The sequence below is a fragment of the Cryptomeria japonica genome, chromosome 1 (assembly GCF_030272615.1).
Source record: "Cryptomeria japonica chromosome 1, Sugi_1.0, whole genome shotgun sequence".
NCBI classification, from domain to species: Eukaryota; Viridiplantae; Streptophyta; class Pinopsida; order Cupressales; family Cupressaceae; genus Cryptomeria; species Cryptomeria japonica.
Window position 1 is genome coordinate 699,836,022 of NC_081405.1, and position 72,089 is coordinate 699,908,110.

At 36.0% G+C, this 72,089-nt stretch overlaps 1 protein-coding gene across 1 annotated transcript; it reads left to right on the forward strand.

The window, feature by feature from the left end:
* The first annotated feature begins 12,443 nt into the window (after positions 1–12,443).
* LOC131044648 (protein PECTIC ARABINOGALACTAN SYNTHESIS-RELATED) lies at positions 12,444–38,777 on the forward strand. Its single transcript, XM_057978013.2, has 11 exons — positions 12,444–12,753; positions 31,036–31,086; positions 31,292–31,382; positions 32,829–32,905; positions 33,205–33,293; positions 33,956–34,075; positions 36,538–36,654; positions 36,921–37,064; positions 37,217–37,340; positions 37,782–37,973; positions 38,170–38,777. The coding sequence occupies exons 1-11, from the start codon at positions 12,514–12,516 to the stop codon at positions 38,527–38,529; spliced, it is 1,605 nt and encodes a 534-aa protein (XP_057833996.2). The 5' UTR covers positions 12,444–12,513; the 3' UTR covers positions 38,530–38,777.
* The last annotated feature ends 33,312 nt before the right edge of the window (positions 38,778–72,089 follow it).

The following is a 72,089-nucleotide window of genomic DNA, read 5'->3' on the forward strand; positions in this document are numbered from 1 at the left end:
TGGGTTTGGTCTCATACTCCCACTAAAGTGGGGGATAAATGTAAAATCATAAATTGTATCTACATACAATTTCATCCTCACCTATACCTCACCTTGGCATTTCATCTTTTGATGCCTAATGCCTACTTTGATTCTGCTCACACCCTTCACAAATCTGCATTTTCCCCTTCTCTCTTATCTCTACTTCAAAGTTGAGTCCTGATTCTCAGCGTCTTGGTCCTAGCTTGAGACCATGGCACCACAACGTCCTAGTCCTAGCTCGATACCATGGTGCCATAATGCCCTTGTCACGAATCGTTTTATTTAATATTGTGCAAATTAAAGATGTAATGTGATTTTGAAATTCAAATAGATTAGATCCTTCATAATCTATTATGAGGAAATATAATATGCTTTTTACTCTTGCAAATGATAAGAAATTTGATATTCTTTTGGGGTTTGTCATTGCTGATAAAATTTTGAGTGTAAGTAATGCAGGATGAGGTGAAGGAGGTCGAAGGCGAGAATACGAATCAGGTAGAATTGCTTTAACTGAACGACTTCGATAGAAAAGGGAATCTTTCAACACCACATTAGGATTTATATTTTGCATCTTGAAAGTGTGGATGATTTAAATGATCTTAATTGAGTGTTTGTTCAAACTGAAATGATGAAATTCGAATAAGTAGTAGATTAATTTAAATGTTTATATAGGTGCATTAATTGCATGATGTGAGTAGTGTTTGAAATAAATATAAGTTGTCTAAATAATTGTGAAATAGTATGTTTTATGGTTAAAAGAGATAAATGCGTCGAAAACGAATATCGACCCTAGGTTTTTATGTCCTTCTTGTTCAGGTAGGTAAATATATGAAAAGAGTACTTATGAGTTTAAATTTCGTAAATATTGAATAATGTATTGTATTTATGGAATTAAACTAAGTAAATAAAAATCCGATATATATATTTGTTATTAAAGAAAAGGTTAATCCAAGAATATATTAAAAACAAAGTCTAATGTTATATAATAAAGAAAAGTCAATTATAAATTAATAAAACATACCATATTAGATATCCTTTTATTAAAAACAAACCATATTACAAATATAGTTAATATATCCTTTTATTAATTATAATATTGAACATATTAATAAAGGTGGCATATTGAACAAGGTGGTCGACCGTTTATGAAATAGCCGCTTGGGTTGATGTAAACTCCTTCACCCACAACAGTCTTCCTCCATGCTTGGTAGCTGCTGTTAGAGGCTTTAAACGTAGAGCAAACGGTGGGAGGCATAGTTAGTTAAGTGGGCGTAGCTTAAGGGAGAGCCTACCACCACTCCCTTCACCCACGATAGCTGCTATCCAAGTATTAAACTAGGTCGACGTGTAAAGCAAATGATAGAAGCCGCCTTGGTCGGTGTTTTAACAAACTCCCTCCACCCACGGTGGCCGACTTGGTTAGTGTAGACTCCTCCACGCATGGTAGTCTCCTCCACCCATGGTGATTGTTGTTAAGAGCTTTAAACATAGGTTAACGTGGAGGCAAGGTTGTTTAGAAGGTGCAGTTTAAAGAGAGACCACTGCCTACCACCACTTCCACTATTAAAACATAAACTCGAACGTGTAAACCAGTCTTCCTCCATCCTCGGTGGCTACTAACAGAGCATTAACGCAGGAGGCAAGATGTTTAGGTAGGCGTAGGAGATACTACCACCACTACTCCCATTTATAGCATAAACAAACGTGCAAAACACTTCCTCCATCCACGATAGTCAAAGCAATATACAACACGATGGAGACTTAAACTTTCTCATGACTTGGTATGCGACATTACTATAGTAGTTGACAGATTTCATGCATGGAGAATATAGTTGCAACCGCAATAGTGGAACAATTAATATAACCCAGAGGATAGCAGAAAACTTACCAGCAAATTTGAATAAATAGACGTAGGCACACTCTCACAATTACATTATTTTCTCACACGAAGTTAGAAGAACAAAATTCTTGAAGGGAGAGTTAGAAATATTAGTTTGATAGAGAGTTAGATTAGTTTGATAGATAGAAAGATTAGTTTGATAGATAAGAAGATTAGTTGATAGATAAGAAGAACAGTTGGAGAGAAAGAGAGACGTACGATCAAGGAGTCGAAGCATTTGATGAAGAACGTCAAGGTCGAAAGCTCAAAATCCATTCTAAGTTTCCAAGAGGTTAGCATCTTTCGTTTTACTTTATTCGTTAAATTTGGTATAAAATGTGTTAAAAAGGAAGTTTAGATAATAGATGCGTACGTCCAAATGGGTATTGATTATTAATATTGTATTTGGAAAGCTTTTCAAACCATTATGGAATAAAAGAAAAGAGTTTAGAGAAAAGAGGTAGTTAAATATTGTACTTTGCACAAAAATATTTAGTTTTAATTCTATTTTTAGAATGTGTTTACGTACTTTTGTTAACATATGAGATTAATCTCATACATGTTTAACACCTTCTATTGTTTGTACCTTATTTTAGACGAAAGATTGATTTTTTGATTATTATTTATAAAAGGTTTATCGTTTTTTTTTCGAAAGATTGTCTTCGGAAGATAGATTAGACAAGTAATGATTAGTAAGCAACAAAAATGATATCTCTATTTCTATTTTAAAATAAAGATTGTATTCTCAAAAGAATTTGTGTTTGAGGGAATCAAGCTAGGGTTAAGCTTGAGATGGAAAAATTTACCTTTCGGGACGGGTGCCGAATGTGGATGCTTTAGGGAGAGTAGTTGCTTTTTCCAACTATTATTTTGCTGTGCATGGCATATACTCGGCCGAGTTATTGTTAGAATTTTCCATAGAAAAAGATGGAAATTCCTTATTTATACTCTCTACCACATACTAGTATGATAGCGAATGCTTGTTTCTTAGAATGAAGTAGGAAAAATGAAAATGCATATATCATCTAGGCATGCACTAGATTCCCTCTTGCTTTCGAATTCTTTGGTTAAACCAATTCGTGCAGGGTCGGGTATTCTTGATTGACCAAGAATTCCGGGGAAGCGTAAGCTTCAAGGTTGGGCAGAAAAAGCGCCTGACTCTTGTTCTCGTATGCGTTCGAAAGAAAGAAGCGACTCAGACTGAAGATCGACAAATGTATCTTCTTGTATATATCTTAAGGCTAATTGGAAGCCTAAGTAGAAAATGAGAATTTCTTTATATTGGATATTGTATTATTCATGTGCATTATTATGATATATTCGATGTTTGTTTATATTTTGTATAAAATATGCTTAGAGATTGAAATTTTAAGTTTATTTAAGAATAAATCGTAGTTTAGGGTTAGATCCTAGATTGACGTCTTTACAGCCCTGGTTCTCTCAAACAGGACCCAAATTTGGTCCTCACAATAGTCACATCAAGTGAGTGGGAATTTAGATCTTGTGTCGACCTAAATTCAAATAATTTTTGGACAACTAGGTATAAAAGGAGGTCTACCCCTCTCATTTAAAATCTAAGCCATCTAATGATCTCAATTGCACTTTAGCGAATTCAATTTAAGTGAGCAAGCAATCAAGCATTAGAGAAGAAGTGAAGTCAAGTTCAAGCATTCAAGATGGTATCCATGATCATCCTTCTATTGAGACATTCTACAAGACATCCTAAAACCTTTGCATGATGATTCAAGCAAGCTTCATCATGGTATACTTTTCAATTACAAGCATTCGATTCCAGATCTAGCCTTTCCTTGAAAAAGAAATTATATTTTTACAATTTCCATTATAATTATCATTTCAATTTCAAGGTTAATTCCTAAACTGGGGTTTGACCTAAGGCAAACCCCTATCCACATCCCCTTCTCTTCTCTTCAGTGTGTACAAAGTTGACTCAATATTTGTAGTTGAAGATTCCAACAGAGTTCATGATGAGGAACAAGTTCAGATTTCAATGGAGTGAAAAATGGAGGACCAAGGCGACCTACCATCTTGATCCTGAGAATTTTGCCCAAGCTTCTCATAGTGGATCTAGTGTGTCTCCTTGATCTAGAAAAGATCCAACTTGTGTGTCTTAGGGTTACATGACTAGGGTGACCTACCATCCTGGTCTTGCCAATTTAGCTCGAACTTTCAAGAATAGGTTTCAATCTTATTCTTTTGCTTAGATTCCCGTTTGTAGCTCTATTTGATATTTATAGCAATTTGTTATCATTATTTCACTTCAATTATCCATTGTTTTACCTTTATTTCATAATTTACACCCAAATTTCAACTCAAAAGAGGGAGACATTAAATAGGTACATTTTAATTAGTGTTTCAACCCTTTTCCTAATTGAATTGTGGCTAGATCTATTGATTTTATCCCCTTGTTTTAATGTAATGGTCCTTACGTTTAAGATTAGTGGTTTTATTATCTTAATTAGTGAAACCCTAAATTCCTAGACATTGGAAATATGAAAGAGAAGTTATTTCACCATAACTGAATAATGGATTGAGATGATGCAAAATGGACAAGCACTCTAAATATATCACAAAGGCGTGATGAGGTATGAACAACCACCAATAACTACCTCAACCCAAGAATTAAATGCACCAAACATTATTAAGTAGTGATAACTAATATCTAATAGTGTAAAATACCGGTAACCTGATTAAACTTAAGCCTACACCAACAATTGTTTCATAGTCCTACCTATTGCATTTTCCATTATAGTAAACAAGAAGGGGAAAGAGGCTCCCTTTCCAAAGACCTTATGAGACATAAAAAAAACTAAGGGAACCATTGATAAGAATTGAGTACCTTGGGTTGGAAGTACAATTGAATATCCAATCCATCCTGTTTTTGTTAAAGCCAAAAGTTGAAAGGAATTTAAAGAGAAAATCTCTAATTCACATGATCATATTCTTTCCGAATGTCCAACTTCACTAGCATACATTTCTTTCCCTCTTGGGACCAAATGAATGACTTCTTGAACTATAATTACTTCATCCAATATTGATCTCCTTGGGATGAAATTGATTTGCTTACATGTTGTGACTTCTGGAAGTATTGATTTTAGCCTATTGACAATTGCTTTTGCCTAAGGTGTTATTTACCTCCCATAACAGTTTACCTTTCTTATGAGAGTCTGTTGTGGCCCATACTACATCCTTACCAACCAATGCGCCAACATTTGTGATAAAAGCTAGTTGGGAAGCCATCGAGACCCAAGGCTTTGTTCATTTAGAGCATTTAAGTCATTATTTTATTATTCTTCTAACAATGCTTCCATCAACAACTTATTTTGTTCCTCTAAAGCCAGTTTTGGGTTTTTCTCTAAAATTTGACTTTGCATACTTAGATTTGATCCCTCCCAATTATTAAGGAGATTTTGAAACTATCCCTTTATTTCTTTTTAATTGTCTTAGGGTCTTCGATGATTTTCCCATTTGTTGTTCTTATTTTACGTATTTTGTTTAAGTTTATGCAAACTTTATTGATGTCGTGGAAATGTTTTGAGTTTTTGTCCCTCTAACTTAACCATGTCCCTCTTGATTTTTACCTCCAAATAACCTCCTCGGCTAAAACATTTGTGCATTCTTTTATGAGCTCTTTTCAAGCCAAGTATCTTTATTGACCCATGCCTGATATAAAAATATTATCGTTGATTTCTGGAATTTTTCTTTCTATTTCCTTTTCGGTCTCAAAATGTTCTTGGAATGGTTCCTATTGCATTGTTTCAAATGTTTTTTCCACAAATTCTAGTTTAGCCTCGAGACAAAATATATTAGTTCTAAGCTCAACACCTTCTTTCCACCATTTAGCTATCAAGCTTAGGAACTATAGGTCTTTCATCTACATTTTCTCAAATTTGAATGAACATCTATCCAAACTCTTATTGCCCACAATATAAAGTTGGATTGGAAAGTGGTCCAAACCTAAAAAATGGGAGGAGGTTGCATTCAAAGGAAAAGGGGATTGCTCTTAGATCACCTTCACATAAGAATCTATCTAGTTTTCGCTACATTATTGAAGCCTAACCTTTGGTTAGTCCAAGTGTGGATCCTATACAACATACATATTTCCATTAGGTAATTCCTTTATGCAAATTCTTCAAAATCCACTTGTGATTGACATTTCCTTTGACCGTAATTGGATACAAACTGATATATTTTTAACCATTCTATTTTTTCCTTATGCATGTAGTTGGGCCATAGAAATCTATTAGAATGAATTACAAATTCAAGGATAAACTCCTTACCTTACAACCCAACCAATGTTTGTTTCATTGTGGCTTATCTACCAATATCGATTAGGTATCCAAAATGTAGGCATTCCTTCAGAAGCTCCCTCAACTTGCACCATTTCTACATTCTAAAATTTTAGTTTTGTTTTCAAATGCTCTACTTCTTAGCGAGTCAATTTTGTCTCTTTAATCATGCATCTATTTGCATTCCAAAATTACATTTGACGCTTGTCCAATTATTATTTGTTTGGGGCGTTTAAGCCCCTAACATTCCATGATGATATCTTTTACTAGTTTGAAGATTCTCCCTTTGGCCTTCTTTGCTCAACCAATAATCCTCCTTCCCGAAGATCTGTTTTTTGCTCTTCTTCTTTTCCCCAATCTCTTGATCTTCTCCTAATCTAATCTTGAAGTGCAACTTCCCTATTTCTTAAATACTCTTTAATATGGCTCCAACCATCTTGGGCTTCATCTGCACCCCATACCAAAAATGGTCTCAAAGGAGGTTCAAACTCTACAACATGAACCCATTCACCACTCTTGGTGATGAAGCTCCAAGATGAGCCATTGCTAAGAATGTGTCCAACCCCTCTTTCCATTCCTCCCTTACACACTCCCTCATAGCCCAATTCACATCTTCCAAGAAAAATGGAAGTTACATCCTTGTTTGTGCAAAATCTGAATGTAGACTTCACCTAAAAGCAAATCCACCATACATAGGAATCGAGGGTCTTTAATCTTGAAGTTAATACACATTCTTTCCTCCGTAATTACTCCGTCGTAGGCCCCTTGCTGCTTCGACGTGCACCTTGGCACTACTCTGCACACTTTCTGTTTGCTTTGTCGTATGGAAAGGGAAATACCAAATGAGTGGAGCCCATCTACTCCACTTGATCTACATTGGATAATATTGATTTGTCATAAACTAAAAGCTTGATGGTCAAATCACCTGGTTTTGTTGTATTTTCTCCCTCTCAACTTTGCTTCAAATGATGAAACAACTCACTCTCTACTCTCTGACATATTGCACGGGCATCAGTTTAGGTGGATCACTTTCGTGCGCGAAATGTCTTGTCTCGACGACCCCTACAATCTTTCTCTATAAGCAAAAAAACCGACAACCATTCCTTGGGAAAATGTCGACCACTTAAATTTTGAAATTTGACACTATGAATTGCCATTTCATTAAACTCTCCCTTCATTCAATACGTGAAGTCACCTCATTCTCCAAATCTCGAAAGTTCGCCCCCCAGCAACACATTCCCTTCCCTCTTTCCACTCCCCAATTTGATAGTTTATTCGTTTTCTCATCACTTTCCCTCTCGATATGGGAGATTTTAAATTTTTGAAACTGGTTGATTTTGGGGAGGATAAGACGGATGCACTTATTCGATTCCCAATTTTGTTCCTCCCCTTTTACAATTGCATTTATAATGATTTGGGAATCAGCTTCAAGGTTGTAGATCCAGATTAGTAGCCAATACTAGTAGCCAATACTGTCGCTTGCACTTTGTTTCGTTATTTCTACCATCATTCAATTTTTGAGCTCCTACCATTAATATCTTACCCAACTCATCTCTAGCTATGTGATCCGCTCCTACCACTAATATCTTACCCAATTCATCTCTAGCTATGTGGTCCGAGTTTCTCCTTGACGTCCTATCAAAGTTGATTTTGGTCCAACCATGCTCTGGTTTGTGTCATCTTGTTAAGCCGATAGGCTTTTTGTATGGGGGTTTGCTTGCCGGGAAAGTGTCAGTATCTCGGTAAATTCCCGCCGGTCATATTTTCTGGCCACCGTTTTCTTTGGTGGGCAACTTGCGTTGCATTGGCATACGGCGGAAACCCATCAAATCCTTCCTGTCAGTGGGCTTATGCAGCCCAGTTTGGGCCCACACCCCACCTCTCTCTCTCTCACTCGCCACATTTAATAAATTTTTAATTGTATTTTTAAAAATTTTTAATATATGTTTTCTATATTATTTTTAAAATATATATTTTTAAACTGTATTTTATTTATACTTATTTTTATTATTTAATGTATTCTATTTATATTATAATTTTTTATTTTTTTAATATATCTAAAATTTTATATATTTTATTTATATTTTACTTAATAAATTTTAAAAAAATTAGTTTAATAATTTTATTTTTAATTTTTTAATTTTTAATATATTTTTATATAAATGTACAATATTTATATTATATTTTTTTATTTTTCAATATATTTTTATATTTAATATTCATGTTGAAATATTGAATATTATTTTTAAATTTAAATTATTAACATTTTGGTTGTCATTTTATTGTCATTTATTTTAATATTAAATATATATTTAATTTAAATTTAAAAAATAGAATTAAATATAAAATATTAAACATGATGTTAATTTAAAATGTAAAATTTAATATACTATATTAAACTTTAATATACTTTAAAGTTTAACATCATAATATAATTTAAATATTGTAATTTAAAGTTTCATATTTAATATATAAAGTTATAAAACTTTATAAAATTTATTATTAGGTATGTTTATAAACTTTATAAATAATATAGATATAAATAATAAAACTTTATGAACTTTTAATTTATACACTTATAATTCAAAACTGTATAAAGTTTTTTATAATATAGCTTTTATATACTTAATATTATAATTCCAAAGTGAAAAACTATTACTTATAATTCAAAAAGTGAATAAATTTTCATTTATAAAGTTTATTCAAAAGTAGATAAATAAATTTTATACACTTATAAATTTTCACTTATAAGTGAATAAAGTTTATTATAATTTAAAAGTGAATAAATTTAATAAATCAATAAGCTTTCATTTCAAGGTGAAACAAAGTTTATTATAATTCAGAAGTGGATAAAGTTTAAAGTATATAAATGTTATATTATAATAAACTTTATGCACTTTTGAATTTTGAAATATAAGAGTACAAAGTTAATTATAGTATAAAGTATAGAAAAAATATAATTTAAATTATAATACATAATTAAATGGAGAATATATAGTTATTTATGAATTATATAATATAATTTAAAATTTAATATATAAAATTAAATATATAAAAATATATATTAAATATTCAATTTTATATTATATTACATTATATAAAGATATATTATATCTCAATATTTAATATTTATGTTTATTCATTTTATATTAAATATAATATAAATAAATTATATTAAAAATAAAATAAAAATATAATATAAACGAAATATATGACATCAAAATATATGACAGGTTAATATTCAATTTAATATTATATTACATTATATAAAGATATATTATATCTCAATATTTAATATTTATGTTTATTCATTTTATATTAAATATAATATAAATAAAATATATTAAAAACAAAAAAAAATATAATATAAATGAAATATATGACATCAAAATATATGACAGGTTCTAGGTAGTTCTATTTTCACCTAAACCCTACAACCAAAAAATAGATGCAGAACAACAAAGAATACAAGTATCTAACTTGTTCGTTAATCCTGCATAAAATCCCCATGCCTTTCTCAAATGTAAAAAGTATGAAATCATTTATACCATTTTCTTTCTGCATTTGTTTTTATTTTCTTTTGTAAATTTTGGTGATGTTGAATTAGTTATTTAGTTTTCTATTTTTATTTGTTATTGTATACAAGAAATTCCTTGAAAGAAAAATTTATGTTTTTTTTTACATAGAATTATTCATGTTGCTTAGTCTATTCTTGTCACATGAACTGTGCAACAAAGATACAAATATAACCCTATCTCATAGAAAACTTTGTGTGGACATTTTGTGTTTCAATTTGAGAACCAATTCTGATTATTTCCTGACACAAAGACCCTTGATAATTATATTATAGTTGCACAACCTTACAATCTCTATCATCATGCAAAATTGTGCTTTTTTAGGCTTTGCTAAATGTTGTTGTGTATGTTTAGGATTTGTCAAGTATCACCAATAGTACTCTTAAAGATCACTTGTAGATAACATGTAATGATGGAAACCCCTTTATTTTAAGGGTGTACCAAACCCTTATTAATTAGGGATTGTTTAATACACTTCTCTCTTTCACTGATTTTTTTACTAGCACTGTTTTTATTTTACCTCTGTCATGACTTTCTGTATTTCTCCCATCCACATTGGAGATCATTTCCCTGCTAGGTAGCTATATTCCTTTGGTCTGTTTCTATTTCAAACAATATTTTATTTCTTTCCTTTCCACACATTTGTCACTAATTTCTTCTAACCTGAACAACAACTTATGTTTACTTCGCAAGTTTTCACGCTATGGGCTCCTTTTACATTTTCAGACTTTAGCATTGTGTTGAGTGATTGGCTGAAGCATAACAAAGCTTTTCAGTTAACACCTAATTTGGTAGATAAGGAATGAAATTTACGTTGATGAAACTATTCATCGAGATTAAGATAACAGATCAGCAATTGGGCGAAAGGATTCCAATGTTACCAAATCCAACTATTCATTGGCATTCTGAATCACAATTTCCAAAATATTCAAGCAAATTGTATTTGTTGGGTTCTAGAAAATGTGTTGGCCTCACACTCATTGAAAGTCATCATTCTCACAATCAAACCACAACCAAGATTTCTTAAAAAAAGGTCTAACCAAACAAATTGAGATGCTTATAACCCAAACCCTTTTTTCAAACAAATAGATTACAAAATCTGTCCATTTACAATGGGTAATTCTTTGGAATTCTCAACATTGCTTGGCTTATGCATGCCAAATAGACATTACAAGCTTTGCTATAAACAAACAAGTTATTACGTTTAGATTTTTGTAGTCTACCAGCAATCAATAGCAATTGTACTGTTTGAAATTTTTTCCAATAAATCCATCAAGTGATTACAATCACCAAGAGCAAACCATGTTCTCATAAAACTATTGTGCACTAATACTTTCTATGCATATCGTCTGAATCTATATTAAGGAGGGAAGATGTACATACTTGAAATTTGACTGCTATCTTCTCAACAATGAACTAAATTTTGAGATATAGCAGAAATATTGGTGATAGTAAGTCACTAAATCTCAATGTTTATGAAATATGTACGTACAAAATCCCACTGATGTTGGAACTGTAGTTTGAAGATCTCATTAAAAGCCATTGTTGTTGAAGCACAATTCATCATTTTTGTTGGCCAAATCTTGTTTATGAGTGCTCACTATTGATTAATATGCATACAATTTAGAAATATGATATTTATTTATGATTTCTTATATATATGCCAAAATATAACTCTCTAGATATGTTTTGCTTAAATGTTCAACCATATGCTACTAGATCTTGACGACTAATTACTCTTTCCAAATATTATGTCAATTTAACAAATCTCTTTGTAGATCACACTGTTCATCCATTTTCAACGGCATATGAATTTTAAAGACTAACAAATCTAACTCTCAATTGTACAACTATAGTGCTTACCTATTCAGAAACCATCTAATTGTGGATGATGCTTTTTACTGTTTGACATTTTTTTATCAATGTTATTTTGTCAATAAATATACAATAATTGCAATTGACAATTGATATCTATGGTCATTTTTTAAAAATGTTTTGTTAATGCTAATTGTTATTCTATATTTTGTTTTCATCAAGTTCAGAAGCTTTTTGTTGTGTGTTACCAAATCGCTGCCCCATGCCCTTGTTCTTGCATGCTTGACCACCTATCGGCTTCCCGTTGCACGCAAATAAAGCGCGCAACCGCTAGTTACCTATGTGTTGTGAGAGTTAGGATCAGCCCTACAAGACCCATTAAGAGGCCAATTTAATACAAATTTTATTATTAATATATTACTTACATTATTAATATTTATAATCATTTGCAACTTAATTTTAAAACAATTTATTTTCTTAAAAATGATAAAAAAAACATAAGACCAAACTAAAATATAATACTAATAAAATCATTAATAAATATATTTTTAATAATATTAATTAAAAAATATAACTTGTGATAATAAAAACAAACAAACTACTAATAGCTAATAAAAATAAATTTATAATTATAATTACATTACTGCTCACAAATATAAGAACTATCAACCATAAACTCTGCAATTCAACACTAGATCTTCACTTGGAAGTTTTCCCATGTGCCAATTATCTTACAACGTTAATCTCTATCACTTTCTCCTTGATCCTTCTGCCAAGCACAGCCAACAGCAGCTTGCCACCTGTCCACCACGTGAACATTTAATTTACCATCTGGAAATATACCGTGAAAACACATTCTGTACTGGTTAGTAAATAAAAATGTTTCCGCAATTCCCGTCAAGATCGAGAACAAGAGATGGGCACGGTAGAACTGCGCAGGCATTCCCCACCTCCCCAATCTCCAACAGTACCTATATTAGAACAAGATGATTTTCATCACCAGAACAGCATTCAGAAGAAGATCTCGGGATCTTTTTTACCGAGGGTAATTAGGACTTACTGCTGGATGGATTTAAGGAGGACCGTGTTGTTAATCCTACTGTGTGCATTGCTCTTGTTTGCCATTTTTTCGTTGCCCCCTGTTTGGAATAGCCTGGTAAGTACTATGGTTGTTTTCATCATTTTTCTCTAAGTGTTAGGACTAGGTGTTTGAATGTGAGTTGTATTTGGGTTGGTTTTAAGTGAGGTCTATGCTTTTTTTTTCTCCCTTTCTTTTCTATTTTGTTAGAAGTTATTTGGTGGGATTTGGAAAATCTGGATGCAATGCTGACACAAATGGTAATTTTGAAACTTTTCCGTGGAAAATTACTGGGTTGGGATTTTGAAATGAACCCACATGATATCCTTTTCCATTTTTGGCTTTAATTTTTTTGATAGTGGCAGGACTAGATAGGATATGTGCTTAGCTCCCGATGTTGAATGCTTGTTGCACTCGCATCGGTGTCAACTGGATAGCGATTGTTTTTCTGATTAAAGAAGAACGAAAAAAATAATTTTAAAACTAGATCAATGGAACTTGGAATATTCCAGGTATGATAGAAAAATGTTGGTGACGAAAGTATCCTCACTCAATCTTCAATTGTAGATAATACCAATGCTAGAGGGTATAACTTAACTCTAGACCAATACCAGTACTTGAGAGGATAATGTGATTCTCGACCAGTAGGAACACTAGACTGGTGATTCAGGTCAGGTGGGTATACCCAGTGTTTGATGCTCAGGTATGACGAAACGGAAAAATAAATTCCAGGAGTATGGCAATGTTAGATTGGACCATGAAGTAATGGAAAAGTAAATTCCAGGAATATGGTAAAGTCAGATTGCACCAGTACACAAACTATAGAGGACGAAGAAACAGTTACGTAAGCTGAAACAAATGAATTTACATGTGCGACCATTCATCTTCTAATTAGTAGAAATTAGTGGCGTCATGAAGTAATGGGTTGTATCCCTTGATCAAAAGTGGGCTCCATCTCATGAGTAGACAAATAGCATAGAAGTGAAGGGCATTTCGCACTAGGAGTTTCTGTGCAACATTGATTCTTACCAAAGGAACCATGCCATCATCTAGCTCACTCTGTACAAGTCTAGTCACCCATTATCTATAGGAGATGAACACCTTAACAAGATTTTATCTCACAAGTGACGTGAGTGGTTTTGTTTTATACCCTGTGAAGACTGAAGGATAGTATGGATGACTCATTTTTAAGCATTATAAAATTACTGTACTTCTGTTGTATGATTTGTCACCCATTGCTTTTATCTTATAAGATTCTTTTGACTGGACGAATGGGTTTAGGGTCTTTGTAATTTGTTTTACGAATATTTCTAAATTCACCTTTATCTGCATGGATTCAAGGGCAGAAAAAGCAGTTAGCTTAAATCCTTATTATCTTGCGCTTCAATTCTTGTCTTGATCCCCACTTAAAATTTCTCTGGTTTTCCATTGATGGATGGATAGGATTACAAAATAGTTTGAGAGATAAATCCCATAACTAACAATTTTTGAACTGTCTTAAGCTAAGTTGCCAGTGCTGGTTTGGATTCGGATTCAGGTTTGTGGGTTCGTTCAAAATATTTTTGGGGTGTGTTTGGGTTCGGGTTTTCTTTGGGTTCGTCAATACAAAATTATATTAAAAAAAAAGAAAAAAAATATATACATATATGCAGCAGCAATTAAGTTCATAATAGACCACTATCAACTATGCTAGTAGTAAAGTAACATAGCAAAATACACCACTATCAACTATGCTAATAGTAAAGTAACAGCAAGCAAGAAAGTTTAGTAATGGAGGCAACAAGTTTTCTTTTTCATTCACAAATGCACAAATGAGATATGTTTCACCTTTTTGGCCTTTTAAGTGGTCTATTTTAGGGTTGGAGGGTCGAGTTAACCAAAATAGACCAAAAAGAACAAAAAAAAAAAAAAAAAGTGTAAAATCGGTCAAATTCTGCCTGGGTTCTGCCACTGAAGTCAAAATTCGCTGCAAATTCTTTTGAAATCTCCCCGGGTCCTTCACAGCGAACCCAGTCCAAACACAGGACCCTGGCCGTATTTATGCCAGACCGCATCCGGACAAGTATTCGGGCCAGTCCGAACCGGGACCCTGGGCTGCCAGGGAAGAATCTGGCAGCTTAGTTTAACTGCTATCCCCTCTCAAAGCAGCATCCACAAATCTCTCTCATTGCACTGCCCTCATGTAGGAGAGTCCAATCACTCTTGGTCAATTGTCCTCATGCAAGCCTTCATATAGGAGTCTTTTTCTCATCAGCTTGCCAAATTGTACCCTCATATCTCAAATATGTTGTGAGTTGACAAATACTTCCACATCTGTTGTAGGTGTCCTATGCTCAATGTAGATGTCTCAACATTGGAATGTAGTTAACTATTAAACTTGTTGTCTTTGATCAACTCTACATGGTATCTCTCTCATAACCATGAAATCCATCGCTATGAAGTTCATTACTTTAAAATCTCTATGTTGTAAGGTAGATCTATGAAGTGTTTGGAAGGAGTTACACACTCTTAATGTATATCTTAGAATTCCTCACAATGACATGCAATCATCCCTGTACTATGTATCCATACTCATTATCCGCACATCCTTAGCGTGTATCTCTCTTGCCAAAAGGCTAAATCTAAAGCTTGCATAATGCCATGTGAAATGTTGTGCGTCCTTAATGTGTATTTGCAAACTAAATCACATGCTATAATCCAAACCTACTCTAGAGGCCCAATTAATCTCATCACACCCAAAACTTAATTAATCTTAATTAAGGGGGAAATTGCTAGCCATTTATCTCTATGGTTGCATCTATCATAAGTCATAGTTTGCTGTCTGTGCTTTGTAATACTAATTCTCAATCATCTGTCACATTAGTAGAGCTAAGAAATCTTGTAAGCCAGCATGTGAGTGTGGAACATATGAGAAACTAGCTGTTGTGTTCCCCGAATGTGTAGGAACAAGAATTGTATGAGTATGTGTGAAGTCTAATGTGGGTGTTCCTTCCATACCTACCACCATACATGCCCTCTATATTAAGCAATGCCATATACCATCATCCATTTATGATTGATCTGTGTCCCAACTCTTTTTTGATTACACCAAGTTAGCAAGTCTTCACAGGTGTGCAAGTTGTCAAGCAAGATTCTTGTATCTATATTCATATTTTGTAATGTCCACTTTTTCAATAAATTTCATAATGGCCCAAAGGCACATTTCTCATATTCTGTGGGGCTTAAGGAAATAATTCAGGGAATGACTTTATAATATTTAAGTGTGTTATGGGTGCCTAGGTTATGGGGCTGCAATCGTTATCTTGTTATGTAATGAAGTTTATAATTTTAAACTGGTGTCAGCAAAATGGTTTATGTGTGCGTTCATTTTGGAGGGAAATAAAAGAGTTTGAAAGTTACCTATTTAATCAAAACCTAGGATTGAGAGTGGTATGCTTGTTTATCTATTAATTTTACTCGAATAGATTGGAGTCTTGGACACCTTATTTGTCGATCACTAGAGACTGGAGGATGAAAACCCCCTGATTTCCATAGCTGGTTAGTGGATGAAACGCCCCCAAATCAGTCGTGAGCAATTCCACACAGGTATTGTAATTGAGCTTCATTGATTTATTGTTCAGGCGGGTCTTATAGTGCCTCTTTGTCTAAGTTTAAGGCATTTCGTAATGCCTAGGATTGTAATTCTGAGGTGGTTCCTGAAGCATGATTGGGTGTAGATTCTTATATCTTGATTCTTGATATTAATATTGCTGCTTGTGTCTGAATGCCTGGTAAACTAAATTAACTGTAAGTGCAATTTCCGTTGTAATAAGAGGACTAATCAGTTATTGTGAGTTGCTTTGTTGATTGTTCATTTTGCAAGAGTTTATAATTCATTTCTGCATATTCTGTTAAGTATATTACCTGCTGCATTAGGGTTTAGTCATTGGTGTTCTGAGGAGTTAAATCAATAGAAATATACAATAACCCTAATTGGGGACATTACATATTTTTCATATGTGCTGCATGATGTACTTCCTCACACAGCTCAACCGTGCCTTTTACATAAGGATACTCCAAATATTTCTCACTTAGTATCTCTTACACTGGTTCACTGGCTTTGTAAATCAAAGATCTCTAAACAAAGCAGTTTACTATCAAGTTACACATGCAACTTAAGATACAAAACTGATTTATATACCCAAATATAAAACTCTTGAACTTTTCATACTTCATATCAATATGTAACCTGGAAACCCAGAACACACATAATTTTCTTAAGATGAAAAACAAATGTAGGCTCTCAAGAGATATGGCAGAGGTAAGTATTGCTAAGTTTATGAAAGCGGGTAGGATCTAATATACACTGATTTTACAAGGAGAACAGAGAATAATTTTCAGTATTAAGACAAATTTACTGAAGACGAGTGGTGCCTTAGTCCATTGGTGATAGAATCAAGACCTGAAGAAATGGGTAAACACTTTTGCAAATCTGAGTGTAAAAACAAGATATGAATCAATATAAAATATAGAACTAGCATTACATTTAAGATCCCATCTGTCGGGTTGTAATGTCCCCACTTTGAAATACAAGTTAATGGTAAATAATAATAATAAAATTTAAAATTACAATATACAAGTATAATTAAATATAATGAAATTTTAATTAAGTTAATGAATGGTCAAAAGACATGAAATGAAAAGTTGTGACTCCCTCAAACATGAGATATAAAAGGGAGAAGAGAACCTCATTTGAGGGGGATAATTTAGAAATCAGAATTACAGATCTGATTTAAATAAGAAATGCAGTTCTGATTGTGAAAGGTTGTCCTTTTCAAAGGGCAAAAATAATGAAGAGTTGCACTCTTTCAAAGGGAGCTAATGGTGAAAGGGTGCGTCTCTTGCCAAAGGGCATACATGATGAAGAGGTGTGACCTCTCCCTCACATTGAGAGATATAAAAGAAAGGAACCAAAAAGCCTCCAGGGATATGACGAATGATCAGACCAGATCAGCACGGTTATTAAGTTACAGGCATTAACATCCTAGTTCTTGGTGGTATGCATGGGGATGTACTTAATATACGAAGTCTGATGATATTCTTATGCAGAATTTAATAGTAATATTAATATAGACTGCAATATGAATGACAGTCATACTTAATTCCATCTACATTCATAATACATTGAAGTTAGTACACTTCTAGACCATTCATTAATTTGTCATGCTCCCGACCTGATACGTGGTGAACAGCAAATCATTTTTTGAAATTGTCTTACAAAGTAAGACTTCACAATTTCATGAATCAAACACAATCGCTTATCCCATGAAGTCGGGCTTGTTAGACAATGCATAACATCACAGCATCAGCCTAAAGGATCAGATCTCTTCTATAATGCAGCGACCATATTCATCATAATTGATTTGTTAATAGAGGTGCGATAACATTCCTGACAACCGATTAGTCCACATAGATTAACAAAAGGGGCAGCAAAGAGTAAGACAAATGTTGGAAACAAATAAGGATTGGGAACTCAGAAAATATATAAATATGTATATATTCCACAACAGTACATATTAATCGAATAGCACACAGTTTTATCAGCAATCAAGGAACAGAATGATAAAGGAAAATAGAGAGAATAAGAAATCTGTACAACAAGGAAATTAACTAATTAAGACATTAGATATCTATTGGAAATAAATATCGAATACAGATCTGATTGAGATCATAAGGCAGTAAGCATCTGAGTTTATCACACAGTAAGGTACAATAATCTATCACAAAAAAAACAGAAGCATCGAATCAGAACAGATCTGATATAAGGGCAGAAACAAGGGCATTTACAAAAGGGGGCATTACACCGGTTGCAATTTCACTTCAGTAGAATTCGAAGACTCAGAAACTTAATATAGTTAGACAAATCCTAAATGGCTTTTTTAAAGACTTTGAAAAAAGTTTACAGGTGCTGTGATAGTCAACTTATAAAAACAGCAAGAAGCTAGCAAATGTGACCCCAAAGATATATTTCTTATCCCTTGGAATTCTCAGCATTTTATTGAGATACCCATACTATGGGAAGGAGTTTTTGCTTGACAACATCTCCAACTTTTACAAAAAAACAATAAACAACAGAAGATTTCAAATTTGAACTATAACATTTGACACTAAAGACTATACTGACTAGAGGACTCCCTATACAAATTTGGCGTAAGGCCCAAATGTTGTGAACAATCCAGAATTCGACAAGAGATTGTCCCTTAAAGAGAAAACTTGAATTCATAATCAGCCATTCTACCCTAGATCTCTCACACTTCTGACACATGTTCAAATCCGCTGCACTTAGGTCACAAATTTTCATGAAACTTGTTCAACAATCTTCTTTGTTGAAACATTTACTCCCATGAATCATACAACGCTCAGTTAGATCTAACATAGGAATTCGAATGTTTGGTAGGTCTTGATTACACGATACCTATACCATGTGTTACCATAGAAAATTCCATGAGATCAGATTTGATTGATTTTTGTGAGATTTTGCCAAGATCTAGAGGCAATGGAAAGCACAAATAAGAGAAAACAAAATAGATGATAGGAATAAACTGTATTCTATCAAGAAAATACTGATCAATTGGATCATTACATCATTTTTCAATAGTTACATACAATGTAGATGAGCCTGCTTATATAGGCAAGGCGATATGGATATGTGAGCACACAAACATGACATGTGGCTCAATAAGAAACAAGGGTAGGTAGGAAATAGGTGTGGGTAGGTAGGAGAAACAATAAAATATTCCACATGAGGTGGATCACCCATCGAAGGTGGAATTATCACTCCACAATAAGTGGATATGATAGATTAGTAACAAGATCACACCATAAAAGGTGGAAATTCTCCTACACACACTATCCCAATGTGGCATAAACACCCAAGTGTCTCATACCCAAACTACTATGAAATGCATTATCCTAAGTAAACTTAAGTAAGGTGTAATAATATCCATGATGAATAATTATTTACACCAACAATTTTTGAGTAATTAATCTTCAAACTTGCATGCATGGTGTCTTTAGAGACACGATTTAGATAGAATCACTATTAGGTCAATGGCTTTAGAAATTTGGTGGCCCTTAATATACTCACAACTTCACTAGTTGACCTCACAACAATCATGAAATGCCAAGTGTCCTCTTGCTCCTATTTTTTCACTTTCACTGCCTGTTACAATTCAATGGGATTGTGCCATGTCACACCATCAGCTGTCCATAGCATTTAATTTGTACACTAAGTGTTGTGACCTAATCACACATCACCCCATCCCAGATAGGGACCCCCTACCTTTTAGGCCCTTTTGGTCGTTTTTTTTTTTGGGTCTTTTGGTGCCAGTCTCGTCGGTCTCTCTGGTTTGCAAGTGTTCGGGGGTCAAATTGATTAAGTCTTCTTTTCATTTGAGTGATTTTGGTGAAGTCTAGGGCCTGTTTCGTCAATTTTAGGGTTTCTGCCTTTAGTCCTAGATTTTAGGGGTTTCTGTTAGGGTTTTGGAAAACTAAACATACAACAACCTCCCAGTAAAATTTGAGCCAAAACGGAGCAACTTTCTATTCTTAGAAAGTTCCTATTTTTTAGGGATTTTACCGAGTCCCAGAATGTTGTCATTTTGCCAAAAATCAAACTTACTATTTTTAGTAATTTCTATTTTTAATAAGTTTCTATAATAAGTCATTCCCGTGTCCTGTTCTAGGGATCTAACATTTATGTTCTGAAGGTTTCTATTTTTGGAAGTTCATTTTTGGCAGGACCATTCAGGCGAAGTGATGAAGGGCGAGCATTCATGACTACTTCTAATTCCGGAAAGTCAGAAAGTAGATAGAGAGAGTAAAAAATGGCTAAGTGTTGAAAGCCCATTCCTGAAGTAGAAGGCTCGAGAAATTTTGTCTAAGTTCGGGAAATCACCTCAAATCCATATATGGTAGCCAGATCTGGAAGAAGCTTAGAAATTCACCCAAGTTCGGAAGAAGCAAAGAAATCATGAATTCCTTCTTCATGATCAAAATCCGCCTAAAGCCAGAGGAGGGTGCCAAAATGGCATGCTCATGGAGAATGGATAAAAATGTTGAATTCCTCCTCCATGGTGAAAATCTGCCCCACCACTCAAGAGGGCGCCAAAATGAAGTATGCTTGGAAGGATAGACAAAATGTTGAATTCCTCCTCCATGGTGAAAATCCGCCCCAACACTCAAGAGGGTGCCAAAATGAAGTATGCTTGGAAGGAAGGAAAAATGTTGAATTCCTCCTCCATGGTGAAAATCCGCCCCACCACTCAAGAGGGCGCCAAAATGAAGTATGCTTGGAAGGAAGGAAAAATATTGAATTCCTCCTCCATGGTGAAAATCCGCCCCACCACTCAAGAGGGCGCCAAAATGAAGTATGCTTGGAAGGAAGGAAAAATAGTCAATTCCTCCACCTAAGGGAAATTCCGCCCAACACTCAGGAAGGGCGCTAAAGTGGGGTAATGAAGGAAAATCCTCCAAATCATGAATTCCATGACAAGTTCAAAAATCCGCCCAGGGCATGGTAAAGGCGCTATAATGAGGTATGCAAGGAAAGATGAAGAAGTGCATGAATCCTCCACCAATGCAAAACACCGTCCAACACTCAGGTAGGGCGCCAAAAAGAGATGTGCATGGAGAGATGGAAAAAATAGTGAATTCCATGCTAAAGGTGAAATAACACCCTAGGTTGGAGGAAGGCGCCAAACTCAAGGTGCCTTGGAAAATGGAGGAAATGTTCAATTCCATGGCAAGTAGAAAATGCCTCTCAAGGAAGATGGTAGGCACCAAAATGGAGTCCTCAAGGAGAATCAAGGAAGTGATGAATTCCGCCATGAATTCCATGCCCAAGCCAGAAAATTGAAGAAATTTGTCCAAGGCATGAAAGTCCAAGGGTCAAGGAGGAATGAAAAGCAAAACATCCCCTCAGGAAAATATTTGAATTTTCCATTTTTAGGCACTGAATCTTATCAGAATGTGGAAATTCTTATGGATTCGGAATCGTGAGAAAATTCTTTATCTAATGGACCTGGCTCCTAAATTTTAGGAGGATCCCTAAAAAATAGGGGATGATGAAGAAGCATGGAAAATTCCCTCCGAAGCAGGAAAAGTCAAGCTAGGATGGAGAATCAAGCGAATCTTGAAGGATCTTTCAATTTCCCTCCGAAATTTGAAAGAATGGAAAGTTAATGAGTTGGCAAAGGGAATATTCTAAGTATGACGAAAAACTTAGTGCATTAAGTGAAACTTCTAAATTCGAACTCACAAGGGAAGTTTCTTTCGCATATCGCAGTGATTGGGAAAGTATGACGCATAATAAATTCAGTTGCCAAATTAATGCCTCTTAACTTAGTAGTATGATTTGAAGAATTCTATATAAGTAAGGAGAGGCATTTCATTTCTCATGTGCAGGATTTGAGAAAGAAGAATTGAAGGAGTGAAGAGAGGTCATACTTAGTCGATTCTTTCATCATTTCCAAGGTGCTTTTCAGGATGGCGGAATCAAGCAAGATGGCTACCCTCACTAGGCAAGCATTGATCAAGGCAGAGATGAAAGGCTTCCTTCCTAGTTCCTAGATGAATTCCAGATGGAAGGAAATCAACGATACAAATTTGGGCACATTCAATCTGGCTGCCTTCAGGATCATAATGTTCAGGACTGCAGGGCATAGTCCATCACCAACAACTGTCAAATTTTTCAAGAGTGGAATTGTTGCGGCAGCTGGTTTTCCTTCTGCTATTCAGTGTCCAGATCTGATTCTAGAGTGTGCAAAGCATTATAATCCGGAGCGGAAGGCAATTTCAACGTCAGATGGGAGGCTGGTGGCGACATTGACTCCGGAGTCAATTGCTGAAGCTTTCAAAATTCCTTCACACCATTCCATGACGTACAGGACTAGCAGTGGGGCTAAAGTAGTATATGACGTAGGTCCTGCCAGGTATGCTGACTTGATCAATAAACAGTGGTTGCTGAAGCCTAGGCCACATGTCTCCAAAATGCCAAAGACTAACTATCTTTGAGTTCAAACAGGAATATGTGGACCTGATAAAGATGTTGAGCAGAGTAATGGGATGTCCACATACTGTGAACTTTGAAACATGGATGTTCTTCTATATAGGCGAGATCATGAATGCAAACGAGCTAGTTGATTGGGTGAGATTGATTAGTCATTACTTGCACGAATAGCTGAAGAACTTAAAAGAAAGAAAGTCCTAGTCCTTCTCCATGAGCTCCTATGTAATCTATATGCTTGCGTGAAGGGGAGGATTTGATGGTTTGCCAGCAAGTGGAATCATGGGTTGCGGACCAGCACAACTGAAAGGGCATGAGTGTTATCCCTAGTTGCATCTTCACAATGTTAGTTCTTTCAAGCTGGCAAATGATTCCTTCACTATGTACTTGACGTGGCTTATGCAGAAACAATTGCACGCAAGGGTGTCACTGCAAGCGAGGGCTCTGGTCCAGAATTATGGAGCCATGTTCTTACAGTTTCCTAAATTCACCTACATCAAGACGTAGGGATTTTCATTCTAGTCATACAAGTTGCCGAGGTATCCATCAGACAAGCTCACACTATTGGAACTCATGAGGCAGTTAACAACCTATGATCAATTACAAAAGAAGAAGAAGAAGCAGTCTATTGAATTCCCAGTTGTCCTACGTGATTTCGTGGAAATGTGCCCAGGTTTGGAAGCGGCTGAGAGTGCAGTGAAGGAGTTGGCATTCTATCGCCTGCCATATTATACATCCAGGGCTCGGTATGATCCTTACCGACAAATCAAGAAGGTTGTTGGCATGAAATTCATACACAAATTTCACTTAGAAGATTATTGGGCAATTATTGAGGATGACCTTGAAGTCCGAAGGAAAATGTATTATAGACTGCCCCTTGACACCATCAGGATAAGTGAAATTTACCAGGTGCCAGATCGGGTGAAAGAGGATTCGGATTTAATGCAACCCGAGTTTGAGAAAGTGAAAGATCAGCCCATTTAGTTGCCAGACTGGTCAGAGCCCGAAATTGATGATTTGAATGTCCTGGCTAGACCGGTGCTGAAATTCACTAGGCACTGGGTTGATCGATAGATAAAGAAGTTGGCGGAAGGAAATGTTCATTTGACATATCAACTAATGGGAAGTCTAGATTCCCATAGTGAAACAACAAAAGGATCTTTACCGACCCAGGTAGAAGGAGAAGTACGGATTGATAAAGGGAAAAGTGCCCCAAAGAGACCAAGAATGGCAAGGAAGAAAGATATCCAGCAGGAAGTTCCACTTCAAGTTCAACAAGAGGTGTGACAGGAAGAACCTCCCCAAAAGAGAGCAAGGGTAGAAAGGGTGCAGTCACCGACAAGTTCTTCTAGTGTACATGAGGTAGAGATGTTTGCACATCGAGCAGATCCACCTCCAGGTAATACTCCAACACCAGATATACTCAGCATTAGTGCTTCACACAGACCCAATCAGCCAAGAAAGTTCTCCACACTAGGAAGAGACTCATCAGGATAGCTTTGTGGAGCCATCCTTGGCGAAATGGAAGAAGAATCACAGGAGCAGGAGCACATGGAAATCCATAGTCACTCCATTCCCGCTCCAAATTGGTTGATAGGAAGGTTGAGAAAGGAACCAGAAAAGGAAATTGATCCAGCTTGGGAATTAGAAGAGTTGTTGAAGAAGATGGATCAACCAACAGAAAGGAAGGCTCGAAAATTTTCTAAAGTTGTGAGGGATGAGTCGGGATCCTGAACCCTGCACATTGTTGAGCCTGCAGTGGATAAGGACATGAATGAAATCAGGTAGGAAGATTACGTTATCAGATAGGTTGATCTTGGTCCTGCTTCCACCAGACAAGTAATTGGAGACTTAGAAGAATCTTCCTTAGCCATGAAGGAAAAGATGCTGAAGACAAAGGTGAAGTGAAAGAGGCCGAGGGAAGAAAATAGAGCTCTATGCGAGTACATCAGAAATTTTAAAAGGCCACTCAGGGAGGCGAGTCCTTCATTCATTCCTCCTTCCCTTCCTAAGGAAGTTGTTGATGATGTGGAGGTAATTAGAGCAATGGCACAGAATTCCAGGGAATGTATAGAAGATGTTTACACTGAAGCAGGAAAATTCATCGAGGACTTGGCTCAACTTCATTCAAAGTTCGTAGCCCTCCTAAACAGATTGGAGATAGCGGAAGGATTGTGGGAAGATGTTCACATATACCAGAACTTAACCATTCCGTGGCTTAGGGCTCTGACAAAGGTTCCAAGGCAAATTCTAATTGATGGGAAAGTAATTCAGGAGAACAAGGTTTATGACTTTCCTCGATGGTTCTGCGCTGTTTGCTCAGGAAAGAACACCTTTGATAAATTCAGCGTGGAGTCTTTAACTTTGAAGGACTCGATCAGAAAGGTGAAGGAGGAAATCATCAATGCAATTGAAGCACTGTTTGCAAGGAAGCTCAATGATAGTGGAGTAACAATGAACTCCCTGAAATCTCAGTTACACGAGTTCTTCTTCGTAGGTTCATTCCCTAAGGAACATTTTGTAAACGTTTCTTCATTTTCTAGTATAATTAAGAAGACACAGGAAATCATGATGGAATGGGAAAGCTTCTTTTCCAAGAGCGAGGAAGAAATTGCCTTGATAGAATTCGATATTGAAAATGTGCCAACTGTCTCCATTGGAGAGCTGGAAGCCATCATCAGTGAATTCATTGCATATGCAATAAATGAACGGGATAATGGTCATCCATTCTTGGACGAGAATCTTTTGGCTGAATAGTCACGGCATATTTACTGTTGGAATATTTTTGACTTAGTGGTGGTCTGGTCAATGCATGTTGAATGCATGAGGAATCTTCTTGCATGCAGCCGCCTTATTAACGATTCTATGACAGATTCTCTACGCATATAGCCGTCACATGGGGAATGATGGGCATTTATTTCTTGCATGGAAATGTTTATTGTATTTTGGGCATGTTTGATGTAATGGGGTGCATTTAATGCACTGATGGGCACCATTTTTGGGTTTTTATAATAATTGTATATGGGCTTAGTGGGCATTAATAGTCAATTCCCACCTTGTTGCATCTCGAGTGGGGAATCTTTAAGGTTTGCATGTAGTCAATGCCAGGAGCCTATATAAAGGGGTGACCCCCCTCATTTGTAAAGGGAGGAGAGATTATTGTCTGAGATTGTTGCTAAGGATTGTTGAAGTAGCCAACTTAATACATTGTTCGACTTTGAAGGTGTATTCTTGTTCTATTTTAGCAATCTGCATGGTCTTGCTCTCTTCATAGATTAGATTTGCTTTCACGTTGTTAGAAAAACTGGATTTGATAGGATTACTTGTTGCAAAGTCCGAGCTCATACTTTTGGTGTGCAGCTGATTGTTGCATACTGTGCAAAGTTAGCCTGATCCTCTGTTATGTGTGTTTGCTTAACTTCGATTATCAGTGAAGATTATTTGATTTGATGGTCCACATTGGTGATCTGAAAAACCTCTACACACCCTTTGAAGATTGCACCGCCTTCGCGTAGTTGTGCTCTTCTGGTAAAACGAAGCGTGGTTTGATTTTGCATGAGTGATCCTGTCTTTTGTTCTTAGGATTAGATTAGACTCAACATAGTTCTCTCTACCCTATTCTCATTTACTTTTCCGCATATCTTAAATCCAAAATTCCAAAAAATAGGGCTTTTATTGCAAATTATTCCCATACAAATCCTTGAACTCGTATAAGTTCGTTATCCTCTTCAAGTGTATACGTAAGGTCCCTTGGGTTAACAACAAACCCATCAATCAACTGATTCACGTCCACGCATTGAAGGAACCTTGGAGTTAGCCGTTTGAACTTTTGGTGCAATCTTAGCACACAGACTAATTTTGTTCAAGAGAGAGTAAGGTGACCGTTGGTACTTTATTCTGTGTTCAACGTAGTCATAAAAAACACGTCAACACTAAGTTTGTGCACTGATTAGTGGTGGAGATTTTGCTGCCTACTATATTGATGACATTGATATATTAGTAGATGGCCAAAATGTAGGATTGAATTATCTGCTGAAGTGCCCTTATCCTTCAAAATCCAATGGATTGCGACACAATAAAATCAATAATCCTTATTGAATCAAAATGATTTAATAAACTAGGCAAGGAAGCTATGCTAAATAGACAATAGGCCCACTTATTTTGTCTCTAGATTCTACTTGGCTCAATCTAATTTGTTGCAGTCAAGAAGGGGAGCTTGCTAAGATTCTGCATATTGGTCTGTTGACCAATAGGAATTGATCACTAGGCCACACACTTTTCATACAAATTCCCTTGGCCTTCTTGCCCATTATTTGCCATCAACTACCAGGATGTATCTGCCATGAGACCAATTGGGGCGTGAGTCTCCTTTGACACCTTCCTTGCCAAGCTTTGCAAATAAAAGAAACCCTTAATTAAAATAAATCAATAATGTTGAAGCTTAGTGACATTCTGTCTATTTGATTAACTCCTACTTCTTCCTTTTTAAATGGTCATTGCAAATTTGATGATAATAGCTTGTCCAAATAAGATTGTATGGTTGATTCTCTTTATACAGCAAACTTATCTTGTCATTTTTTGATGCTCCTATGGGCCCTTGATTGTTGTTGACTTGTTTGATCCTATGGCGGGTAGTCGTGCTGACACAACTTCAAGGAAACTTGCCCTACCTTTTCATAAACGCGCGTGCTTTGTTGATTAGATGTGATTAATGATCACCATTACTTGGGAGCTTAACTAGAAGTTGTTAGGGGATGGACGAGTGTGTGCTGTTACATCAAGAAAGATCAATAACTGCTACTATGTTGATTTTTTCATTTTGCTTCAAAAAAGCTGATGCCTCGTCACCAAGAAAACATAAATAAATCACTTATGCAAGGGCTACATTGACAAAAAGACAATGAGCAAATAGATCATAAAAGTGAAGAGTAAGGCAAATATTTTGGTTTCCAGATAAAGCTTTCAAGCTAGATTGCCATGGATGCAAACCGGGAGTTTGACTAGAATAGTAAAGAAGGAAGATTCACATAGAGGCCATATGGTTTTGTCGCTAGATGTCCTCCTCATGAGAACACCAGATCCTATTGAATCATCTTTGACAAAATTAATAATGACCAAGTCAATAAACATGGGACTAAAACACAAAGGTTTAAACAAATTAAGTAAATATAAGACTTGGAGTTCAATTGAAGCTAAACACAAAGTCATAATTAAGATCCCTTACATTGGGTATCGACACAAGACAAGAGAAATGCTCAAAGTAAATGTACTTTGGGCTGTAAGGGCTCATTGTTTTGGCATGCACATGCCTATTTTGCCCTTCATTACATGCATGCCATGTAAAAATTTTGAAGGAAAAATTTAAATATTCAAATTGAGTTTAATCCAACTTGTCTAGTGCAAAGGGAGATTTAGATGTTTATAAACCGAAGAAGTTGGTATTATATGGGAAGAAGCTACTCATGCTTGTCATTGTAGTTGGGTTAGTAGTCAAGCCAAAATGGTGCATCTGACGCATCTTTTGTTCACAATGTACATTGTACACTTCATAGAAAATGTACAAGATGTTGGCGACACACCTCATACACTTTGGCACCTTTTTACAACTTTGCAAAAGTGTGTGTACCTTTGACCACTTTCATATGCTTTTCATGCACTTATACATTACATGTTTTCCACCCTACATGCCTTTTTACTTTGGTTCGCTGTAATGTCCCCTACTGGGTTTAGGCCTATTTTAACCCTAATTAATTCATATCAACATACTTATGACTTAAACCCAATTGATTAGTAGACAAACTATCTTAAACATTGCCTTTCCCAAGATACTGACAGTCCATATCAGAGAACATAACCTTCTATCGAATATGGAATTAATAATTCAATCTGATTTATAATCTTATATTAACTTATTCATTCAAATTACTATTTCTATATATATTTATTATTTATTTTTAGTCAGTATTTATATATATATATATTTTACTAGAGGGCAGCTCTTATAAATTATTATAATAATTACAACCATTATATTATTCCCTATAATTATATTATTACTTATTGCATGCATACAAAATCAAAACAAAATTGCACGCAGTTATGTGCTAATTGTCTTTCCATGTCATTGTGTCAAGGAAACTATCAAAGCCTTGGAAATAAGAACAAATACCCGACTCCAGTGGAATTACAAATCAATGACAGGCAGTCTCTAAGTATTTGACTGTTCACTTCTCAGTGCATCACAAGATCTCAACACTACGTCAAATATGCAACCTGCCTTTTGTTTGTAAACAAATATGGTAAGTTCTCCAACAATCAAACCCACTTTTATCACTACCATAAGACAGCCCAAGTGCCCTGTTATCACTCTCCCGAAGATGTGAATTCCATACAAATCTGTCACATCATCCTGAATTGGTAAGTTGGTTGGATTGGACTTCATTTTTTCTAAATTTGGCATTAGGAGACCTTTATCTAAGCTTTTACATGCTTTCTGAACATATGAAGTTATCCATCCCGAATATGGTAAAATTTATTTTCTGTTTGTCATAATATGATAAATTGTCACTTATTACAATCTTCATGTTTGTGTACCTCTAAACTCAATTTATCTATTCGATCATGAGATGCAGCAACTATCAAAGGTCTCCTTTACTCTAACCATATGTTTAAAACTATCTCACTATTAACCAAGAAATTCCGTGATTTAATTCTCTGTTCTCTGAAAATCAAGAGGAAAAGGGCTTTTGCACCAAATATCAACAATTTTAAAAGCTTCTAGCAACCCATAACAAGCATCATAATATCAGATTTCTGTGGTAGAGCCATATGCTTTCACATGTTGGTGTTGGAAATAAGCCACACCTGGACCGATGATGGACTGGTCCAAGAGGGGCCAATAGCTCAGTGGTAGAGCACTCCAGCAGTGTATGGAAGGTCCTAGGTTTGAGTTCTAGCTGGTCCATGTTTCAACATGGTATCAGAGCCAGGTCCAGGCTAGGAGCCCCAAGCACACGAAAGGTGTGGCTTAAGGGGGGTGTTGGTGTTGGAAATAAGCCACACCCGGACCGACGATGGACTGGTCCAAGAGGGGCCAATAGCTCAGTGGTAGAGCACTCCAGCAGCGTATGGAAGGTCCTAGGTTCGAGTCCTAGCTGGTCCATGTTTCAACATCACAAAGCAGGACAAAACCATTCTGCACCAATTTTTTTTCCATGTAGGTTCTAAAATATAAATCCATTATCAAACCTACACCAATTCTTCCCCGTGTCTGGACTTTCCACAGCCATCTGAAAAACTAGATGGGGTCTTGGCAATGGAACCAAACTGTTAGCCATTTTCAGATGGTGTACAAAAGACTTAGGCTAATGCTTGAAGCTAAAGACATTCCACACATTGACATCTTGATCCCTTAAGAGTCGGTTCATTTAAGGTGTACAGTGAATTTGGAGGAATTCTGTTCTCTGTAAGATGTTATGCTATGCAAACAATAAAAAACACCACCTACTCGAGAGCAATCATAAACCATTTGCATGAATGTACCACAGCACAAAATATAATTGGAAATGAAAAAATAATACTTGCAATGTGAGGCTCCACTACCAGAAGAAAAAAAGACATTTGTGAAAGCCACCCTTGCCCCTAGTGGCAAGTGGGGAACTGAAAGTATGGTGCCATCTGCTGCTTGTACTAATGGATATGACGACTCTCTGAAACTTGGACTTGAACAACTGCCTCATACAAGTATGGGGAACATTTTATACAAGCACATGATCCTCCTATTTTTACAATGTTTTCCCTAACCTCAATTTTATCCTTAGAATCTGTCATTATACAATGCTTTATTTGCACATTCAATGTTTACATATGATCTCTAAAAGCAAAAATTATTTCAATGAATATCTAATATATTTCAATTCTATGAGAAGTTCTACTAATATATTTATTCTTTTCTAATGGTAACTAGAGTAAAGATAAACTATTACATTATGCATGACTCTATAATATATTTCATTATCAACATTTTGATTTCTACACTTAAGGCAATTTAGCTGTAAGACTTCATCATCGGGCAATTTAGCTGTAAGAATTCATCATGTTTTCTTTCTTCAATTTCAATCTTTTCATAAGTGAATATATATATGTATGGGATTATTTGACAGTATTTTGACTTTTAACTGTATGGACTGTGTACTATACAAGTAGATTAATTGGGGGTTTCGATATTCATTGCAGCAGATTTGTATGTTTTCCTCTGGAAATTTGTGGGCAAAAGGAGCCATATTTAATGGATGGTTAATTTGCAATATGTGCAGAATTCTCCATATCTTTGCAGTAAGGATGGGATTTTTCTCCGTTGTCCACATGTAAGTTCAGGAGCCATATTTGGAGTATTAAAGGCTCTAATGGGAGCCAATTTAGGGACTAATGTTTCTGCAAGACTAGAATGTGTAAGGGGTTTAGTAAATACTAAATAGGCAAGTGAGTGATGGTATCATTCTTTTGTTTCACATGGTTTACTCGCATCATATTTTGGTGTGTTCTCTGAGTTGAAATTGGAATTATTTTCAGGTCAAAGAATCACCATCTCTTTGGGAGAATCCATATTCTGCAACCACTTCATGGAAGCCATGTGCTGAGAGGCATGAAAGGAACCTTAAAGGTAACCTGACATTTTTCCTATATGCAATTGAAACCTTAATTACTATGGCACCATTACAATTTTAGTGTTTTTAAAAGCCTTCTAATATGTAGACAAACATGTCAATTCGATAAGAAATAGTCTTTCGACCCCCATTTTGGGTTATTGTTTAGTTTGTTTTTGCAGAAACCTTTGAATGATGAAAACTGGTTCGAGAGTATGCTATGGGGTCTATCATTTATGCAAATTTGGTTGTTCAGTTTTGGATAGAGTTACCACTGTAGACTCTTACTTTTCTTTTCATTATATTGGTTGTTAGCATGAAGTTCCTCGTTAAAGAAATTGTTTTTATTATGTTTCACATTCTATTGTAATATCTTATGTGATTGTATTGACTACTTTTCCCCATCCCACTAGAGCATTAAGAACTGTCAATGCATATAATTTTATTCTATTTAGTCCAAGGTATAGGAATCCATTAACAAATATGAAATATCATTTGTATCTGGGTTCTGATGGAACCTGGTAATTATTTATCACGAGGAAAATACCTCGCTATTATAGGTGTTTTTCTCAAGAAGTGGTTAAAAATAAAATGCAACTTTAATGCAAATAAAGGAGCAGTTTAGTACTTACATGGCCAATTACTTTTTGCATAATTTTTTTCCCAGAAATCCACAGATTTGTTCAGACTAATTATTTTAAATTTTAATATCTTTTTGAACCAGTACCATTCTTACTGCTTGTTAAATTAAGGTCTATTGGTTTATCTCGTTACAATAAAATGTTACACTACCAAAGGCACCAATTAAAGAAATATAATCACATATTATGAATATAACACTGAACTATATAAGAGATTGCACTAGATGCTGTACAGTACCGCTCTTACTCTAACATGTATTGCTATTTATGAGACCAAATGTTAGTTATTTGAGACACAATCATCAACCAACTGTATATAACCACAGAGTAATTGACACACGGCCTAAACTGACAATACAGTAAATAACAAAAGTAGTCAGCTACAAACCATTTATCGTATTCATTTTGTGACAAAAGTACTTAATGATAACATATAAGAATGCAGAGACAGGATTCTTTAACCATTGCTGTAAGTCAACCTAATGGTAAATGAATTTGTGCTGTTTTCTGATTCTGAAAATGCCTCACCATTTACTTAAAGGATTTTTGAAGTTGCTGATCCAGATAATTTATAATAATTTGTTTGAAGATGTAGGGTATGCACAAAATGATCCTTACATTCTTCACTCAAGAGAGGCTGGTCTTATAGATAATTTTTTTCTCTATTGATGTTGATGTTTGATGTTGATGTGTAGCTGTGAATATATTTTTCAATTCATGATATGGTGTTATGGATGCGTGTCTATGAGTATATTCTAGTTTATTTTAATTATTTGGTTGTATGAAATATTTATGTTGTCATTTAAATTGTTTATTTGACAGATGTTCCATCTGAGAATGAAACAAATGGATATATCCTTATCCATGCTGAGGGTGGATTGAATCAGCAGCGCATTGCAGTGAGAAACTATTTCCTTGGACAGAGAATATTGACATTGCAGAACATTGAATTTATCTTTTTTTTTTTTTCACTTCCTTTGGTCATATTATGCTGAATTGGAAAGGGTCATTCTTTAATTGTTAAGCTTTTAGCTGAAGTATGCAACTGTAGATCCTATTTCTATTCACCTTCTGTAACTTAGCAGACATGAGCTCCCTTAAGATATTACTACCGTATAGATTTTATACAATTCCAAAGCCATTGTACTTTAGAAGGTAAAATGTTGTTTGTTTAACTTAGATAAGCTGTGTTTTTCAGATTTGCAATGCTGTAGCAGTGGCAAAAATCCTAAATGCAACTCTTATTCTACCAATTTTGAAGCAAGATCAGATCTGGAAAGATCAGACGTGAGTTTGATTTTATTTGTTTGTTTCATGTGAAAACATCTGATTTGTAGTTTTAGCTAAAGAGATTTAAGGCGGTGACATGTCCTCTAATAGCTCACTGAATTTACTGTGGTGACCTATATACAAATAAATTTGAAGTTGTTCTTTTGACATTAGAGTGAAATATATTTAATTTGATTATTTATGTTGTGATGATATGTGTAAAGGGTCATCTACTTTTTTTATGTGCCAATATATGAATTTTTTTACGGAGACACCAATGATTGTTAGGAGTTCTATGTGCTCACTTTGTGCTTAGGATACGTGTCTCTTGCACATACAAGTCATGTCAATCTATTCAATGTTTTTGCTCGTTGAGAGCATTCATGAAATTTGTTTCCTGCTGTTGGGTTTCCTTCATTTCTTTCTCTTTTATTTGGTAACTTGTGGGATCAAACCCTAATTCATGAGTCAGGAACTTTGTTGCCATTTGTTGATTAGATCAGATATACTTTTTTTTTTTTCTATCACAATGCTAAAATTCTGCTATCTTTTCTTGCGTTAGTGGTTGTGGTCAATATTCATAATTGACATCTCTTCTTTCAATGGCATAATTTCACTATTATTTTGAATTTAGCTGGAGTGGTTCAATGACTATAAATATATTTATTGACTTTTCCCAGGAAGCTTGAAGATGTATTTGATGTAAACCATTTTATCGAGTACTTGAAGTATGATGTGCGCATTGTAAGGGATATACCTGCATGGTTTCCTGAAAAAGAAGAATTATTTACGAGTATCAGGTTAGAATACTTAACAAGCCCTGTTTGTGCATTGCATTGTAAAACCAATAAAAAAATTGAACTTTTTGTCTTTAGAAGTCAGGACTACAAATGTGTTTTGTGATCTAATTCCTTTTGTGCTTATGAGGTGATCTAGATTAGTGGATTTTAGCTAATGATATGCAAGACAAAAGATGCTAGCATTAACTACTATATAGTATGATGAAAATTCCAAGTTGAAAAGGCCGAAGGTTAGTTAGACTAGAATAATGATGTTGACAAACATAAAAAATCAGTTAAAAAAAAGAAGTCTACAATGTAAAATATAAGAAATTTTCCATTTCCAATGATGGATATAATCTCACTAAAAGTAGTTTATATTTCTTGATAACCATTTTCATTGTCTTAAAATTTTATGTTCTTGCATTTCCACTCAAAGGAGACATGTCTTTTCTTTAGAGATTAACTTGATTAATAAAATAGAAAATGTACAATATGTTCCTTTTACACCTACATTAATATTGCATGTTCTTAAAATCAGCCTACTAACAATAAAACCGGCCCAAAGTTTTGGCTATGTAAGCCTAAAGAAAATTCCTTGTGTATGACCATAACATAGCAGAAGGACTATGTAAGCAAATGTAGGGATTCATTATGTATATAGAATCATGTTTTTGAAATATTAGTTTTCTTTGACCCATTCAAATAATAACTTATAGGAAAAGATATGTTTGGAAAACAGCAAACAAAGCTGGAACATAGAAAAGCTGTGTGTAGTCCTCAGCTTCCATCTCTTTGAAGGGAACTCTGCTGTCCAACCACTTATTGAAGTCTATCATTCTTGCCCTTTAGAAATGAGACATCCCTGATCACCATGTCACTTTCATTTTGCATGTTACCAATGCTTGATTCATTTCCTGAGATTTGTTTTTGGGTGGAAACTTTTACCTCCTTGAACTGCTTTTTGACTGCATTGGCATCCAATCGGGCACTGGAGGTGGATGCATCAGGTGGTTGAATCTATTTGTTTCAATGGAATGTCTCATTGCTTTAGCTCTTCTATTCCAATCAAAGTTGAAGATGCCAACTTCTATTTGATCTATGGCTGAAAACTAGGACTTGCTTTCTAACTCGGTTCTCTTATCAATGCAGTTAACCCTAATTTTGAACATATGCAGAGGTTATTTCCTGATATTAAGTGAGTGTAAATAGTTAGGCTGGTTGCCATTCCAGTGAGGATGCATGGGCGAGGAGAGTTGGCCTTTATGGATAGCAATTCCTATGCATAGGCAAGGAGAGTTTGCCTTTACGGATAGCAATTCCTGAGAAGTCATATCAGGAGGATGTCATTCATTTTCCTATATCTTGCTTCATGTCTCCATTGGCTAAAGCATAAGCTCCTGGATATAATTTCTTTTTGCAAGTGTAAAATGATAGCATCAACAACAGCAAAAATTATTTTTATTTGAGATGCTGTTGGTTGCAAAATGATACTAGGAACTTTTGCCTTGTTAATTTAAGATGAAAGCACTAGATTTGGCTCTCCTGTAGATTATAAATCAATTAATTCAACATTCTAGGAATTATTTCACTAAGAATAGCTGAGGTCAATGCAATATTACTTGTTGCAGTAGCCATGCCTAAAGAAGAATTGAAGTTCAGGTTTCCTCTGAGGACTCTAATGACCCCTTCTGCACCTCCTCTTTTTAGGTTTCTTTTAGCTGTCTCGATGGAGAAACTTGTCCATTATATTATAATTCTTTTTTTCAGAACGTCAAAAAATTAATGACTAATCAGAGATTCTTCTTAAAAAACAACAATCTGAAGTTCAAGAATATAACAGAAATAAAATACACGAAAAGACTTTTGTATGCTATTTAGATAGTGTTCTGCAAGGACTGCCATATTGGAATCCTTATTTATCTAGTTGCCAACCAAAAACACTCTTAGAGAACGCATCTTTCCAGGCCATTCCATGACAAACCTATATAGGAAAGTCATTCCTCATATTTCTTCAATGATAGCTAGAAGTGAAATTTTCAATATTACCTTAAAATCTCCCGTGTTGCATAAAAGAGAAATCTATTTTAATTGGTGTCTTCTGGGCAGGATATATACACAATATCAAATTCCGTAGTTGTAAATCAAGTTGGGTATACCGTATAGGGCATGGTAAAAAAATTGGGCATAAAATAAAAGGTGGTTTGGATTTATATTTGGTAACTTCTGTAATATTGAGCAAAGAACTTTGATTATCGTGTGGAATTTTGGCCTTTCTCATTTGGTGGTATGCATTTTTAACAAGCACTTAGAAATAATTGGGTGCTTAAATGAAAGTGCTAGAGTCTTGTAATGCAAGTTCATCAACAGTCGTGATAGTGTGTTTCTCTATGATTTTTTAGAAGTTGCTAATGGTTAACTTGTTTTGTAAGTTCTTGTCATGTGTTGTAAAGGTCTGATCACAATTCTTGATTTTCTTACAGGCGAACTGTGAAAAACATTCCCAAGTATGCATCTGCTGAATTTTATATAGATAATGTGCTCCCACGCATCAAGGAGAAAAGAATAATGGCTTTGAAGCCTTTTGTTGATAGGCTGGGGTAAATCCTCAAATCCTTACTCAGAAGGGAGAATTCTTACAACTTTTTGCTTTCCTTATGTTTTCAATTTTTCTTTTTTATTCTTAATGCCAGAATAATTATTCTAGCGTCTTTATGATTTCCATGGAGTTGATTATTCTATGTGGATTTTGAAGAAAATCAGTATTTGTAGTATGCTTGTAGCTATCTCAATGGAATTGCAATAATCTTTAAGCATTCCGTGAATTGAATTTTATTTCTGATTACACAATGGGCTGTTTCACCAGATATGATAATGTTCCACCAGAAATAAACCGTCTGAGGTGCCGAGTCAACTACCATGCTTTAAGATTTCTACCTGAAATTGAAAAAATGGCTGAAGTGTTAGCATCGAGAATGAGGAATCGTACAGGCACATTACATCCATACATGTAAGTTTTGAGTCTTTTGATTCGTCCATCTGTTGTAGCCTTGGGCTAACATTACATAGATGCTACAAAGATGGGAAATGGAATTTGAATCTGTTAGGAATTGGGGACTTCATGTGTATTTTTTTGTTTAACCGACTATTTGTTGTAAATAGGGCTCTACATCTACGATTTGAGAAGGGCATGGTTGGTCTTTCATTTTGTGATTTTGTTGGAACAAGAGAGGAAAAGGCAACAATGGCAGCTTACAGGAAAAAGGAGTGGCCTCGCCGTTACAAAGTGAGTGCATATTGCCAAGGAGTATGTGAATTCAAGTCACCAAAATTCATGATAGAGAAATATTTCTCCCCTACTGCAACTCCTCTTCAGAGGTTTTATTTGGGAAAAAATCTATCAATTGTTAGCTGCATTTCATTGGACTTTGGTGGAATGAGATTTTCAATTCAAAATGTCTGGGTCTATGTAACATCTCTATGTATAGTCTATAGACATGCAAAATGGTTGTTCTTTTGACTTCCAAAGAAATAATAAACAAAGCTCTTTTAGTATGTGCTAATTGAGATCTGGAATTAAGATTGCCATTATAATATGATGTTTTTAAAAACAATTTGTTTTTTGGTTATATGGGATAAATTCTTAACTATTTTAAGCCCTCTAATTTTCTATAAGCAAGCAACCACACATTAACGTAAATTAAATTTTTCCTCATCTTGGATGCAGAATGGATCACACCTTTGGCAGGTGGCACTTGAGAAACGTAAAGAGGGCCGATGCCCCCTTGAACCTGGGGAAGTGGCATTTCTGCTAAGAGCAATGGGATACCCAAAGGAAACTCAGATATATGTTGCTTCTGGACAAGTCTATGGTGGCAAAAATCGCATGGCTCCTCTCAGAAATATGTTTCCAAACTTGGTATGTCAATATAAAAAAAATTAACTTGTCACCGCTCTTTGCTTTTACAAGCACATTTACCTTATGTTGACATGTGATTTGGTTTCAAGAAGGAACATTAATTTGACTTTTTGCATCCTGGTTTTTATTTTTAATTTATTTAGGCCATTTCTCACTTGCCTATTGTGCTTATGGTTTTGTTTTTATATTGTGTCAGGTTACCAAAGAAGAATTAACAAAGAAGGAAGAATTGAAGCCCTTCCGAAAACACATTACAAGCCTTGCAGCTCTTGATTTTCTTGTTTGTTTGAAGTCTGATGTGTTTGTGATGACTCATGGTGGAAACTTTGCAAAACTAATTATAGGGGCTCGCAGATATATGGGACACCATTTGAAATCCATAAAACCTAATAAAGCCCTCATGGCAAGATCCTTGGGTGATCCCTTCTTAGGCTGGGGGGCATTTATAGAGGATATAGTAGTTTCACATGATACAAGAACTGGATTGCCAGAGGCAACCTTTCCTGGTTATGATATATGGGAAAATCCTTTAAGTCACTGCATGTGTAAATCATGATGCTTTCATTTCTCAAGTACATTTTTACACATTTTTAACTTGTTTTGGGTATCAGGGAAGCCATTTGGATGTTACTGCTCTGATAATTGTAAAATATTCTTGTATATATAGGAAATTCAGTGGTTAAGTTGTGTGTAAACTAGTTCTTTTAGTATGTATCAAGGAAAACTTTCACTTGTTTGCCATTTTATGATCTTTCTGATGATGACAAAAATATTTATGAAGATTTGCCAAATGTTTATAATTTATGAATGATGTCAAGGAAGAAATATCTACATGGGAAGTACATATATTTCTTTGGTATAATCCATTAAACTGGATAAAATTGTGTTGCTAATCTGAAGTGCGAATGGTGTGGTATTATAAATATGACTCTTTAGCTGGTTTCCACTGTTGTATGTTGTACTGTTCCTTCTTGTACTAAGGAAGGAAAATTATTTTAGTTCATAATTGAAGCTCAAAATGTTTGCTTTTCTTACAGGTCACAGAAAGTTTCTGCTGTATTGACAAAGGAATGCACATAGTCTTGGTACAAACCTAAAATTCTAGTGACATACTTGTTTTATGCAAAAAAATGAGCGTAGACTCTATTAAGTCACAGATTAAAATTTGGGACTAAAAAGCTAGTAAATAAACTATTTGAGAAAGACATTTATGGTTTGGTTCAAAAGAAAAGCTCTGATTAATTTTAACTGATTTCTTTTCCCCTCAAAAGCTCAAGCAAACGAACTTTGGAAATCTTGGCACATTGACGTATGTCTAATGAAATTAGGCATTTGACTGACTCTTAAATGGTGTGTATGCTTTTGGGTAATAGGGAAAACATGATTACCTTTATGAATAGATTATGTTTTCCTAGGCAATCTATTTGGAACCCATGTGTATAAAATATGTTTTTGATTAAAGGTAAAACAGGTTTTGAATGGACCCCAAAACCCTTTACAAAATGACCAACAACAGACCACATGTCTTCATCGAATCAGCAGCCACCGGTTTTGAAGGGTTTTTGACACCCTATACATAGCAAGATAACAGTCAAACTGCAACAAAACAGAACTACGAGACATCAAGTCCACAAACCATAGAAACTACAACAGGCAGCTAAACAATGCCTGACTTTTTCCTATTAATCAGCACCCTTTTAACCCTAGGATGGGACTTTGAAACTAATTTAGGAAGACCTCTCTTCCTTCTACAGACGTTTGTCCAAGAAACGTCTTCATCTAGATCAACAGATTGAGGAGAAGCGACATAATCCTCCCCCACCACCACCTTCAAGGGAGTTGCATGTGAAGTGGACAAAGAAAAATCCAATGGAGAAAGCTCCATCAACTTAGTAAATCACAAGGCCTCCTGACCTCCCACAGTTAAGTCTGTGCATTGAAAGAGGAAACCACAGCTTGAGAGAGAGGGAGTGCTCTTCCCAAAACCATAGCCGATCCTCCAGCACAATCTCCAAGTCCTCAACAGAGATGAAACCTCCAATAAGGAAATCCCTAGCACAAGGGTAAAGGTCAATATGCTCCTTGGTGAGAGGCCTCCAAGAATCTAAAACCAATAGATGCAAATCAGGGAGGGAAGGCCAAAGCCCATTGAACCTGCAAATAAGACTGGTGAGAAAAGAAAATCTTATTTTCAACCATCTCTTTAACACAAACCACAACTGGAGGAGCAAGTGTGCAAGGCAGCGGGCAAGCCTTCCCACACAAGGAGGGCACTGTCGAACTCACCACATCAGCAAAGGAGGGACCACGATTCGCCACCACAGAGGAAATAACATTGAGTGATGAACCAGAGACAAGTTGCGATCTAGCGGCAAGTGATGAAGCATCACTGGATGGTGAACCATTGGCAAGTGGCCCAGAATGCAGAAGGGTTTCAGCAGAGGATGGGAGCGGCATCTTGGGAAGCGCACACAAAATATGTTAAACCATTAGATCATTTGTGCTCGAGTGGCACATCCTACAGCCTAGGTAAGGTGAACTCTTCCCAAATATTTGTAAGTGCGTCAAAGTTTAACATGATAGAGCTGACGACCATAATGCATCTTGGTCAAACAGATGAGCAAGATGGTAAGGTGAACTCTTCCCAAATATTTGTAAGTGCATCAAAGTTTAACATGATAGAGCTGATGACCATAATGCATCTTGGTTAAACAGATGAGCAAGATGGTAACATTCCTAGATAAACCAGCTTATGTAGGTATAAGCATAGGGCCGGCACATCAAGACATTTGGATGCTTGACAGCATATATTAGATCCAGGTTAAGAAGAATGTGCACTGACCATAGTCTGACTAGATGGGTACCAGTGCGTGTATGGGAGTTGGATCATTTAAAAAAAAATAGATGGGCACTTAGAGATACCAATATAATAATAATAAAAATTCATGAAATTTAAAATATTAAAAAACAAATCATAAAACATATAATTTAAATAACAGAAAATTCAAGTCAAAGCTTATAAACTTATAGCTTAAATTATTGAAGTTTTAACTTATATTGTAGAACTTAAAAACTATAATTTTAAGTTTCTGCCACAAACTGTTTCAAAACTGTCATGAGAGTTTTGTTTTACCCATGACAGTTACATTTTTGCATCGGTGGTTCTGAAATCACCAGTTTGCATGATATGGAGGTTTCACCCGTTTTGTCTATATTTGAGAACTAATGGTCTTGGATGATGTCTCTTTCCATTCTAGGCAGTTTATTGAAAGGAACTTTTTTAATGAAAGAAATGGAGAAAAGGATAGAAATCAATGTAACTTATTGTAGAAAGTCCAGCTCTTTTAACCTTTGTTATTGTTCTGTTTTGATGTTGCAAGTGGTTAGAATTGAATTTTCATGGAGTTGCAGGTCCGGTATAGATGTTGAGCTAAATTGTTAATCTGCCACGAAGGCTTGGTGACGTTCAACTATTTGTAAAAGATTGAATGTGGTGAAATGAGAAGGGGGAATCCTACTATTGCTAGAGTTGTGTGTTCCCCATTAAGCGTTTCTTCAGGGAAAATCAGATTTTTTTTGGTATTAGTCCTTTTCCTTGCTTGTTTCATTTTTGTTTGTCATTTCCTTAAGTTCATATGTTTATTGGATGATTTCCAGGAATTAGTTGTTTTAAGCTCGAATACAGTTTTTTTTTTTCTAACATGGAGATTGACTTTAGAGTTAGTGTTATTGTATCCATTGTTGAAGAATTGCTAGTGGACTATACGTACTAGTTTTCATATCAAATTGTTTCCAGAGCAAGTTTCAGTTTCTTGGCCATTAACAAGGTCAAGTGGAAGTGAAGATTTAGTCCTGTTTAGGCCGGAGACAGGTACTAGAGTTCGGAATAGACTGGCAAGACATGGATGAAGATGAAGCAAGATTTGCAGGTTGGAAGGTGCTATGGCCCAAAGTTCTCTGTTAGTAGGAACATTAGATATGTTGGAAAATATTATTTTAATTCTATCTTAGATACTGAGAATTGCTTATGAACACATAAGCAATAGAGGGAATCCAAAGTCATCAAGCAAGAATTAAAAAAGCCATTTCCTAGTCAAAATAGCTCTCTTTTCCAGCCTGAATCAAAGATGGACATTTAACCACTTGATGGAATGGATAATGCAGATAGCTAGATCAATAGATAGCTCAAATGGAGGCCTATTCCAATTTCCATAGGTTGAATGAACGCCACCAAATCTCACAAGTCTAGAAGTATGCAATCATGCTCTTACATGGTAAGAAAGCTAAGAATCATCTTTGGGATCATTTAGAGTCTCACCACAAATTTCCAAATGAGAATACTTCAAGAGCTGTTTAAGAATTTTTTCTATCCCATGCTCGGTGAAGAAGGCTGGCCATTCAATGACATTTTCATTGACAAAGGTAAGGACAAAATGTACAAGAGTATATGAGTGAATGTCAGAAAAAAGTGGTTCAACTTGGAAAATGTGTGACCGATTTGATGATGTAGATTGGTGGGTATTTTGGGCAATTCAAGAGGCATGTTTTGATGGCTGGGATATCAGTAAGGAATGTGTTAAGTGCATTGTTTGGAGATGGGCAAGAAAAATAATGCCTGATCATAAAAAAATAGGATAAAACACAAGGAGTTGGTGACGAGCAAGGCAAGAAAAGTGCCACAGCCATGGTCAAAGAAAACAACAAAGAAAAATAACTTAGTCATTGTGGGAAAGATAGGAGTATTGATGAGATGCCAAATCCTTTCTATGATAACATGAACTCTTCATACGGAGGAAAAGAGATGAGTGTATGTTCGTCATTATGGCAATGATGGGAGTATTGATGAGATGGCAAATCCTTTCGATGATAACATATTTGTGGGTATCAAGGTGAAGCCTACTCCATAATTTTTTTACATTAAAATTCAGCTCAAGGTGAGAAAAATAGCTGCTTTACTTGGTACATGTTCTACAGCAAATATGATTTATCAAAAACTAGTGACCAAACTTTTCTGGGAAAGGCACTCAAATCCATATTCCTTGGGCTGGTTGAAAAAATGGAGTTGAAATTTTAGTGAATAGACATTGTAAATTAGATTTGGGCTTAACTAGAAGTTAATTAATTGTAGGTGCCATTCCCTCTGAAAGTTTGTGGGACCATATTTGGTAGCCCATGTCTCTATCTTTGTGATGCTATTTTCTTTAGGAGAGGGAACACATACAAATCGTTTAAAGAGTTTTTCTTCTAAAATTCTACCATCGGCAAGTTCAAGGTTTCCATGATGATTGCTTCATAAGCTAGTGTTTGATTATTGTTAATGAGAATTTTGCATTGCTTGTGTGATAACAAAAAATGTTTAAATAAAAAATAGTCCCTAGGTTGCACACAAACAAGAAACAAAAGTTTGTTTCATCTAATACAATTGTTTAGTGAGCTCCGTCAAGAGCTTGAGAGATTGTCACAAAACTAGAGCGATATAGTATTAGATCTATTGGCAAAGTGCGGTGGAATCAATGAAGTTAGGACATCGTCGAATGCACCTATTGACTAGGGAGAAATCAACCAAGCATCTTGCCTTGCCATTCCTTGATGATGGTTTTGCCTACAAAAGATTGCACTTAGTGAATATGTGTGAATTACAAGGATTTAAACAAGATAGCCATCAAGAATAGGTATCAACTAGCATGATTGATGATCTCTCGGATCAATTAGAGCAATGTTAGATACCTAACTAATGTTTAAGATAAAATGAGGGTTCTATGAGAATTTGGTACTTCTATTTAGGGTATGTAATGTATCAACATCATTTATAAGGTTAATGAATAAGTTATTATTGTCATCTAGTGATTTGTGTTAGACTTTGGTTAGATGATATCTTAGTTTTAAGGACTCATGAGAGACATTTGCTGCATCTTAAGTTAGTCTTTCATTATTCTACTCTGCCATTTTTCAACATGATATCAAAACATTTATAAATTCGGGTTGTGACTTGATGATTCTCTTTGCAATCTGCATCATTAGCCAATGTATCTGCAAGCAACAATACTTCTTGATGAACCACTGTATGTCATGCGTCCAAATCTCGATTGCTTAAACCTTTGCCACTAATATTATTAAGCAAGGTGAGTCTATAAATTAAAAAATGAGGGTTTTTTTTTGAATTTTTTATTTGAAAAATCCAATGATTTGATCCACGTGGGAAATTAAAATAATGCTGCCCATCTAATTTTGCACTAGCCACCAATAAGTAGAAAGCTTTGAATTGTTGGAAAGTGTCAAGTTTGGAAATTATTTTTTAAATCATAGTAGACATTTCTTATTGTTTAGAAGTGGAGCATTCTTCAATGCTGCCAAATGAATGGTTAGCCATTGCTAAGCCCTTCATATCTAAATAAATTGTTTGGAGGAAAATTGTCGAGGTAAAGTTAGTCATAAAATTACATAGTTTTTTAATTCAAGATGGATTATAGAGTCATTATCTTACTCACATAAGCATGTTAAGGTCTCTCATTAGATAATTTGTAGAATTCAAGGTTATAATAGATGACAAGGATGTTATAACCATTTTGTTAAAAAAAGCTGCCTTTTAAAATACAATAATGTTACTTTTACTTAATCGAATACATTCTCAAACTCTAGAAAATCTAGTTTCAGCTCTCTTAGGTGAATAAAATAGAACAATCACTAGATACATAAAAGGTGATATCCAACAAGAGAGTATATTGAAACAATCATAGAGGATTGGATAACAATAAAGGGGAGATTGAATATTATCATTACAAGAAAATAGGTCACACAACAAAGAATTATAGAATTCAAGCCACACAACTTGGAATTGTAGAATTCAAGCCAATGCTATTTTCAAGGGAAAGAAAATCAAATTTAGTTAATATTGTGAGATTTTGCCAAGATCAAGGGCACAATCAAAAACATAAAAGAGAGACAAAAGTATGACAAGAACAAATTGTATTCTCATCAATATGCAAATGATCAACTCGATTAACCAATACAATGAATATGGGCTTGCTTATATAGGCAAGACCATATGGATATGTAAGCACACAATCATGACATGTGGCTCAATGAGAAACAAGGGTAGGTAAGAAAAACTAGGGGTAGGTAGGAGAAATAATATAATATTCCACAAGAGGTGGATGACTCACCGAATTTGGAGTGTAACAACAAGATAAGACCACAAAAGGTGGAATTTCTCCTGCAAGCTATATCCCTATGTGCACACTTCCCTAAGTGTTTCATATCCAAATTACGATGAGATGCATTATCCTAAGTTAACTTAAGTAAAGTGTAATAATATACACGATGAATAATTATTTACACCAACACCCCCCCCCTTAAGTCCAACTTAGGGTAATGAAGACTCAAGTCAACAATGCAAGATGGGTCCTGACTACTAGGCCATGATAGGTACCCGACCATGTACAATATGCAAATGCAAGCAAAACTATGCAATGCAATCTCTCACAAACGGATAAAGGGAGAAAACCCAATGGGAACCGCCGCCACCCCCCCCCCCAAAAAAAAACACCCCCCCCTAAAAAAAAAAGAGAGATGAATGTACAAAAAGACTCTCAAAGAAGAAGGACAAAACCTCAAAGAGGAAAAAGTCCCCCCCATAAGAGAGGAAGGAGAAGTCAATTGACCCCCCCTAATGAGACATCCCTATTGATATTTTGGTATGGTTTTGTCATTAATGTCAACACCTACTAACACTTATCAACTCTGGCACTTTGGAGAATCGACAACATTCACCAGCAAGCAAATGACTCATGTACAGTCATCGGTATCTGGTACACCGACATGATATAATGATCACCGACACTTGGAATGGCATGGAAAACACTTGGTTATGTCGAAGACATCATTTGGACACTTTGTCTTTGAGATTTGTTTATTGGCATATTCGTATTTGCATATTTGTTGTTACTGACAAATAGGTCCAAGTTACACACTAGCAGGATTATCTTTTCCAGATCAATATGACACGCTATGGAGATGATTTATTATTGTTGTAAATACATCAAGCCGACATGTTGAATCGGTTATTGCATCATATATTGTTTTAATTATAAATTGATTTTATTGTGATATCTTTTAGAGCCGACCTACTACAATTGGTCCTAGGTTATGATATAAATGTAAGATCTTATTTGTAAGATCGTGTGTGGAATGCGAAGAAGAATTGTAAGAAGGTATATGCAAGAATAAGCAGAGCTATACACAGAGACATCATTTGAAGGTGAAGCAAGGTTTTTGTGAAAGCATATTAGAACTACACCGGTACTGAATCCAACATATGAAGATGTTATTTTGAGTAGTACATTCTTATTGGATTTAACCATCCAATTGTAGTCAGTGTGACTCCTATTTTGTGTTTGAGCAGTGAGCTCTAGGCGCTTGGCCTTTCTGAATGTGTAGACCCCATTTGTATAAGCTTACTATCTGCAGTAGTATCATCTGATTGTGGGTAAGGTTTCCCACCATGATTTTTCCCCTTACAGGGTTTCTGTTGTGACCATTTCACACATCGCCCCATTAGAATGGGGACCCCCTCTTTTTAGCTTTTGTTTTGCTTGTTCTTCTCTCTGCTTTTAGGGTTTTGAGTGAGTGAGTTGTCTGTCTGGACTAGGGCTAAACCTTAGGAGTTTCTTTTGGATGTTATTCAAACTGAGTCTAGTCGAATTTTGGAAAGTTGTTAAGCGTCCTCCCGAAGAATTGAGATGATTGAAATAAGGTAAGTCTTTTAGGAGAGTCAAATAGGTCTCAGGTTAGGTCTAATAAAGGTTAGGGTAAGATCCAATTTTGACTAAGTGTTAGCATTTTTGAAGGTAAAATTGTGTGTTCTTGCCTAGATGAGTTTTGATCAAATATTTGAAGCAAGATGATGCCTGAAACAGAGAAATCGCTCCTGACCCTCAGAGAGGGCCCGTGGCGAAATTTATCCTGAGTACCATTTCTTGTTTTTGATGAACTTGCTAACTGGTTCCTGACCTTGAAAATGACCTGACTTTGCCTTGTGAAGCAGTTGGAGACTTAAATTTGAAGCAGTTTGGCCAAAAGGGGTAAAATCGCTCCTGACCCTCAGTGAAGGCCCAGGGCAAAAATGTTGTTTAAATCATATTTGTCACTGACTTTTCTAAATTGCTTTGTGCAGGGTCTCCTGGAAGGATGATTGAACGTGACTTGATGCTTTGGATGGTTTGGAGACGTGAAAGATGGTGAATTTTGGAAACTAAGGAAAAAATCGCTACGGACCCTCAGAGAGGGCCCACAGTGAGATTTTGATTTCCTTCATTTTGCAATGAAAAGAGACCAAGTTTTGATCATAAATGGATAATAAATGACTTTCTCCACCCACCTGAGGAAGTTTTGGCTAGAAATGATGAAGGACCTTGTTGAAAACAGAAAAAAATCGCTCCTGACCCTCAAAGAGGGCCCACAACGAGAAATCTTATAAGGGTCATTGCAAGCCTTATTTGCCTGATTTGAGAGGTCAAGAGCATGATGAAGGATAGAATGAACATAATGAAGTATCCAGACTTGATCAAAGATGATGAATTGAAGGAGTTTCGCCCAGGAAAGGAAAAATCGCTCTTGACCCTTAGAGAGGGCCCACAACGATTTTCTTTGTGTGCACATTTTTGGACCTTTCTTGGACATGAATTTTTATTCATAGCAAAGAAAAAGACGATATCTCCCTTTGCAAAGTGATTTTTAGATGAAAAGTGAAACATTTTGGTCCAGGTAGCAAAAATCGCTCCTGACCCTCAGAGAGGGTCCACAGCGAGATTTTCAAATATGCATTATTCTTACAAGATCAAAGTGATTTTATGATTGGAAGGGATGAAGGAAAGCATGTTCTATCCGTTGAATATAATTTGGAGGATCAACACAATAAGAAATCAACCCAAAATGAAAAAGTCGCTCCTGACCCTCACTGAAGGCCCACATCGAAAAATCGCTCCAGACCCTCAGAGAAGGCCCATAGCGAGAAACCTAAAATGGGAATTTTTCATCCAAGTTTGAGGAAGGCTAAGGTTAGGCATGGGTTTTAAACGATGTTTGAAAATCCTTGAAGTGAAAAGAAATCGTTAAGAATCAAAATTTTGAAGGCAATTACAAAAATTTCTACGGACCCTCAGAGAGGGCCCATAGTGATTTTCCAGTTTTCTCTCCTTGGTTTGAAGAATTGAGATAAAATCTTGCTTGGACAGGAGAAGAACGTGATGTGTTATGCCTTGGAGGTGATTTGAAGATTAAAAGATAAAGGAATTTGCCTAAAACCCAAAAGTCGCTCCTGACCCTCACTGAAGGCCCACAGCGAGATTTTCAAAAAAGGCATGTTTTCTTCAAAATGGTGCTAAGGCAAGGTTAGGACAAAGAGAAAAGACCTCCAAGAACAGGATGAATATTATTTTGCCTTCGAAACTTGATGATGTTGGTCAGAAAATGAAAAGTCACTCCTGACCGTTAGTGAAGGCCCACAACGAAAAATCGCTTCGGACCCTCAGAGAGGGCCCATAGCGATATTGTTGAAAATCCTCATTTTACCTTGCAACAACAAAGCGAATTTGGTTGAAGTGGATTAAGGAAGGACATTGCCAAATGATGAATAAAGTTTTAATGAAAAATGATGAAGAATCAAGCCCAATTTGCAAAAATCGCTCTTGACCCTCAGAGAGGGCCCACAACGAGAAACTTCAAAATCACACCTTTTCTCCAAAATTGGATTGAGCTAAGTTTGCAATTCAGTGAAAGGACCTAGTTGAAATGTCTTGAAGAAATTTTGGAGGTGGAAAAGTGCTAAATTTGAGCAAAAAATGAAAAATCGCTCCTGACCCTCAGTGAAGGTCCAGGGCAAAATTGACAATTCCACCTATTTTCCTCATGAAAAATGTCAAATTTGAAGTGCAACGCATCAACTAGATATCGATTTACCCTCCAGGAGATTTTCACGTCAAAATGTGAAATATTCAAGGCTAAAATTCAAAAATCGCTCCTGACCCTCCGAGAGGGTCTAGGGCGAAATCCTCAGGAAGTTTCATTAAGCCTTGTTTTAAAAATTAATATTCTCCAAATTGCATTTGATCACCAGAATTGCTAATTTTGAGGCATTTGAAAAAATTAAAATTAAATTGGCATTAAATAAAAGACATTTTGGCATTTAATAAATTAATTTTAAGCCTTAAAAAATCGAACTTCTATCTTGGAGGCATTTAAAATTAATTTTTATTAAATTAAAATTAAATATAAAGCACACAAGCCTTATTTTCATTTATTTTGCCAAGTCGGCCCCCCTTTTTTTGGAATTTTATTTATTTTAAACCTCTTTTTTGCCAAGTCGGCCTAGAGGGAGCAAAGGGGTGAGCGCTCTATATATTGGAGGTGTTTTTTCACAATTCAAATCATTCAATCATTGCCTTAAGAGTGAATTTGGAGAGCTAATTGGAGGTACGAAATCTGGTTTGCTTGGAGCGAATTTATTTCAAGTGTTGGAGACTAGAAGGGAGCGGAGTTGATTCTTTTGATGAAGAAGGAGGCACATTTTATCCAAGGGAGAACTTTGATCTACATTTTGCCTAGCGAAATTCATCTATTTTTGCATCATTTCTTAGAGTTTAATACTCAAGAGGAGGTATGGCGAAATCATCTTGACACCATTGTTGAAGATTTGAATTTTGAACATTTGTTTTGAAAAATCTAAGTTTTGCATGGTTAATTAGGAAATGATAACTCAAGATTTATCATGAGGTTTCCTAATTAAAATCTTAAATCTTCTTTTTTACTCTATATTTCTATGCTTCAAGATATATTACTAATTGTGAAATGTTGTGTAGGTGTCAAGATGGCGACTCCAAAGGCAAGAGCATCTACTAGTCACCCGGCTCTCATGAAGGAAGATCAGAAGAACGACGAATTTGAGACCAGGATCGTATCCAAATGGAGTAATATCAGAGATACCAACTTGGGAAACTTCAGTGTGAAGAAGAAGTTTCGAGAGGTCCCCTACATTGGCAAGCCATCACCTATTGCGAAGAAGATTATTGAAAGTGGCATCATCAAGGCGACAGGTTTCCCTCCAACAGTCCAGTGTCATGAGCTGATGATCGAGTGTGCCCGCCATTATGACTCACAATCGAGATCGATCGTATCCAAGGAAGGAAACACTTTAGCTTACCTTTTAGAGGAGGCTATAAGTGAGGCTCTCCATCTTCCAGAGCATAAAGATATGATTTACAAAAATTTAGAAGGAGCCAGGTCAATGTATGAAGATGATCTTGACACCTGTTTGAACCTCATCAACAAGAATTGGTTGCTCAAAAGTCATCCTCACCTGAACAAGATTCCCAATACACCGCATAGGATTGATTTCCAAGAGGAGTACAGAGATTTGATAACTTGGCTCAATCGAGTTACAGGGGCTCCTCAAGCCTTCTACTTCGAGAAGTGGATGTTCTTCTTCATTCAAGTGATTGTCCAAGGAAAGGGAACGATTCATTGGGCCAAAATAATTAGCAATAGCCTAGATGTGCAGTTGAGAAGACTAAGGCCTACCAAGTCATTCCACATGAGCTCATATGTTATATATGCCTTGATCAGGAGTTTTGAGTATGCAGGGCTACCTCACAGAGGAGTGATCGGAAGAGGACCCGGAGAAGTGAGAGTTTGTGACTCTTATGTTCATCTGCATCATCCACCTAGAAGTGACTACAAGTTAGTCAATGATACCTTCACGATGAACATCACTAGGATATTGCAAGGCGGGATTCACAATCGACTATCTCCGGATGCACAAGAGCTTGTGAAGAGGTATGGTGCTTGGTTCATCCAATTTCAAAAGTTTACATACATCAGAGTTCAAGGATGTCCTTCACCTCCTTACATGTTGCCAAGCTATCCGACAGATAGAATAGTGCTACTTGAGGTAACCAGACAATTGGTAGCTTGTGCAAAGGTATCCAGACACAATCATGGAAATCGAGTGCCCGTACCTATCATATTGGGGAATTCAGTTGAGGTATGTCCTAATACTCAAGCTTCAGAGGATGCAGAGAAGGAATTAGCCCTGTATTCATTCACCTTCTTTGCCCCATGGGAGAATTTTGATCCTTATGGTTATATGAAGGAGACAGTTGCTAGGAAGTACGGACATGAGTTTTAGGTGGAAGACTTTTGGATGAATCTCTCAAGTGATTTAGAAGTGAAAAGAAAGATGCATTCCAGATTACCTTTAGATTTCATCAGGAAATGCAAAGTTTACAGAGTAGTCGATCAATCTCAGGACAATGGCAGACATCTCCAGTCATCCTATGACAAAGAAGATAAGAGAGTGAAGATAGATTGGAGCGAGCCTGAGATTTTGGACTTGAGAGCTTTGATGTCTCTAGTTTTGTCATGTACTCACAGATGGGTGGATGTACAACATCAGAAGTTAAGAGAGCAGAACGTACCAATGACTTTTACTTTGGAGGAAAGACCAGAAGAAGGAGAAGCAAGCATAAGTGAAGACAATTCTCATCCTAGAGGTGCAAAGAGGAAAGAAAGACTTGAGAAAAGAGAATCCTCCAAGAAGAAGCAAGAGGCCAATCGAGATCGCCCATCAGGCACATCTTCTCGACATGGAAAGAAGGCAAGTCAAGCTGAAGGTCAAGAGAAGATGGTACCTGAGATTGATGAATCTATGGAATCCATGGTACAAAATGATAAGCCAAAGAAGGGACAAACACCTCAACATTCATCAGGTCAACCTCTACAAATTGATGAGCTACAAGAGGATCAGGGAAATGATGATGAAGTGACATCTCCTCTCTAAGAAGATGAACCACTAACTAAAGAAATACAAGTGAGAGAGACAATATCTGCCATTCCAGATTGGTTGAAAGAGAGACTGACAAGGGTGATTGTGATTGAAGAAGAAGAGGATGTAATTGACTTAGAGAGCCTTATAGGACATTCTCAAGAAGTAACAGAGAAGAAGAAGGCCACCAAGATGTCCAAGGCGATCAAGGATGAGACAGGATCCAGGAAATTGCAGATAGCTACGCCAGTGGTGGACAAGTATGAAGGTGAAATTCTCGCAGATGAGTATGATGTAGAAACATTTGAGCTTGGTCCACTCACTTATGAACAGGCGATGGATGAGGCAACTGATTCATTTGAAACACTTAAGGGCAAACTTAAAGAAGAAATGGAAAAGAATAGGAAGCTTGAGAGAGAGGTCGGTGCTTGGAGAGGCTATTTTAGTCATCTCAATCAGCCCTTGAGACGTCAGGATCCAATAGTATCTCTTGTGCAAGAACTTCCTCTAGAATCGGTTGGCGAAGCAAAAAGAGTCAAGAGCTTGGTTCAGCTTATGAGCTCTTGGATTGACAAATCCCACACGGTAGCTATTGAATTCACAACAAGAATGATGAAGACAATCCATCGAGCTATCCAGGTCCTTGAGATCATCCACAATCTAATGATAACTGTAGCCGCTTTCACTCACACTAGAGATGTTATCATTCCTGTTCTGCAAGTAATCAGACAAAGACCAAGGAAGATCCTAACACAGGAAAAGTTAATGGATGGAGGAACTCATAACCTACTTCAGTGGTCAACTCTACTCCAGATGAAAGAGGTTCTTTTCGAAGACATCAACATCAAATGCAGTCAAGTTGAAGGTGTCATCCATCCAATTCAGGATAAAGTGTTTGAAGTATTGTGTACCATCCTTGGCCGACGAATCGAGATTGAGACAGATGTGGACATCCAAGAGTTGGAAGATAGAATCAAGGTCATCTTTTGCAAAGATGAGAATGTCATCACAGATGAGCAACGAGATCTAATGTTCACTACTATGCTCCTGATTGAGAAGATCAAAGAACTTGAACCTGGATGGGAAGCGACTCTTCTCATTGCCTTTGATCAGGTTATTCACTTGGAGGAATGAATAAAGAATCTTCCTGAGATTCCCATTGCTGAGGTTGAAGGAATTGTGTCCAGATTCGTTGCATATGCTAAGAAAGAGCATTGGAAAGGGAACAAGGTTCTAGATGAAAGGTTGTTATAGAATGATGTGGCATCTTAATTATCATTGGTCTATGTTTCCTCGACTTTTGTGCCAATTAAATATTTGGCTATGCATTTAATAATGTTCATCTAAAAATGGAACTTTTTGTAACAAACCCTAATTAGAGTTTAGGTGTCAGAATCTCAGCCATTGATCTTCTTTCGATCTGGGCCGTCCATTGTAATTGAGGATGCTATATATACCCTCACTCATTTTCATTTTGTCATTAGAAATTAGATCATATTAGATATTAGAGAGATAGATAATAGTTAGAGCTTTGGAGAGAAGAAAGTTATTTTGTAGCAAGATTGAGTAGTGAAGAGAGAATTTCGAACAATTGTTGTCCATTTGGCTTTGAGATCAATAAAATATTGAAGTTATGGTGTTTTATTGCAATTCTTGTGGCTATCTTCATGGTTGTTTACTTTCTTGAATCATTCTCAGTCGAAGTAGTATTTAAGCTTGAAAGACTAAGTGTTGTGCTTGATCTTTGGTGAGATTCACGTTCCAAACCACTAGCTTCTTACTGATTGTAAGGACGCCTTGTGTGGTCAACTAGAGATATTTAGATTGCTTGAACCTTCAATCATTATTGAATTATTGATATGTATCTTTATGGTAGTATCTATAATTCTTGATGATTTGAAAATCACTAATCACCTTAGAAGATCACATCAATTCCAGTAGAATTGTAATTCCTTGGCAATACTGAAATTGGTATAATCTTACCAAGTCTAGCCTACATTGAGTCATTCTTAGGATTAGATTAGAATTCATCTCTTGAAAACCCTATCTTTTGATCTTTTTTGAGAATTTGTTAGTGTTAGGAAATTCCTGTTCTTGCAGTCAAGTAAGAGTAACACAGACCAACTTTCAAAGTGTGTAAGACCCCTTGAAGAAATAGCATTCACAACGACCACTGGTGCTTATCCACACATAGAGATCCTACAGCGAAGAACCTTGAAGTCACCTTGATTGATCCTTTTTGCTATATCTTCAGCATTCAAAGGCTTTACTCAAGAGAGGATAAGGTACCCTTGGGTATTTTATTCTGTGTTTGATAGTGTACAAAATACACGTCAACAGTTTCCACGTACAAATATTGGTGTTAAGTGTTGTGGATGACTTTGTCTTTTTGTTTCATGCATTAATCTTTACCAGTATTGCAATTATCTGATAACACTGTCCATCGGTATAAAAGACTGGTTTACCGGTATTAAGCAACAAGTTGGTTAAGTTGTTTTGGTTTGAATTTATTTGACAACTAATTCACCCCCCCTCTCAGTTGTCTCTGGGACCTAACAATTGGTATCAGAGCTTAGTCCTCTTTTGCAGAAGTTTAACAAATTGAGGAGATCTAATGTCTACTAAACTTGATGGAACCAACTATGGCATATGGAAGATCAGAATGGAGACACATTTAAATTGCATCGGAAATGACATCTGGGAAGTTACAAAGAATGACTATACTGCTCCTACTCCCGGTCAGCCTAATCCACCTACCTTGGGAAAAAATGAAGAAAATGATTGCAAAGCAAGAGAAGCACGTTTGAGCGCATTAACAGATCAACAAATCATGGGATTATCAGATAGGTCCACTGCTAAAGCTATTTGGGATTATTTGGAAACACTGAATGAAGGAGACTCCACAGTCAAAATTGCAAAGCTTGAAAGCTTCCAGGTCGGGTATGAAAATCTGAAAATGAAAGAAGATGAAAGGATTTTTGCTTTTATGGAAAGAGTTAATGAAATTATTTTGGGTATTAAATGTTGTGGAGGAACCTTAAGTGAAGATGAAGTTGTTTCAAAAGTTTTAAGAGGATTGCCACAGACATATAAAATGAAAGTCATTGCTATAAATGAGTTAAAAACAATGCCTAATACATCAATAACTAGAGATACATTGATTGGAAAACTTTCAACATTTGAAATTGAGGAATTTGGTCTTGTTGCTACTATAAAGACAGATTTAGCCTTTAAAGTATCAACATCATCTGCATCATCATTTGACAAATTTGATTGGAAAGCCTTTTATGCAAGAGAACTTGAAGAAAGCAGGAAAGAAAATGAAGAACTTGAAGCACTATTTGCAAGGAAAATGCCTAAAGGTCCAGTTGAAAGTAAGTATGAAGGTAAAACACCCTTTAAATGTTTTAATTGTAATAAGATTGGTCACATGGCTTCAAGATGCCCTGATAGACATGCTAGACTAAGAAAAGAAGCTAGAAGAACATACAAGCCTAACCCTGAATATCAGAGATACAAATTTAAGAAGAATAAAGACAAATCTTGTTATCTTGCTGATGAAGGAGTGACTGATGATTCTGATGAGGATCCGACAGACAATGGATGGGTTTTTGATGCTATAACAGAAGACCAACTGACACCTACCATTCAATCGGTAGAGCAGGCCTTGGCAGCTAAAGTTGAAGTAAAGGATGAATGGATCATTGATTCAGGATGCTCACATCATATGACAAGAGATAAAAGTAAATTCTTGAACTTTCAAGAATATAATGGAGGTCTAGTGAGATTTGGAGATGATAAAGCTTGTCTAATCAAAGGTAAAGGTACAATATCTCTTGATGGAAAGCATAATACTGACAATGTTTACCATGTTGAAGGTTTAAAGCATAATCTTTTGAGTGTTGGTCAATTAGTTGAGAAAGGATTTCAGTTACAATTCAAAAATGGAAAATGCAAAATCATGAATAGATCTGGTTTAGAAATTGCAACCGGTAATCAAACTAGAGGTAATATCTTTCATTTGAATAACAGTGAAAAGACATGCTTGATTGCACATTTTGATGAAAGTTGGCTATGACATAAGAGACTCTGTCATGTAAACTTTGATTGCATGGTAAAAATCAGTACTATTAAGGCAGTTAGAGATTTACCTAAAATTGTCAAACCTCACAATACAATATGTAAGGAATGGCAATTTGGAAAACAAGTTAGAGCCACCTTCAAAAGTATTCCAGAAAAATCCAATAATGCTCTTGACTTAATTCACACTGATTTATGTGGTCCAACTAGAACTAAAAGTTTACAAGGTGATAGATATTTCATGCTAATCATTGATGACTATTCTAGAATGTGTTGGGTTACTTTTCTCAGAGAAAAATCAGAAGCACTTGGGAAGTTCAAACTGTTCAAAGCAATGGTAGAAAATGAAACTGGTAAGAAAATCAAATGTCTAAGATCAGATCAAGGAGGAGAATTTACATCTAAGGAATTTAATGCATTCTGTGAAGCGAATGGAATCAGAAGACAACTATCAGCACCTTGGACACCACAACAAAACAAAGTTGTTGAAAGAAAAAATAGAACTATCTTGGGTGCAGCTAGAAGTATGTTATTAGAAGCAAAGAGAGAGGCAATAAGTACATCGGTCTATACATTCAACAAAGTTCACATCAAAGGTGAAACCGGTAAGACCCCTCATGAACTATGGTTTGGTATTACTCCTACTCTTAAATATTTTAGAATATTTGGAAGTAAATGCTATATTAGAAGAGATGAGTATATTGGAAAATTTGATCCTAGAAGTGATGAAGGAATATTTCTTGGTTATTCATCTAAGAGTAAAGCATATAGATGTTTTAATAAAAGATTGCAGAAAATTGTTGAGAGTACAAATGTGAAGGTTGATGAACAATTTAGAGGAACTTCAAGGTATATAGACTCTGAACCGGCAACAAAAATTCTAACAAATGAACCTACACTAAATCCACCAGTACAGAATGAAGATCCAGTTACACCGGTATCATCTGAAAATTCCATAGTAACTGAGGAATATCAACAAACAAAGACACCCCGGTATGTAAGACTGAATCATTCTGAAGATCAGATAATTGGAAACAAGTATAAAAGAGTTATGACAAGAGGAAGATTGGAAAATGAAGAGGTATGTCTTATTTCTCAAATTGAACCATCATCAGTTAATGAGGCATGTGAAGATAAACATTGGACTAAAGCTACGGAAGAAGAATTAGAACAAATTGAGAAGAATAACATTTGGACATTAGTTCCTTGGCCTAAAGATAAAAATGTAACTGGAACCAAATGGGTATTCAGAAACAAACTTAATGAAGATGGTAAGGTAATCAGAAATAAAGCAAGACTGGTGTGTAAGGGATATTCTCAAAAAGAAGGAATTGATTATAATGAGACCTTTGCATCGACAGCCAGAATTGAGGCAGTCAGATTATTTTTGGCTTTTGCAACACATAAGAACTACAAAGTATATCAAATGAATATTAAATGTGCATTTCTGAATGGAGATCTTGAAGAAGAAGTTTACATTGAACAACCTGATGGATTTTCTTTGACAGATAACAAAGATATGGTTTGCAGGTTAAGGAAAGATTTGTATGGATTGAAGCAAGCTCCAAGAGCTTGGTATGCAAGATTGGATAAGTATCTTTTGAAGATTGGTTTTTCTAAAGGTAATGCTGACATCAACTTATATTATAAAGTGACTAATGATGACATCTTGGTTATAGAATTTTTTGTTGATGATATAAGCTTTGGAGGAGAAGATGGATTATGTAAAGACTTTTCTATTGAAATGCAGCAAGAATTTGAAATGTCTATGATTGGAGAAATAAAATTCTTTTTAGCATTGCAGATTTCACAGACTGACAAAGGTATATTCTTGAGTCAATCCAAGTACTTAAAGGAGTTACTAAAGAAATTTGGGATGGAGAACTTTAAACCGGTAAGCACACCTATGACTACAAATGACAAACTATCACTAAGGGATGAATCTACACCTGTTAATCCAACTAGGTACAAATCTATGATAGGAGGTTTACTATATTTGACACAAACCAGACCTGATATCATGAATGCAGTATGTATTGTTTCAAGATTTCAGAGTAATCCTAGAGAAAATCATGAATCAGCAGTAAAAAGGATTTTTTGGTACTTACAAGGCACTACAAATCTTGGATTATGGTATCCTAGAGATGAAAACTTTGAATTATGTGCATACACATATGCAAATTGGGCAGGAGATGTGGATGATAGAAAAAGCACCACCGACGGAGCATTTTTTCTTGGAAACAGACTAGTTTCTTGGTTGAGTAAGAAACAAAGTTGTACATCCTTATCAACAACAGAATCAAAATATGTTGCAGCAACAACTAACTGTACACAAGTATTATGGCTTAAGCAAATGTTGAAAGACATAAAGGTAAAATGCAAGGAACCTATAACTATCTATTGTGATAACACTGCAACAATTGATATATCTAAGAATTTGGTACTACATTCTAAAACCAAACATGTTTCTATGAAACTGAATTTTCTAAGGGAAAATGTTGAAGCAAAAGAAATAAAATTGGTTTATGTGAATACTAAAGAGAAGATTGTAGATATTTTCACTAAACCTCTGCCTAAGGAGACTTTTGAATATCTTAGAGATCAGCTTGGGTTCATACCCCCATCAACAGATACTTAGAGAGTTGATGTTTGTCATCAACCGACAGAATTAACAGAGAAATCTTTGACTCCGGCTTTGATGAGGAAGCTACTTCTCAGGGGGAGTAGTTGGTATACTAAATTGGTTGGTATTTTGTATATGAACTTGGTTTTATAGTAACTTTGACATTTGATGTCAAAGGGGGAGAGATTGGTATAGAAAAACACAAGGAAAAACATGTCACTCTCAGTGGGAGAGATTGTTACTTTGGGAGAGATTACTTATATTTTGGTAACTGTTGGTATTTTGGTATTTGGCATTTCTATTTTGGCACTTTGATGGTTTTTCCATCTTGTGTTGCCATCAATGCCAAAGGGGGAGATTGTTGGTATTTTGGTATGGTTTTGTCATTGATGTCAACACCTACTAACACTTATCAACTCTGGCACTTTGGAGAATCAACAACATTTATCGGCAAGCAAATGACTCATGCACAGTCACCAGTATCTGGTACATCGGCAGGATATAATGATCACCGACACTTGGAATGACATGGAAAAGACTTGGTTATGTCGAAGACATCCTTTGGACACTTTGTCTTGGAGATTTGTTTATTGACATATTCATATTTGCATATTTGCTGTTATCGGCAAATAGGTCCAGGTTACACACCTGCAGGATTATCTTTTCCAGATCAACACGACACACTACAAAGATGATTTATTATTGTTGTAAATACATCAAGCCAACATATTGAATTGGTTATTGCATCAGATATTGTTTTAATTATAAATTGATTTTATTGTAATATCTTTTAGAGCCGACCTACTAAAATTGGTCCTAGGTTATGATATAAATGTAAGATCTTATTTGTAAGATCGTGTGTGGAATGTGAAGAAGAATTGTAAAAAGGTATATGCAAGAATAAGCAGAGCTATACACGCAGACATCATTTGAAGGTGAAGCAAGATTTTTGTGAAAGCATATCAGAACTACATCGGTATTGAATCCAACATATGAAGATGTTATTTGAGCAGTACATTCTTATTGGATTTAACCATCCAATTGTAGTCAGTGTGACTCCTATTTTGTGTTTGAGTAGTGAGCTCTAGGCGCTTGGCCTTTCTGCATGTGCAGACCCCATTTGTATACACTTACTATCTTCAGTAGTATCATCTGATTGTGGGTAAGGTTTCCCACCATGATTTTTCCCCTTACAGGGTTTCCACGTACAAATATTGGTGTTAAGTGTTGTGGATGACTTTGTCTTTTTGTTTCATGCATTAATCTTTACCGGTATTGCAATTATTTGATAAAACTTTCCACCAGTATAAAATACCGGTTTACCGGTATTAAGCAATAAGTTGGTTAAGTTATTTTGGTTTGAATTTATTTGACAACTGATTCACCCCCCCCCTCTCAGTTGTCTCCGGGACTTAACAGTCCCACACCCCCAAGAGAGCTTGTAACTGCTGAAACTTACTCTTGGTGAAAGGTTTGGTAAAGATGTTAGCAGCCTGCTCTGCTGTAGGACAATACTGCAAGTCAATGACCTACTCCTGAATCAGCTCTCAGATGTAGTGCATATGGATCTCGATGTGTTTGGTTTGCTGATGCTGGACCAGGTTCTTTGAGATTGCAATAACACTCTGATTGTCACAATGTAGAACTATCGGTCGTGGAGTGGTGAACCCAAACTCTGTGAGAATCTTCTGAAGCCAAATGGTCTCAGTCGCTGCGTTAACAACTCCTCGATACTCAGCCTCATTTGAAGATAGCATGCTGCTTCTTGCTCTGCCAACAAATGGGGCTTGAACCAAGGTGAAAGTTGTAACCTGAAGTAGACTTACGATCATCAAGATCGCTATCCCAATCAGAGTCTGTGTAACCAACCAAGCGAAGTCCTGTGCCTAATACATAATGAACTCCATAGTGATGTGTACCCTGGATGTAATGAAGGATGCATTTGGTGACTTTCCAATGAAGCTCATGTGGTTCCTGCATGAAGTGGGAAACCATGCCAACCGCAAATGAAATATCAGGGCGTGTGTGGGTCAAGTAAATGAGACTACCCACAAGCTGATGATACAATGTGGCATCAACTGGTGGAGAAGAACATCAAGCCTCAAGCTTGACTCCTGAAAGAAAGGGAGTCAGTGCAGTCTTACAATCAGCCATATGAAAGCATGCAAGAAGATCAAAAGCATACTTGGGTTGCGAAAGAGTGATCCCGAAAGATGATTGTGAAATCTCTATCCAGAGAAAGTAGTGCAAAAGACCCAAGTCAGTCATAGCAAATCTGTCATGCAAAGAAAATTTGACACTGCTAATGATGGATGTGGTGCTCCTTGTAATGATCAAATCATCAACATAGAGCACAAGTATCAGGTGTGAGTCATCCTATCGCAAAATGTAGACATTCGAATCAGAATGACACCCGGTGAACCCTGCGGAGAGAAGAAAAGAATCCATCTTGGTGTACCAAGCCCTGGGGGCCTGCTTAAGGCCACAAAGAGATTTCCTTAGTCTGCAAACCAAGGAAGAATCCTGGATGAAACCCTGTGGTTGCTCCATATAAATATCCTCATCAAGATCCCCATGAAGAAAATCACTCTTCACATCCATCTAATGTACAACCCAACCATGAGTTGCGACAATAGCAAGTGTCAAGCAAATGGAGTTCATCTTGGATACAAGTGCAAAGGTCTTAGTATAGTCAACACTTGGAACCTGAGAGAAACCTTTCGCAACAAGATGAGCCTTATACTTATCCACACTACCATCCACTGCAAACTTGGTCCGATAGATCTACTTACACCGAACCATCTTTTTCCCCTTAGGGAGAGGGACTAACTCCAATGTGTTGTTCCTTATCAAGGAACTATACTCTTCCTCCATAGCTTGGTCCCACTCAGGAACCCCCGATGCTTCCCGAAATGTCTTTAGATTGAAAGTGGTAGCAATGTATGCATGTGGAAGGTCCTGATGCTGTGATCGAGTCCTCAGTGTATCTGAAGGATCCCCAACAAGAGAACCCATTGACTCAAGTGTCTATCGAGCCCAATGAGGTCTAGGTGGAGGTGGAGAATGAGGCTCCTCAACTGCAAGTGGACCCTATGGAGGTGTAACCCTGCGAGTCAGAGTTGAAGGAGTCTCATCATCTGAATCACTGGCATCACTATCCATAATAGAGGAAGGTGGAGGAGATAGAGAGGCTAAGCTAGGAGAGATTTCTTCAAAATGAATACTCCTCTCAATAAACACCTCATGTGTCTTAGGATCCATCAATCGATATGCCTTAACACCCTCAGGATATCCAACAAAAATACAAGGCCTACTCTGAGGTTCCAATGCCTTGCGTTTCTATGGAGGAATGCTACGGGCCCCCCAAAAATTGCCTTCTCTTTTTTTTTTTTTTTTTTTTTTAAATCCAAAAATTTTGTACCATACCGCCCGAATTGGGCAAAATTCTCCTCCACACCCAAAATACGACTTTTGCCAAAATAGGTCAAGTTTATACTCGATTTTTTATGGAAACGACCTTTCAGACGCAATGGTGAGGTTGAAAACACTCTAGGATGCCTCTAAAATGAGCAATACCTTAGATCCGAAAATAGAAGCCTTCCGAGATGTCTCCCAAAACCAATCAATGAAGCCCCAATAGCTCTGATACCATGCAAGATTTTGCCAAGATCAAGGGCACAATGAAAAACATAAAAGAGAGACAAAAGTATGACAAGAACAAACTGTATTCTCATCAATATGCAAATGATCAACTGGATTAACCAATACAATGAATATGGGTCTGCTTATATACGCAAGGCTATATAGATATGTGAGCACACAATCATGACATGTGGCTCAATGAGAAACAAGGGTAGGTAAGAAAAACTAGGGGTAGGTAGGAGAAATAATATAATATTCCACAAGAGGTGGATGACCCACCGAATGTGGAGTGTAACAACAAGATAAGTCCACAAAAGGTGGAATTTCTCCTACAAGCTACATCCCTATGTGCACACTTCCCTAAGTGTCTCATATCCAAACTACGATGAGATGCATTATCCTAAGTTAACTTAAGTAAAGTGTAATAATATCCATGATGAATAATTATTTACACCAACAAATATAACCTTTGTTAAGGATTTGTTGGATACTATCCAATGAATGTTGACAATGGTGGTGACTACTTATTTTAAGAAACCCTCAATTTGAAGACAAGAAGGGATTCAGTGTAAATGAAACTCAAAATTAATGGTTGCCTAGATAGTTTAGAAGTTCATGGATCTTGAGATTATACTCTTACGAGGGTCATGAAAGAACTTGATGGAGCATTGTCGATGTACCTCGACATGGATGTTGTTTCAGTAATTCAGGAGATTTGTGATTCAAGAGTTTTGGGAGGTATAATATAGGAACTTAGTAATTTGGGAGCTACACCTTTGTGAGGGTTATAACAACTTGATGGAGTTATACTTGGTCCAAAACAAGTATTTTAAAAGAGAAGCTTTTGAAGAGAATGAGATTATGAGTGGTCCACATGGTTTTTCTTTTGTACTATATACCTTAAGAGGGGGTGTTATAAAATAGGGTTTACATTTTTTAAATTCACTTTGTGACTTAGTGATGTTAGTAATTAAAATATTTAGTTAGTTCCATATTAGTTGTTGGGTGGTTTGAGTATTTATGTTTTGATAATACTTTATAGAAGCCATTTTGTGTGTTGTGCCTCCACAACTCACACCTCGTTTTCTCATTTGAGAAAATAGGGAGCCTCCTCTTTTGTTTTCTTTCCCTTGCTTTGTTTGTTTGCCTTTTCCTTTGACTTCTTTTGTTTGTTTCCCTGCCCTCCCTTTTTCTTTTCTTTTCTCTACTTTCCTTCCTTTTCTTTTTCTCTTCTTTCTCCATCTCTCCCTTTTCCTTTTGCCTCTTTTGCCCTTTCAGGCTTGCGGGGATCAAGGGTGCAGGGTTCCTTTTCCCCTTTAGAGGAACAAGATCCTCAATCCTCAACCCCTACCATGTCTTGTTGTGCCGAATGCTCATTTTGCTGATCGAGGGTGGTGACATCCCCTACGCCTGGTGAAACTTAAATATGTCAGGGATTGGAGGTGTTGACACCTCCGACCCTCGACACCCTCACCTACCACAAGTTGCATTTAATCTGGTCTCTATAGCCTATAGAATGCTGGAACCCCGCTTATTTTCTCATTCCATGTTGTGTATCAAGGGTGATTTTGGAGCGATTTGGCGTGCTTTGGTGAGTGAGCTGAGCATTATTTTAGAGATTATTGATTTAGTGGTGGTGTTGGCCTTCAAATTGGGTAGGTTTTCTGTCATTCTTGCCTATTTTGTTTTTGTTTTCTTCTTCCCTTTTTGTCTTTGTGTTTGGGATTTTGTCAGGTTTTTTGCCTCTTGCTTGGAGCCCCATCCTTCCACCAATTGTTTTAGTTTTGTTTTGAGTGTTGCTCAATGGTTTTGATGGTTCGGTGCATGCCCTAGGTTTTGGGTTGTTTGTTGCTCTTTTAATTCACTTGTAGGGTTAGTTTAGGTTTCTTTTTTGTTAATCTCAATTGCCTTGGGTGAGTTAAGAAGTCTTGTTTATCAGGCCAAAAAAAGACTAAGGAAATGCCTAATGTTGGGGTAGATAGACTTGTTCCCTTAACTTTTGTTTGAGTTTTCATCCTTAGTGGGGATCGGGGATGCAACATCCTCGACCCCCTTATTTCAGGGATCAAGATTGTTGAACCCCCACACCCTCAAATTCAAAAGCTGTGTAGAATGGTAGTGGGGATCAGAGACGCAACATCCCCGACCCCCTTATTTCGGGGATCAGGGTTGTTGTACCCCCACACCCTTGAATTGAAAAGCTGTGCATAATGGTAGCAGGGATCGGGGATTTTTTTACTCATGAACCCTGATTGTCATCGATGTGGGAATCAAAGGTATCATTACCTTGATTCTTGACTTACTCGTTCACCCTTTTTTATTCAGAATTAGAGGTAGCAATACCCCTGACCCCCGAAGATGCTTGAAATAGTTCAGTGTGAGGATCAAGGATGTTGCTAATCCCGACCTTTGATATTAACAAGATATTTCTAATTGACCCACAACAACTTTTACTTTTTAGGCTTTGTGTAGTTAGTTTTTTCTTTCAATAAGATGTTCTCATCAAGCCTATAATTTTTTTCTTAGTTTAATAAAGCTCCTAATACATGTGGTTTTGGGTACAAATTTGATAGCATTGTACCAAAGATTTGTCTTGATGAAGTACAAATTCAATGGCTACGTTCCACCCACAAAGTTGCATTCTGTTGATCGAGAAATTACTAATACTAATATTGGACATGTATACTTTAAAGAGTTGCTTCAAAGGATGACCATACTTGACGAGAGAAGTACACAAGCCACTTCACTAGTTAGATTAGGATTAGACCACCTAGTTGATTTTATCATGGTACTTCAGCCCCCAAACCTGATCATGACTTGTGCATCAAAGCATAATTCAAATGAATGAAGAGTTTATAGTCCTCTAGGAGATGTACTCCTATACCTTTCACCAGATGCCATTGAAGATGCCCTTCACATTCAAAAGCATGATACCTATGCTAGGGTGACTATTGAACATGGGGAACAATAATACAATAATGAAAAAGAGCCCATGGATATATAAATGAGAACCTTATGGAGAAGTCCAAGAAGCCTAGCTAGGTTGAACAAATAAAAATGATTCATCGAGCATATTTTCATGTGGATGCTAGGGACTATGTTGCAGTTTGTAGTGGGGTGGTAGGATTGCTAGATGCGAAATAATTTCATCCATGGATGCTATTACTCATAAATACTATTCTGACAAGAAATGAATTCATAGATTGGCGAAGAACATGACAAGTGATAACTTGGACGAGCAGTTGTTAAGTGTAAAAAAGGATCCCAAGTTTTACATGACCTCTTATATTATTTATTTGCTCATTGCACAGTCTATGATTTCTTTGTATTTGTAGTGATTAGAAATATTGAAGGAGATTTCAGAAAAAGGCTATGCTTGGAAGCTGGGAGTGAGAACTGCCACTTTGGTAGTTACTTTATTTATCTTAGAACATTCACATACATTCGGGTTACAGGATGTACTATTCCTCCTCATAAGCTACATCAATATCCATGTGACAGGCATTCACATACATTAGAGTTGTAGGATGTACTATTTCTCCTCATAAGTTGTCTCAATATCCATGTGCTAGTTGTTCAAGAACTATGTAGGTAGATTACAAATGCACATAAATTGGTAAAGAGAAAACACAAGCCATGTTTTCAATTTGTTGTTAGCATTGGTGCACATTCTTGTCAAGAAATAAAATCTGTAAAGAATGTAGTGGTCAAATTACTTGAATTTCTCTGCAATGTTTGAAAATTGAGTGCAAAAAGTTTGACTTCGTAGGCACACTTATCAAGGATATGAGATCTCATTTCAGACATGTACCTGATATAGAGGATCATTGGGAAAATTACGCTGATGATTGTTAGAATTCATGATTGATGAATTCCCACAAGCCCAGATAATCATCTGCAAGAATACCTGTTACATACAAAGGAGAAATTGCACAAGAAATGAGAATATTGAAGACAATAACAAGAACTGAATGCTTGATTTACAATGAAGGATATGACATCCTTGTAAAGAAATCTAATTCTAAAGATAGAAACCTTAAAAAGCAATTAATAATTAATAATGAATTAATTATTAATATACCTAAGGGATGCATGCATATTAAATGATTATTAAATGCCTAAAAAAGCTTCCTAAATTTAGCTTAAGTGAAAAAAGAAAAAGGTGACTTAATTAATTGATCAATATGATTAAATTAATTAAGTAAATAAAACCTTTTACTCTAACACCTCCCCTTAAGATGAATTTATGGAGAAGCTAAAAAGCTAAGTGCATGAATGCAACTACATGCAACAAAGACAACTACATACAATTTTGGTTCCCAACAACAAGGCCTGATGAGGTACCCAATCACAACATGCAAATCTCTGTAAAGTGGAGAAAAGGAGAAAACCCAGTGGGAACAAAACTCCTCTCCAAAAAGAGATGAAGGAAGACTATGAAGCCCTCAAAAAATGTAGAATCTCCTGTAAATGTTCCTCCATAGGAAGAATGAGAACTAATGGTGCACCAAAAAATGTCAAAGTGTGACAAAATGAGGTACCAATGTCGATGATGATGAATCACTCACTTCATATGATAAAGATCAGGCACGCATACCAGGTATGAGAACCATCAGTTACACAAATATAATGACATGCTCAATAGCGGAGATAGGTCAAAGGTCTGATATCGAATTCCTAATCTACAATACAAAAGGATTGCATCATATGTGTCATAAAAAATACGAAGGACAAAGAGGTGTGGCACTTTATGATAGTGCGTGTACAACATATCTCAAAGAAGAAGATCCAACATGAAATGTAAGTGTGCAAAACTGGAAAACATGTAGATGAGGCTGCCACCAAATGATGTCATGTAGAAATCTGTGCAGATGATATGCCCTTGGTTGGAATATAGCCAAGGGTGTAATTAAGGAAGCAAAAAATGCCCCCCCCCCAAGGTTGCCGGTTGGAGAACACTGCATACAGGTTAGGTGAAAATAAAACATGTTCCCAATTTTGCTTATGAGGGCAAAATTAGTTTTTTTATTTAAAAAAAACCAAAAAAATGCTCCCCACCCCCAAAAAAAAACTTCTTGAAAAAAAGAAAAAAAAAAACAATTTGTTTTTTATTTTAAAAAACACATAAAAAAAATGATTTAAAAACCAAAAAATCACATGCAAAAAAAACAATTTGTTTTTTTATTAAAAAAACACATGCATAAAAAAAACCAAAAACACATGCAAAAAAAAAAAAATTTTTAAAAAAAGAAAAAAGAAGAAAAAACATTTTGTTTTTTATTAAAAAAATGCATGCATAAAAAAATGATTTAAAAATAAAAAAATAACATGCAACAAAGAAGTTTTTTTAATAAAAAAATGTTTTTTTATTAAAGAAAACAAACTAATATTTTTTTGTTAAAATTTATTTTTAAAATTTAAAAAAAAAATCCCCTGTGAGGGCCGCAAGGTCCACCTGCAACACCCGCAGGTGTCCATGCGAGCTTACCTGTAGGTACAACCTGCGAGCCACAGGTACTCTGTAGATGCAGGGCCTGTGGGCCTACCTGGAGGTACTCTGTGGATGCAGGGCCTACAAAAAAGGCCACAAATAAAAGCCCCCCACAATTTTTTATTTATTTATTTTTTTACGTGTACTGTACCTACATCCATACGACTAGCAAAGGAGGGAAAAAAATTTCTCTGAAGCAAACAGTGTCCGATCTGAGTGAATGAATAGGTGATCTTGGGGTTTTTGGACGTTCTGAGTCTAATGTCGATGTTGGTTTGAGCCCAAAGTGCTTCGATTGTTGAAAATCGTGAATATCTCCTAAAAAAGAAAACAAGGTCTTCAGTTCTGGAGCTCTAATACCATGTTAGAATTCATGATTGATGAATTCCCATAAGCCCAGATAATCATTTGCAAGAATACCTGTTACATACAAAGGAGAAATTGCACAACAAACAACAATATTAAAGACAATAACAAGAACTGAATGCTTGATTGAATATTACTTGATTTACAATGAAGGATATGTCATCCTTATAAAGAAATCCAATTCTAAAGATAGAAACCCTAAAAAGCAATTAATAATTAATAAAGAATTAATTATTAATATACCTAAGAGATGCATGTATATTAAATGATTATTAAATGCCTAGAAAAGCTTCCTAAATTTAGCTTAAGTGAAAAAAGAAAAAGGTGACTTAATTAACTAATCAATATGATTAAATTAATTAAGTAAATAAAACCTTTTACTCTAACAATGATTACAAAGTGAGAATTTGAGATTATTACAAATTAGACCTTGATTTGGCACACCAAGTTGAGAACATGTACACAATAGTGAAAATAGGCTGCATCCCCTCTATAAGAAGAAGATAATATTTGATATTCATGTTGATCCCAATTGCTTGGAGTTGGAGAATATGAGTGAGAGGGAAAAATATGTAAAATATTCACCAATGAATGGTTGAGTAGTCCTTACCAATTCCTCAAGTGGAGACTCAATAATCACAAGATGGGGCCAACACTTCGAAAGGTAAGAAAACTCCTCCCCAATCAACAAGAAAATGAATTCCTCTCAAGAATCCAATAGGGCATGCAAGGCCATATGTGGAACAAGTGCTGTTAAAAGTGCATAAATATATGAAGAATACAAAGGGAACACAAGTAGGACTTTCTTCTAGTACTCCTCAAGCCAAGAAAGGAAAATAAACACTGTCTACTCATGTAGTTCCTCCTTCATCTTTAGTTCATCAAAGAACAAGATCAACCAAGGGAAAGGAGAAATATAAGGAGGTCTCAAAGGAGGATATTGTAGTATACAAAAGGTTGAGAAAAGGTCCCAAATATCTCCCTTATAAGGGTAATACAAGATTGGTCAAAATAAGAAGAGGAGGATCTTGGACCACAACTATAGAGAAGGAAGAGGACAAGGCTTGAGATCTTGGTGTAGCAACAAGGAGAGAAAACACACCAAGCTCCTATTGTGATTCCTACTGAGCCATACACTACAACTCTCCAAGGAGAAGGACCTCAACCATATTCTTCTATAAAGGTACCCCAAGGTTCAACCACTGAACATGAATTGGCTTAGGAAACTACACACATGGAAACCAATATAGAGGTTAAACTTGGAAAAGGGAATGAATCCGAGAAAAAAACATATGTAGGTGAGGAATAATTGAGAATAGAAGAAGACCTTCCTCAACCAAATGTTCCACAAGAAGATATGCCTGAAGAACACATTGTAGTCCCCTCTACTCAAATGAGCTTGCAACCTCTCGGTGTTAATACATAGAAAAATACTTTTAACAAAGCTACTGAGAAAATTTTGCTTTCCATATTGGGAAGGGACATTGGTGAAGATCAACAAGAGAAAGCACAAGATGATCTCCCTCCACGTGGCGAGCAATAACTGGAGGAGTCATCATCTCAACAAGAACATGAAATTCTCTATGAATAGCATGAACAAGAAGATGCATTTGTGCCTCCAAACTGGGAACAACATCAAGATTTTGATGCATCAATGACCAAACAAGAGCTTGCTAATGAACCAAAGGAACATGAGTAGGAAAAGGATCAAGAAGAAATTGAACATACATAGGATGAAGATCTTCATGAAGAGGTAGGAGGATAGAGAGAAGAACAAATTGAGAATGTTGAAAACCAAGAGAGATAAGAGAACCCTCAAGATGATGTAGGGCAAAAACAAATGGAAATAACAAGTGTGAGATTAGTCTTGTTTGGCTGCCTAGGACATTCACTCAAAGAGAAAGGGGATACAAGGAGGTAGTAGAAGCTGATTTCTCCATGCTTGAGACAACCTTTAAAACTCATAAACATAAGAAGTGAACAAGAAAACTATCGATGGTTAATACATATGCATACAAACACTAAAAGGCCCAAATAGATATTCCCTTGGTTGATAGACTAGAAAGTGAGATGATACTAGAGGATTACAAATCCAAGAGGTGGATTTGGGACAACAAAATAAAGAAGAGAGGCATTCTTTGTGGTAGGCTATAGATGTAATTTTTAGGAGAATGGACAAGGAGGAAACTAAGGAGGACCAAAAATCTCAAAATGGAGAGCTGAGAAAGTACATTAGCCAACTCCTTGGATTGATTGATACAAACGCTCCTTCTACAAGCATTCGGGCTGCTTTAACTCAAGGCTTATCAGACATTGGGTCATTTGGAGATTCTTTCATTCCTACTACATTGAATTGGAGAGCTGAAATTGAAAATCTTGGAGAAACAATGATTCATAAAATTTTGGTAGATTATGATTACTTGTAGGGGCAACAAACTATTATTTCTATCTTACTTACCAGGGAAAGAAAAGAAGGTATTAATATTGAAGAGTCAATTATTTTGTGGGAGGATTATCTCCCTACTCTTCGGTTGATAAGGAATTTTGATGAGAGGTTGCTGCATGAAAAAGGCGTTTTGCTAGAAGATGCAAATAGAGATACAATGGTGTAATGGATAAGGGCCATTAAATGGTTGCACATGAAAATAAGAAGGCTATAGATAAGGTTATTGAGAAGATCAATACCATCAACTCTCTACTATCCTGGGTGGAGGGATTTGTTAAAAGTCTTCATGGCACTCTTCCAATGAAAATCTTGAGCTAGATAATGCTTCTGTCATCATAGAAGCCTTTAAAGAAAAAATGCATAAGGACTGTTTGCCTCAAATAATTGAAGAAATGATGTCAACCAAACAACATTTAGAGATAATGAAGGTTGAACTTCCTCAATTTGAGGATACAAAGAAGAAAAATCTTGCACTTTTGTGAAGAATTTAGTGATCAAATTAAAATATACCAAGGTGCCAAATGTTGAAGAGTTGCATCATATGGTTGAAAGCTTCAAAAAATATTTTCATGTTTGTGTTCCTGTTGTTCATGGTGTTTTCATTTGGCTTATGGTGACCTATTATAGGTCCGGTGGTTATTTTGCTAGGTTATGGACCAGTTTATGTAATGTGTGGGTTGATGCATTACCAGTTGGATTCATTGATTGGAATAGAATGTTTCGGTCCTAAGTCGACTTGGTTGATCATTAGATTGTTGGTTTAAGTTATGAATTTATTGTATTATCTTTTAGGAGGCCGACCTAATTGTTTAGGTCCCGAGTTGATATAAATATGATGTAAGATCTCTTTGTAGATCATAGGAGATCATGTATGGTATGGGATTATATGAACAATGTTGTAATCATTCATGTAGAGGATTTGGACGATCATGGGTGATAGAATTGGGTTTGTGGAAGGGGTTTAAGGCCTCCGGTATTGAGCTTAACCAGAACTATACTCAGGCATGAGAGATGTTATACTTGCAGTTCAATCTTCATTCCGGATTGTTGTCCAATGTTTTATGTAGTTAGTGAGACTCCTTTTGTGATGAGTAGTGTGCTATAGGCTGTTGGCCTTCCTGCATGTGCAGGCCCCTTATTGTAATATTTATTCATCTGATTAGTGGATAGATATTGTGGGTCTCCAATCCCACCGTGGTTTTTCCTCTTTGAGGTTTTCCACGTATAAATCTGTGGTATTATGGTGTTCATATTTGTGGTTGCAATGTTGCTTATTGTTATATGCTTTTATGTTTACTAGTTTCTGAGTTGTTGTATTAATAAGGTTAAATTTATCCATTCTAGTAGAACACTAATTCACCCCCCCTCTCAATGTCCTTGGATCCCAACAAATTCACCACATGGAAGGAGGAAATCGCTAAGCCGATTTTCACTTGGAGGACTTTACATTGAAAAAAGAGGGCGAATCTACTAGATCCAATCCGAAATGATACAAATATTGAATACTAAGTAGATTGATTGTGTTTGGAATGTGTTTGATCCTCTTTTGTAAGTTGAATAAGTAAAGTGCTGAAATTGAAGACAAAGTAAGCATAAATAATGTGCTACAAATTCGGGATTTTGTCATGTACCCGGATTTGAGAAGTTTGAGA

What these genes read in the sequence shown, in the direction of transcription:
- LOC131044648 (XM_057978013.2), top strand. Translation starts at nt 12,514, where the DNA reads ATGGGCACGGTAGAACTGCGCAGGCATTCCCCACCTCCCCAATCTCCA. An exon ending in GAATTATTTACGAGTATCAG is followed by an intron (nt 34,076 to 36,537) that starts GTTAGAATACTT and finishes ATTTTCTTACAG; the next exon opens with GCGAACTGTGAAAAACATTC. An exon ending in AGTGGCCTCGCCGTTACAAA is followed by an intron (nt 37,341 to 37,781) that starts GTGAGTGCATAT and finishes TCTTGGATGCAG; the next exon opens with AATGGATCACACCTTTGGCA.